General features: G+C 42.4%; 3 protein-coding genes across 4 annotated transcripts in view; all 3 read left to right on the top strand.

Annotated features, from left to right (window-relative positions):
* The first annotated feature begins 12,968 nt into the window (after positions 1-12,968).
* LOC124037203 (visual system homeobox 1-like) lies at positions 12,969-15,311 on the top strand. Of its 2 annotated transcripts, none has more exons than XM_046351873.1 (5): positions 12,969-13,405; positions 13,905-13,983; positions 14,128-14,251; positions 14,380-14,560; positions 14,844-15,311. In XM_046351873.1, exons 1-5 carry the CDS (start codon positions 13,009-13,011, stop codon positions 15,104-15,106), a joined length of 1,044 nt encoding a protein of 347 aa, XP_046207829.1. In that variant the 5' UTR covers positions 12,969-13,008; the 3' UTR covers positions 15,107-15,311. The 2 variants fall into 2 exon arrangements, with proteins under 2 accessions (XP_046207829.1, XP_046207828.1); XM_046351872.1 differs by having other exon boundaries at positions 14,380-14,572.
* Positions 15,312-45,115: 29,804 nt separating this feature from the next.
* On the top strand, positions 45,116-48,575 carry LOC124037202 (oocyte zinc finger protein XlCOF6-like). Its single transcript, XM_046351871.1, has 4 exons — positions 45,116-45,396; positions 45,621-45,878; positions 46,048-46,144; positions 46,304-48,575. Exons 1-4 carry the CDS (start codon positions 45,250-45,252, stop codon positions 48,094-48,096), a joined length of 2,295 nt encoding a protein of 764 aa, XP_046207827.1. The 5' UTR covers positions 45,116-45,249; the 3' UTR covers positions 48,097-48,575.
* Positions 48,576-54,602: 6,027 nt separating this feature from the next.
* Positions 54,603-60,948, top strand: part of LOC124037201 (adipocyte plasma membrane-associated protein) — an 8,422-nt gene continuing 2,076 nt past the window's right edge. Inside the window, exons 1-7 of the mRNA XM_046351870.1 lie at positions 54,603-54,890; positions 55,659-55,775; positions 57,305-57,420; positions 57,827-57,919; positions 58,371-58,490; positions 58,728-58,902; positions 60,132-60,266. Of these exons, the coding sequence (XP_046207826.1) occupies positions 54,799-54,890; positions 55,659-55,775; positions 57,305-57,420; positions 57,827-57,919; positions 58,371-58,490; positions 58,728-58,902; positions 60,132-60,266 (848 nt within the window). The 5' untranslated portion in view covers positions 54,603-54,798. The remainder of the gene's footprint in view (positions 54,891-55,658; positions 55,776-57,304; positions 57,421-57,826; positions 57,920-58,370; positions 58,491-58,727; positions 58,903-60,131; positions 60,267-60,948) is intronic.

Here is a 60,948-nt window from a genome sequence, read left to right as displayed (position 1 = left end):
CGACTACGGATTCTTGTAACACTGCCGTCGAGATCCAGGGAGCTATGCTCGGCAGACACGAGCAGGAATTGTCTGCTGCTCGTCATGCCGTTGAGACCCTGGCCGCTCAGGTTTCCGACCTCTCAGGACAGTTTCAGAGTCTTCGTCTCGTGCCACCAGCTACTTCCTGGTCTTCCGAGTCTCCGGAACCTAGGGTTAATAACCCACCATGTTACTCTGGGCAGCCCACTGAGTGCCGCTCCTTTCTCACCCAGTGTGATATTGTGTTCTCTCTCCAACCCAACACATACTCAGAGAGAGAGCTCGGATTGCTTACGTCATTTCACTCCTTACTGGTCGGGCTCGAGAGTGGGGCACAGCTATCTGGGAGGCAAGGGCTGAGTGTTCTAACAATTACCTGAACTTTAAAGAGGAGATGATACGGGTTTTTGATCATTCCGTTTTTGGTAGGGAGGCTTCTAGGGCCCTGGCTTCCCTATGTCAAGGTGATCGATCCATAACGGATTACTCTATAGAGTTTCGCACTCTTGCTGCCTCTAGTGACTGGAACGAGCCGGCGCTGCTCGCTCGTTTTCTGGAGGGACTCCACGCTGAGGTTAAGGATGAGATTCTCTCCCGGGAGGTTCCTTCCAGTGTGGACTCTTTGATTGCACTCGCCATCCGCATAGAACGACGGGTAGATCTTCGTCACCGAGCTCGTGGAAGAGAGCTCGCGTTAACGGTGTTCCCCCTCTCCTCATCGCAACCATCTCCTCCCTCCGGCTCAGAGACTGAGCCCATGCAGCTGGGAGGTATTCGCATCTCGACTAAGGAGAGGGAACGGAGGATCACCAACCGCCTTTGCCTCTAATGCGGTTCTGCTGGACATTTTGTCAATTCATGTCCAGTAAAAGCCAGAGCTCATCAGTAAGCGGAGGGCTACTGGTGAGCGCTACTACTCAGGTCTCTCCATCAAGATCCTGTACTACCATGTCGGTCCATCTACGCTGGACCGGTTCGGCTGCTTCATGCAGTGCCTTGATAGACTCTGGGGCTGAGGGTTGTTTTATGGACGAAGCATGGGCTCGGAAACATGACATTCCTCTCAGACAGTTAGGGAAGCCCACGCCCATGTTCGCCTTAGATGGTAGTCTTCTCCCCAGTATCAGATATGAGACACTACCTTTAACCCTCACAGTATCTGGTAACCACAGTGAGACCATTTCCTTTTTGATTTTTCGTTCACCTTTTACACCTGTTGTTTTGGGTCATCCCTGGCTAGTATGTCATAATCCTTCTATTAATTGGTCTAGTAATTCTATCCTATCCTGGAACGTTTCTTGTCATGTGAAGTGTTTAATGTCTGCTATCCCTCCTGTTTCTTCTGTCCCCTCTTCTCAGGAGGAACCTGGTGATTTGACAGGAGTGCCGGAGGAATATCATGATCTGCGCACGGTCTTCAGTCGGTCCAGAGCCAACTCCCTTCCTCCTCACCGGTCGTATGATTGTAGTATTGATCTCCTTCCGGGGACCACTCCCCCTCGGGGTAGACTATACTCTCTGTCGGCTCCCGAACGTAAGGCTCTCGAGGATTATTTGTCTGTTTCTCTCGACGCCGGCACCGTAGTGCCTTATTCCTCTCCCGCCGGAGCGGGTTTTTTTTTGTTAAGAAGAAGGACAGTACTCTGCGCCCCTGCGTGGATTATCGAGGGCTGAATGACATAACGGTTAAGAATCGTTATCCGCTTCCCCTTATGTCGTCAGCCTTCGAGATTCTGCAGGGAGCCAGGTTCTTTACTAAGTTGGACCTTCGTAACGCTTACCATCTCGTGCGCATCAGAGAGGGGGACGAGTGGAAAACGGCGTTTAATACTCCGTTAGGGCATTTTGAGTACCGGGTTCTGCCGTTCGGTCTCGCTAATGCTCCAGCTGTTTTTCAGGCATTAGTTAATGATGTACTGAGAGACATGCTGAACATCTTTGTTTTTGTCTACCTTGACGATATCCTGATTTTTTCACCGTCACTCGAGATTCATGTTCAGCACGTTCGACGTGTACTCCAACGCCTTTTAGAGAATTGTCTCTACGTGAAGGCTGAGAAGTGCGCCTTTCATGTCTCCTCTGTCACATTTCTCGGTTCTGTTATTTCCGCTGAAGGCATTCAGATGGATCCCGCTAAAGTCCAGGCTGTCAGTGATTGGCCCGTTCCAAGGTCACGTGTCGAGTTGCAGCGCTTTCTAGGTTTCGCTAATTTCTATCGGCGTTTCATTCGTAATTTCGGTCAAGTTGCTGCCCCTCTCACAGCTCTTACTTCTGTCAAGACGTGCTTTAAGTGGTCCGGTTCCGCCCAGGGAGCTTTTGATCTCCTCAAGAAGCGTTTTACGTCCGCTCCTATCCTTGTTACTCCTGACGTCACTAAACAATTCATTGTCGAGGTTGACGCTTCAGAGGTGGGCGTGGGAGCCATTCTATCCCAGCGCTTCCAGTCTGACGATAAGGTCCATCCTTGCGCTTATTTTTCTCATCGCCTGTCGCCATCGGAACGCAACTATGATGTGGGTAACCGCGAACTGCTCGCCATCCGCTTAGCCCTAGGCGAATGGCGACAGTGGTTGGAGGGGGCGATCGTTCCTTTTGTCGTTTGGACTGACCATAAGAACCTTGAGTACATCCGTTCTGCCAAACGACTTAATGCACGTCAAGCTCGTTGGGCGTTGTTTTTCGCTCGTTTCGAGTTCGTGATTTCTTATCGCCCGGGTAATAAGAACACCAAGCCTGATGCCTTATCTCGTCTCTTTAGTTCTTCTGTGGCTTCTACCGATCCCGAGGGGATTCTTCCTGGTGGGCGTGTTGTCGGGTTGACTGTCTGGGGAATTGAGAGACAGGTTAAGCAAGCACTCACTCACACTGCGTCGCCGCGCGCTTGTCCTAGTAACCTTCTTTTCGTTCCTGTTTCTACTCGTCTGGCTGTTCTTCAGTGGGCTCACTCTGCCAAGTTAGCTGGCCACCCCGGCGTTCGGGGTACACTTGCTTCTATTCGCCAGCGGTTTTGGTGGCCTACTCAGGAGCGTGACACGCGCCGTTTCGTGGCTGCTTGTTCGGACTGCGCGCAGACTAAGTCAGGTAACTCTCCTCCTGCCGGTCGTCTCAGACCGCTTCCCATTCCTTCTCGACCATGGTCTCACATCGCCTTAGACTTCATTACCGGTCTGCCTTCGTCTGCGGGGAAGACTGTGATTCTTACGGTTGTCGATAGGTTCTCTAAGGCGGCACATTTCATTCCCCTCGCTAAGCTTCCTTCCGCTAAGGAGACGGCACAAATCATCATTGAGAATGTGTTCAGAATTCATGGCCTCCCGTTAGACGCCGTTTCAGACAGAGGTCCGCAATTCACGTCACAGTTTTGGAGGGAATTCTGTCGTTTGATTGGTGCTTCCGTCAGTCTCTCTTCCGGTTTTCATCCCCAGTCTAACGGTCAAGCAGAAAGGGCCAATCAGACGATTGGTCGTATATTACGCAGCCTTTCTTTTAGAAACCCTGCATCTTGGGCAGAACAGCTCCCCTGGGCAGAATACGCTCACAACTCGCTTCCTTCATCTGCTACCGGGCTATCTCCGTTTCAGAGTAGTCTGGGGTACCAGCCTCCTCTGTTCTCGTCCCAGCTCGCCGAGTCCAGCGTTCCCTCCGCTCAGGCGTTTGTCCAACGTTGTGAGCGCACCTGGAGGAGGGTGAGGTCTGCACTTTGCCGTTACAGGGCGCAGACTGTGAGAGCCGCCAATAAACGTAGGATTAAGAGTCCTAGGTATTGTCGCGGCCAGAGAGTGTGGCTTTCCACTCGTAACCTTCCCCTTACGACAGCTTCTCGCAAGTTGACTCCGCGGTTCATTGGTCCGTTCCGTGTCTCCCAGGTCGTCAATCCTGTCGCTGTGCGACTGCTTCTTCCGCGACATCTTCATCGCGTCCACCCTGTCTTCCATGTCTCCTGTGTCAAGCCCTTTCTTCGCGCCCCCGTTCGTCTCCCCCCCCCCCCCCGTCCTTGTCGAGGGCGCACCTATTTACAAAGTACGAAAGATCATGGACATGCGTTCTCGGGGACGTGGTCACCAGTACTTAGTGGATTGGGAGGGTTACGGTCCTGAGGAGAGGAGTTGGGTTCCATCTCGGGACGTGCTGGACCGTTCGCTGATTGATGATTTCCTCCGTTGCCGCCAGGGTTCCTCCTCGAGTGCGCCAGGAGGCGCTCGGTGAGTGGGGGGGTACTGTCATGTTTTGTCATATATTGTCTTGTCCTTGTGCTTTCCCTTCTGTTCGTTTCCCCCCTGCTGGTCTTATTAGGTTCGTTCCCTCTTTCTATCCCTCTCTCTCCCCCTTCCTCTATCTCTTCTCTCTATCGTTCCGTTCCTGCTCCCAGCTGTTCCTCATTTCGCTCGTTTCGAGTTCGTGATTTCTTATCGCCCGGGTAATAAGAACACCAAGCCTGATGCCTTATCTGATGCCTTACCCGCTTTTTATTTTTTTGAAATGTACTCATCGACCCATAGGTGCCATTCTTTGTGAGGCATTGTAAAAACTTCCCTAGTCATTGGGGTTGAATCTGTGCTTGAAATTCACTACTCGATTGAGGGACCTTACAGATAATTGTATGTGTGGGGTAAAGACGAGCTAGTCATAAAAAAAGAATGTTAAACACAATTATTGAACACAGAAGGAGATCATGCAACTTATTATGTGATTTGTTAAGCACAGTTTTACTTCTGAACTTATTCAGGCTTGCCATAAGAAAGAGGTTGAATACTTATCGACTCAAAACATTTCAGATTTGAAATTTTTATTAATTTCGGAAATTTTCTACAAACATAATTCCACTTTGACATTATAGGGTATTGTGTGTAGATCAAGTACACAAAATCCTAATTTAGTCTGGAACACAACAAAATGTGGAAAAAATAAAAGGGTGTGAATACATTCTGAAGGCACTTTATATGCTTTTATTGTACTGTTGTTGTTGTCGTCATCATTGTTTTCTTCTTTCTCAGAATCAATAAGTAGATATAGCGTTTATTGTAGATCAGATTTTGTTATTCAGAGATGGGAAGGAAAAACTGTTGCTACAATTAACCTTCAATATATATATTTTGTAAATTAACTATAGAGCCGAAATATTATCTGATTCTGTAATAAAGTGATTGACAGGATATCTGTTATGTATATATTTTTTAACGAAACAATGGAGAATAAAAAGCAACCATTGAAGTTTGTATAAAATATTTTCTACAATAGAGAAAAATACATAAATGTATATGTTAACGTGAGAGCAAGAAGACAAGATAAATAATGAAATGTGGCCTAGTGCGTCCATCATACATGCTGTGACCTTTTGAGTATGGACTCCCCTTATTGGTGATGATTACGGACAGGGGCTGATTTTAACAGATGCAACCACGGGCCCCTTTTCAATCTATCATCAAGTCATCCAATGGAATTAAATGTTGCTGTACTTACAGAACACAAGCAATTAATTACAAAACCAAAAGCCGAGAAAACTGTAAAAATGTTAAGATATGAAAGAAAGATAAAGTACTAAACCGACAGAAATCTGGATCAGGATAAAAGCTCTGAGAGCAAAGAATCTAAAAACCTTAATCTGAACATTATTCATCCCCCAAAATCAATGAATCCTCTTCTTGATATAATTATAATCCATGTTGAAAATTAAATATGACATAGGTTTCTGAAGTGAGCAGCGGTTTATGCGCCCTTACCCCATGCCATGCACCCACGCATGTACGCACGCACGCACGCACACACACACACACACTTTAGTAGATTTTGGATGAGCACTAAACCTTAACACTGTAAGTACATTTTTAAATCATACAATCAAAATTGAGGTGGACACATTGTATACCCTTTGTAAATCTGCACATGTTTAGCAATCATTGTAGTTGCGTAATGTTTTCATTATACAGAAGATTATACTGTACTAAATAATATATATATGAAAATGATGTCAAAACTGATTCTACACTCCATTAATGTGCAGTTTTCCGCTGGCAGCAGGGTGGTGTCTTGTGTGTATGTGTGCACATGCACGTGCACTTGCATGCATGCATACTGTATGTGTGTTATGTGCAACAGAGCATGCTTTAAGTGAGGTTGACAAAACTACGAGATCTGCTTCGCCTTAACCCCTAGAGTCTATTGATGCACCCGTGCATCAATCTAAGTAACATCAAATTCCGTCAGTTTAAACTAGAGATATCTGCATGGGCGGCGTCTCAATCCGCCTGTCGCCCTTCCGCATCTGCAGTGGAAAGTGGCAGAGCCCAGGAGACATCCCGAAAATCGGTCTTCTCACGAAACCGTCTGTAGCATTTTTAAAAATATATATCTAAAGGAGTCCTAAAATTCTAAATCCAATAGCTAAGTGATCCATGGCATGACCTTCTTAAAACAACTACATATGTCAGCTTAGAACCCCCCCCCCCCCCCCCCAATGGCTTAGACCCTTCATGGCAGGTTCATGAGATAAAGATTGCTGGAAGGGGAGTCTTAGCCAAGTAATTGTGGAGGGTGCGGTGTTCAAAGAGATGACTCACAGTGCGACGCCACATGTCTTTGAGCGCTAAATAAGCAGTGGCATAAGAGACTGTCCTGATGCAGAGACAACAAGATCAGGAAGAGAACAGCAGGGGGTCCTTAACATTGGCTGATGAGGAAGTAAGGAGCTCTCTCCATTGCTATGTTACGACAGCAGTGTCTCATGTTCTTGGTGATTTCAAATCCTGATGAATCTTAATAGAAAGGCTCAAACATCTGGACTCAGCCCCGTCGGTCTGCTTACACCACACGTTTGTCAAGTGTGCATCATGAGGTCACACCCATCGGTCCATGCCCCCACCCCAGAGAGGATTTGTCCATCTGCCAGATTTGTCTTGTGTATAGTACCAACGGTCCGTGAGGAAGAAGACTGTCCATGGTCAAGAGATCTGAAATACAGTGAGGTCCAGAAGTACAGTGACACATGTTTTGTTGCTTTGACTATGAGGTTAAAGTGCAAACTGTCAGCTTTAATTTGAGGGTATTGTCATCTATATCGGGTGAACCGACTCAAAATAGTCAAAAATGTAGTATTTGGTCCCATATTCCTAGCATACAATGATTACATCAAGCGTGTGACTCTACAAACTTGTTGGATGCATTTGCAGTTTGTTTTAGGTCTGTTTCAGATTATTTTGTGTCCAATAAAAATTAACTGTAAATAAGGTATTGTGTCATTTTGCAGTCACTTGTATTGTAAATAAGAATAGAATATGTTTCTAAACACTTCTACATTAATGTGAATGCTACTATGATTATGGATAATCATGAATGAATCATGAATAATGATGAGTGAAAAAGTTACAGAGGCAGAAATATCATACCCCCCCAAAAAAAGCTATCCTCCCCTATTATTGGAAATGGTTCAAGGTTAGCATGTCAAGTCAACGGGTATGAATACTTTCTGAAGGCTCTGTATATGTCAGGAACGTGGTCCATCTATAAATCAAACGACCTCCATGTGCCAGGGAAAGCCGGAGAAAATTAGAGCAAAATGCATTTTTTGATGTTATGTTCATTAAGAGTTTATGAATCTTGGCTGTGGAGAATCACTTAGAAATATTATCTGGAAAATAATGAGCAGATAACTTTTACTGATTAGCTTAATCCCATGTAATCCCATTTGATGACACTATGAAACCCAGTCTGGCCTTTAAAATAATGTTTTTTCCCCCCTCCGCTTAATTCACCCCAAGCGTCCTTTTAAGGGAAATGGGATGTTTTATTCGGAGTATTTTAAGGGTGTTATTTCCATCAAATTAAAGAGGGTGTTGTGTTTATTTAATTTTAATAAATTGACCCCGTGTTAATTTTAAGATTCTGCTATATGGGTTTAGAAACTGCTGAAACAAATTGAATACCAATCCTGGTAGCCTACTAATGATGGTGCTGGTGTACATTATGGGTCTGGGTTTACAGGCCTGCATAGATTCTTATTGGCCTTATTGTCGTTATTTTCGATGCAGTAAACCTGATAATTGTTACTGCATGCCCACAAGTCTAATGCATACTGATTCGTTGAGGACATTGATTTAATCTTATGGGATGAGAATAAATCATTTTATGTTACTTACCTCTTAATTGACATTGAAAAAGCTTATCTGATGTTAACTGTGGATTATCCTAAATCATCTATTTTACATCATTTGAAATTCGGATAATTCGATGTTAGGATGGCCCACTTCTTATCTCCAATAACTGAATTCGCAGCCTATCATGTTCAAATCCCACGATTTTCCTAGTATAAACGAACTATTAGCTATTTACAACCATTTCGATCTAAGGCTGCGTGAAAAACACATCACGTGCTCTTTGGTGGATACGTGCCCTAAAAGCAGATTTCACACAGCTCCATTCAAATGATAGTTTAAACAAATGTAATGCATTTGGTGTAATTATCTTAGTTAAGACGATTTCTCTAATTGCTTTTTAAATCAGAGACCGACTCGATACACTTTCACCTCCTTAAATGAAAAGTCATTGGGCAGACAAGGAAGTTTTTTTTATACCTGGAGCAACACACCCCCTCCACTCAATCCGATGGGATTAGCATAATTTGGTCATACTTTCCCGAATTACTTGTCCACATAAGGAGTTTCGTTTTCTGCCCAGACCTCAGAATTAACTTTAACTGCAGAAATAAAGATAATACATGTCCATGTCATAACAATCTTATCCTAATATGTATTCAGACAGGAAATTTGGCGAAGGGTCAGATTACAAACTTTATTTAGAACATGGCTGGTTCTTGAATTGCGGTGGCATTTGACATCCCTTTCCATTGCAAAACCATGAAAAAACACTTTCAAATTACAAACAGTTGCACATCATACAGATGTAGGATCTTAATTTGAGCCAGTTTGATACAGCAGGAAAATAATCCTGCAGCAACAGCAAATATGAATTATTACGTGGATTATAATTCAGTCTAACATTCTTAAATGGAAATGTCAAGCTTCAGAAGACTTTTTAATACACTACAAGTTTACATTTCCTGCGTTCTTAGGGTAATCAAATTGGCTCAACCCAGTCATGTATAAAGTTGTAGTGACATGTTTTTGGATAATATAGATGTCTATCTATTATTTTTAATGCTATAAAATTGTTTTAAAAAAACGTAGCAAATATTGTACAGATCAATAAAAGCAAGGAACACTATTAATATATATATTTTTTTACTAGTATAATTTCTGTCCCTCAGTTTAATGTCATTGGTGTTACCGCCTTGAAAATCACCCATTACAAAGATATACAAGGACCTTGAGCATTCCCTTCAGTGGCAAACTGTTATCGTGGGGAGGGGTCTATATTAAATACAATTATTAGCTAATCACACCCTCAATTTTAAGATTCCATTGATCATTTGGTGTGTCTTAATTCAAAGTGTCACTTGGTGTCACTCACTTTATAAGGAGGCAAATAACATTGTGAGCAAAATTATTAATCATATAACTTTAGTAAATTATTTTTAAAAGGTTGGGTGTGCTTGATTCTAAGGTTAATAACCTTAGAAAATCCTCAATAACTAAAATGTCTCATCGGTGTTACTACTCCTTCACTACTGGTGGCTCAATGTTATCATAATAGTACAAATTATTTAAAGGAAGGCACCACACCCTAAAAGAGTATATATTTCCCTTATTTATATCACAGTTGAATATAGACACCAATATAATACTTTTTTTGTATTACAACTTTTCTGAAATATTGTATTATATGCAAATGAGGCGATTTCTCATGAACAATTTGCATATTTGAATCTAATGCAAATGTATTTTTCTGGACACTGGATGAAGTCAGCCTAAATATTTTGGTTTCATCATTTTGTTATGGAACTTACATAAAGCAGCTTGTGGATCTATACTTTGTCATATTTATATCTGTAAATTATTAAACCATGTACATAAACAGCATTTTTGGCACATATTTCCAACATATTTTTGGCACATTTGACAACATATAAACAATTCCCTCCACACAAGTTTTGGCGACTATATCGAATGATAACCTAACAGAATGTGAACACAGATACTTCTGAAGCTGACTTTGTATTGCTGGGTTGTGGGAAAAATCTGACTTTCAGGAAATGGCAGTAAAATATAAAAACAATTAATTTAGACTACCAAACGCCAAAAACCTATTTAGACCCAGTCACAATCTCTTCAAAGTAAGTTACTACATATAGTCCACTTTGCAACATTCTCTATGTAATGGGATTTTACATTATGTTAAAAGGCATGACGTTTTGACAATGTTATGGAGTACCAAACCTGCCATAATTATACACAAATTAATAAATAAATGTACACATACAGTAAATAGATAAATACATTAATAAATACATGAATTCACATATAAATACATAAATACACACATAAATAGATAAAGGAATAAATGGATGAATAAATGCACACATAAATAGATAAAAACTGTAATTATTGAAATAATGAATCACACTTTAATTGTATTAATTTATATTATTTCTTCATTTATTTATTACTGTATTTTTTCCTCCAATATGATAAGGAGGGGGTGTCAAGTAAACATACAGTATGTGGGTGGTATCTAACATCATTCGTGGATCAATGTCATGGTGCACTGCTCAATTGGATATGCCTGGTGTGCGTTCAATATGACAGAACAGTGTTTAGGTTAGTATGTTATGTTATATTTATGTGTTCATATTTTTATTTATTTTTTAATTATGGCAGGTTTGGTCCTCCATAGAGGGTACTATAATAAACAAAATAAAACTTACATTTACATCAAGTTTTTGACATTTTTAAGTTTACGTTTTGCAAGTGCTAATATTAAATTACTAAAGTATATGGAAAAATGTCATTTCAGCCTTCAAGTCATTAAGCTGTCATATTAGTTGATTTAGAATGGGAGATGTATCCAAATACAATTAAATAAATAAAAACGCAGAACATTTTGGTTTTATAAATGACCTGCCCAAATATCACCTCAATTTAAGAATGACCCATATGCAATGCAAAAGTACACTGATAAACTTTCTACAAAGGGTAGCCTGTTGAAGGTCAATTTTGTGAGTGAAATGCTGTTAAGGCTCCATTTGTTATCACCTTGATTTTACATCTTCAGTTTGTCACATCTGCTCCTGCAACGCCCTATACTGTTCATCCTGTGTCTCCTTGACCTGCCGCCACTCCCCCAGTACTCTCTCCCTCTCTCTCTCTATGTGTGTGTGATTGTGTGGGCGGAGACAGGTGTGCTGGAGTCAGAGCAGATCCCCACCAGCTGCAACCTGTTCCACAATCAAGACCTCTACAAATACTCAGCCCTGCCACTTCCACCCTGCCAGATCATTATCTCTGCTCAGTCAGTCTACGTTTCTAGCCGTTTGTTACTATTCAGATCCTGTTATCCTGTTGTGCCTGTTTTCCTTGCCTGACACTGTTTTCCTCTCCGCTACAGTTCTGCCCGCTCTGACTCTGGTCCCTGTCTCTAGTCCCACGTATCTTCATCCTGCTTTCTGTCCTGGATTCCCCACTCTACTACTTCCTTGGATTCCCCCTCGGGACATGCTTATGCTGTCCCAACCCCTCTCGCTCCAGCCTCAGCCTCTGCAACCCGACCAAGCTTCCCCTGACCTGCACTCCATCTCCCCCCTGTGTTTCAATAAATACCTTGGTTACTTCATCCCAGTCTCCTCATCTGAGTCTGCTCTTGGGTTCCCCTGTTCCACTTCGCATAACACAGTTAGGCCAGTTAGGCCTAATTGGTGATATTTTTTATTGCACAAACTTTGTTGGTTATTTAAAGCTAAGTAAATGAAAACAGAAACAAATGACCCTCTAATTCAAAAACCAATTACCCAAATGGAAGTTTGCCTATAGTTTGTTAATCCAGATTTGGATCTTTCTTTAATATTACATGAATGCATACTTTCCTTATTATTTTTCAGGAGTGTCTATTGGCATTTTGCATCACCATGATGATGTGGTCGGTGACACTTTGCTTCTTGAAAGTCCAATATCTTTCAAACTTGACTGCTGACATGCAAAACACTTTGGGACCGTATCAACAGTGCACTAATGAAATAAATACAAAAATATAGTTTTTTTTAGTGGAGTTTCCATTTAACTCTATGAAGGTTCTGGGAAACAAGGCCCAGAGTTGTAAAGATTGAATGAAATGTTGCAAACTATCATTTGTAAAAGTCCTTTGAATGCAAAATGTGATGTGCATGGAAATGATGGATTAGCTTGCTGTAGTTTAGTATACAATTCTTCACCTAAATTAATTTAACATTCAATTAATTCAATCCCAGAGAGTGATTAGAATAAACCTATGACTTGAACTTATTCTCAAATGGTCATATTTTTTGTCTTTTAAAACCTATTCCCAGTTTGGCTATATATTACGCTAAACTAGTCCTACTCAAGAGGCTATTCTCACATTTTCACTGCACGGACAAACAGCGATTTTCGTTAGGATAGTATGTTTCCTCATTTACACATTTAGAAAACAAATCAAATAAATAAGCGTCACTGAGCAATGACCATAGCACAGCAACAGCAGATTGAGATAAAATGAAGGTTGATCATTGAAAAATGTTTATAAACATTTAAAATAAAGTGTATTTTTTAAGATGTAAAACATATACTATTGTTTAGCTGGAGACCTACATAAATGCCATTTGACATCAGAGAAAAACACTTAGGACCAGTTCAGATAGAGGGGACAGAGGATAAAATCCTTAGCGGATTTGAGTCAAAATTGGTGGCAATTAATCCTTTAGGATTGAAAAAGGGAAACGCCTCCTTTCGGTTTGACGGGTCAGGTTCGCTCTGATTGGTCACTGGAGGTTATCCCCAGGACACAACACAGGGATAAATTGTCCTCCCATATGCCTGCCACCTCATCACCCAAGCTGCAGGGAAAAGATAAGTATAGCGCTTTACAATGACAACCATGATAGGAAGAGAGGATGGCGCGGATGAAAAGCCCAAAGTCAAGATGCTGGCGCCTGCATTTGGGATCGATAAATCACGACTTCATGGATCTGGGTTTAGGTCTAAAGGCTTTGCCATCACGGACCTACTGGGTCTTGAAACGGATCTCCAGCCTCGCCCATCCGGACCTTATGGAGTAAGAGGACACGGGGATGTTCAGAGCGCTGGGATGGGATTCCCTTTCGCTGGAGGATCCTTGCCTCTTGGTCTGGGGTTCCTGTGCAGTTTGGCGGCTCAGCAACCTCCGGGGGGGCCCTGCTTCCTACCGAGTCACATACCCCTCCTTCAGTCCAGGACGGAGAGCCATTTCATGCAGAATATGGAGCAACAAAGAGACGTCTACTCTGGTACAGCTCATTTCAAATGGTTGACTTTATAATATAATATATGCCATTTAGCAGACGCTTTTATCCAAAGCGACTTACAGTCATGTGTGCATACATTCTATGTATGGGTGGTCCCGGGGATCGAACCCACTACCCTGGCATTACAAGCGCCATGCTCTACCAACTGAGCTACACAGGACCAGTTACAGTTAGCTGTCCACTTAGCATGTATTCTCAGGGGGTGCTGAAACCTCATGTAGCTGAATTGATTTAAAATATTCAATGCGTTCAAGATTGACGTAGCGTCATTTTATCTCTCAAAATTAACATGTTGATTGAATGTTAAACCTATCCAAAATAACAGTTTTCGACTCGCGCTAAATTTGATGACTCTATATTCCATTTACAAGTACTCGATTTATTGAACTTTTCTGTACAATTATAAATGAACATTTATATGTTGTATTTGGGTTTGATTGTTATTCTTTAATAGCCTATATGTTTCCCTTTTATTTTTTAGATGACGAATGTCTCTCTGGTGAACGAAACGATTCGAAAAACTCAGGGAACTCACAGAAGAGAAAGAAAAGGAGGCACAGGTTGGTACATATGACGCAGTTTTATTGCGCCAGAGCAAAAAAGAGAAATTGAGTAGGCTATTACATTAAATAAGTACAATGAATGCCGTTAGGACGCCGGTGTTTATCAATGCTTTCAATAAAAATAAAATACATTCATTACAGAACTGTGTTCACTTCTCATCAACTGGAGGAGCTGGAAAAGGCATTCCACGAGGCACATTACCCAGATGTGTATGCCAGGGAAATGTTAGCAATGAAGACAGAATTGCCTGAGGACAGAATACAGGTATGCTATTTATAACAACATGTAGGCTACTACAAGGTTGAACGAGCGTGCAAACTTACAACTGCCTTATTGAAATAGTTTAATCTGCAAAATTGTCCAAATATCTAACATTGGTGCCTATTTTTCAGGTTTGGTTTCAGAATCGTCGGGCCAAGTGGAGGAAACGTGAGAAGTGCTGGGGACGCAGCAGTGTGATGGCAGAGTATGGGCTCTACGGTGCCATGGTCCGCCACTCCATCCCTCTGCCAGAATCAATCATCAACTCCGCCAAAAGCGGGATGATGGGCTCCTGTGCTCCCTGGCTTCTAGGTGAGCCAGCAGGTTGTTTGCTTTATTCATAATATAAGACTCAAATATGTATTTAATCACTTGAATACATAGCTGAGATGTGTTTTGTATCCGAACAATGTTTGATGGACATTCAGCTAACACATTTCATAACGTATACATTATAACGATAAAGGTCTAAATGTTAGGCCAACATTTTAGTTTACAAATAGACCTATAGGCCTAATGTCTATTTATTTTTTGCTTTATTTTGCTTTAGGCTGCGCTGACACTAATTGCTTTTCATTTGGATCACTTTACGCAGGAATGCACAAGAAGTCCATGGATATAGTAAAGAAGTCCCCGGGAATGCCAGAGTTTACCCACTCGGATACTAACTCCGAGGAAACTAAAGGGAAAGACAACGACGTGTCCTGGCCAAATCGCTCTCGTGGTATAGACGACAGCGAGGACATGGCAATAGACCTATCCAGCACCTCTAAGCAGGACAGCAGCAAGAGCACTTTGAAGTCATCGTCACCCCAAAGGGATCCCATTCGCAACAGTGATTCAGACGATGAAAGCTAAATGAATCCCGGTTGCAGACAGTGAGCTTGGACATTTGCGTGGAAATTATGCTCACCTGGAAGACAATTATTTTCCAAAGATGCGCAACATTCCCATCACATAAGGGGTGTACAGTGTACTTGTCTTATTTCTTAATTACTTGTATTTGGACATATGTTTTATAAAGTTGTTTGGTTTTAAATATAAGAAAATATTTCATGTTTTATTCGACTTTTTGTTTGATTTGTGTGTTGTTGAAATAATGTTTCAAAAAAAGAAGAGAGAGGACCAAGGAGGTGACATATCACCTCTTCTCCTGCAGAAACGTGTTACACGATAAATCCAAATGCAATTTCTCTAAAAACAATTAGTGAAAATGTACAAACCTCATGCCTACATGTCATTTCATATTTTTGAAAGGTGATGGTTAGGGTGTAAACCCCACCACCTGCATTTGATATAAAACATAAACTAAAATACACAGATTATCAAATGGCACAATAATGAAGCACTTTAGTTGTGTTGATACTGAATATCATTCAGAGGTCAATTTCACCGCAATCACAGCAATAATAACAACACTGTAATAACAGCAATATCAGGAAAACAGTACCTGGATAAATAAATAAAAGTATTTTTTTGAAATTGTGTATTTTTATTGATTTGTATAGGCCTACCTTCATATAGGCCTACCTTCATTCACGTGATGTAGCCTAGATAACGTTATTGGTTCCACAAATCTGTTTTAATTGTAATATTTACATGGGTTAATAAAAAGACAGAAGTTGATGCAGTAAGTAACCCAGTTGCGATGTACATTAAGCTTTACGACAATCTTACCAAATGCATCGCCTTTCTAAATTTTTACCAAATAAGCACGTAGAGAGAACGTTCCCTATAAGTGCCTCAGACCATGCGTCGATACAGGATCGAAAAAAAGCAACGCTGCCTTCGGATCAGCTTTCTCCATTCAAATTGTACCTTAACATTAGAAGTAGTCAAAACTAATGACCACGTATCAGCTCCTAGAGCGATATTACCACCTATGGTTCCAAATAGGCTATTGAGGCAGTTTATTCCTACCCAATAATAATGCACTAAATCCCAGATTGGGCACATTTTTGCGCTCGTTGTCACCCATTATTAAACACATTGAGGCACAAATAACAGACAGTAGCCTAGTGGCAAATTAGAACTCAATTGATTGAACATGAAATGTATTTAAATGTGATTGAAATAGCCTATATAGGCCCATGTAGCCTATGTAGGCCATATTTTAACGCAGTCATCTCGGTTTTTATTTGAAGCATCATCTCATCCTTCACTTGTTTATAACAATTGCAAATAAGCTACTTTGGCAACTTTGTATTTAGTGAACTTCTGCTCTGAAGTTAACAGCAGTCACAGTCAGACAGATAGCCTAAACATATTGATTCTACACTATATTGATCCTTTAATATCCAAAGTACCAAAAGGTTATACATAGGACCCCAAATATCATTTCTCTTCTAAGAGTGGATCCATTACACTCACCGCTAACAGCACACAGTTTCACATTTGATTTGATTTAGTGACAAAACAGGTATAATCAAATACAATGTTTTGCTAATGTTGAAAATCCAATGGACAACAGTATACATGAACACTTATACCTGTAGTAAGATAGGCCATCTTTCACCAGCTATTACATTCTCAGATTAGTGTGTCAACCTTCAAACTGATTTCTCAGTGGGTGCTGCAGCAACCTCAGCCCCCCTACATCCTGTGGCTATGCCTGCTCCCATCCATTCCCACCCCATCCTTCTGTGGTTGTCCTCTCTCTCCCAGGGGCATCACATCAAGCTCTCGCTCTCCGAGTCTTGGAAGCCCCCTTCAACTCTTGCTTAAGATTCATAGAAACAATTGGATTGATGAACGGTGGCACAATGGGCAGCACCATCATTGTAACATGCTGGATACTTCATTGCTGAGAGAAGCGATAGGACATAGTTTGCTCTTGTAGTATACAGGTTGCAGAGTTCTAGATTATTGGCACCAGTTGAAGTAAAAACATGCAGAGATAGAAGGCTCCAGTTCTACAAGCATGGCGGTTGTTCAGTTTAAGGGCCATAACAGCCCTGCGTGCCTCGTTGAATACTGTATACGCCCATAACAGCCCTGCGTGCCTCGTTGAATACAGTATATGCCCATAACAGGAGCAGAAGATGATGATTGAACGAGTCATGATGTTAATGGGAGGGGTCATGGAGCTGTAACTTTTGCACAGGATTAAAGCTCATAGATGCTCTCACGATTCCAGGCTCACAGAGCAGCCCTGCAGTGGCTCTGTTAAATGCACCCTGTCCCAGGTTGAGAAGGACAAGGTCATTACTGCCAAGTGCCAATGGTGACACTCAGCACCCAGATTAGCCCCAAGGCAAGCCGCACACGCCAGGGAGTCATTATGCCCAGGTAGTGGATGCTGTGGCAAATAAACACATATCTTTCTAATGCCATAATGTTCAGAGTCATTTGAGAGTTTAAAATCACACTTACAAGAATACCAAAAATGCCATATATTTAATGTACCGAATGAAGCCCAATGGTGGGAGATAAATAGTCGATGATTGATGAACTAAAACACAATAAACCACACCAAAGCTCATCGGCTCAGAGGCAATGTAGGCATAGGTCTATCCTTACATGCGTCAGTGCGCACATGTTGATTTTGTCCACCCACACAAGATGCGATCAGGACTCTGAACCAACTATATTCATTTGGGGACAGGTCAAAAAGCATTAAACATTTATTGCAATTTAGCTAGCTAGCTTGCTAATTTGTCCTGGGATATAAACATTGTATTGTTATTTTACCTGAAATGCACAAGGTCCTCTACTCTGACAATTAATCCTCAGATAAAAGGGTAAACTGAGTTTGTTTCTAGTCATCTCTCCTCCTTCAGGCTTCTTATTTTTGTTTGGACTGTATATGACGGTTGGCAACCAATTTTAAGGTGCATTACCACCACCAACTGGACTGGAGTGTGGACCTCAGTTTCAATCATCTTTCAATCACTCACGTGGGTATATGCTCCTAGAAATCAATGACAAGATGGGAGAGGCAGGATTTGCAGCACTTCAAGCGTCACAAATAGAGCAAGTTCTATTTTAGCGCCTGGCTACGCAGATGCTTGATTACGCGCGCGAGCAGTGTGGGTCTAATGATTCAATTACATCGCTAACGCACGCAAAGCTAGCGGTGTGGTCAGCATGTTAGACTCCAGTGGTGAATCCAAAACAAAATATAAGAGGCTGCACTCTCACATTAACTTATTCTTTTGGTTAAGATGTGAATCCAACATATAAATTATACATTTGTAGACAAACTGGAATTACAGCCAGAAGACTAAGTCAGTGACCCAGATGGAACTATCCAATATAAAGATACATTTTTATATGCGTTGACTACCAAACCCAATTCAACATCACTTTTAAAGTACAATAAATAGCCTATTGACTTGTCGACAAGTAAAGAAATGTCACGTTGGATTCACATCTTAGAAGGAACTATCCAAGCAGTAGATACATCTTCTTTAAATGCCGATGTTTGGTTATGTTGTCAACCAAACATAATTCAATATTACTTTTGTAATAAGGTACATAAATAGACTAAAGTTAAGGCTATTAATACAAACTTATGTAACATTCAAGATTCAAATGAGTAACACATGCATGGCCACATTTTGAGGTTACTGTTACTATAGATTTCGTCTTATGTAATCATATAAAGCCTGCATGTTCAAGATAGTATGCATACATCGTTGCATGTCTGTGGAGATCTTTACAATTCCTCTAATAATCTGTACATGATCTAGAACGACATTGGTCACTTTCACCACTTTTCATGTAATCTGACATTGTGTTCCCCTATGGACTTTGCTTTGCTTTTAAATGGTTGAAAGCGCAGTGACAGACATTTGGGTGACAACTAAACCAAACATCAGACATTGTTTTTCCATTGGAATTTGGTTGTATTTTAAGATGATTCAAGGCATAGCAATAACACATGGGGAAATGAAACTACATTTTGGCTGTCTTTTTGAGTGGTTAAATATAGGTTGTAATCTCATTGATCAACATCTCAACCAAATATAACCAAATGATCTAGGTTGAGATTATGTGGAGTGCCCCGTGGATATTTGGGGTTATTGTCCTGCTAAAAGATGACAATTCTATCCCAGCAATAGGATTTAAAGGGTTACTTTCTGATTTTGGCAATGAACACCCTTTATCTAGGCTACTTCCCCAGAGTCAGATGAACTCTTGGATACCGTCTTTATGTCTCTGCGTGCAGTTTGACGGAAGTTGCTAATAGAGATCAACAGATTATGATTTTTTAAAAGCCAATACCAATACCGATTATTGGAGGACCAAAAAAAGCCGATACCGATTGATCAGCCTTTTATTTTAATTTATTTGTAATAATGACAATGACAACAATACTGAATGAACACTTATTTTAACTTAATATAATACATCAATAAAAATCAATTTAGTCTCAAATAAATAATGAAACATGTTCAATTTGGTTTAAATAATTCAAAAACAAAGTGTTGGAGAAGAAAGTAAAAGTGCAATATGTGCCATGTAAAAAAGCTAACATTTAAGTTCCTTGCTCAGAACATGAGAACATATGAAAGCTGGTGGTTCCTTTTAACGTGAGTCTTCAATATTCCCAGGTAAGAGGTTTTAGGTTGTAGTTAATATAGTATTTATAAGACTATTTCTCTCTATACCATTTGTATTTCATATACCTTTGACTATTGGATGTTCTTAAAGGCACTTTAGTATTGCCAGTGTAACAGTATAGCTTCTATCCCTCTCCTCGCCGCTACCTGGGCTCGAACCAGGAACACATCGACAACAGCCACCCCCAAAGCAGCATTACCCATGCAGAGCAAGGGGAACAACTACTCCAAGTCTCAGAGCGAGCTAACTAGCTATCCATTTCATATCGGTTACACGAGCCTAATCTCGGGAGTTGATTGGCTTGAAGTCAAAAGCAACGCAATGCTTGAAGCAGCGCAATGCTTAAAGCATTGTGAAGATCTGCTGGCAAAACGCACGAAAGTGCTGTTTGAATGAATGCTTACGAGCCTGCTGCTGCCTACCATCGCTCAGTAAGACTGCTCTATCAAATATCAAATCATCGACTTAATTATAACATAAAAACACACAGAAATACGAGCCTTTGGTCATTAATATGGTCAAATCCGGAAACTATCATTCCGAAAACAAAACGTTTATTATTTCAGTGAAATACGGAACTGTTCGGTATTTTATCTAACGGGTGGCATCCATAAGTCTATTCCTGTTACATTGTACAACCTTCAATGTTATGTCATGATTACGTAAGATTTGGAAAATTAGTTCGCAATGAGCCAGGCTGCCCAAACTGTTGCATATACCCTGACTCTGCGTGCAATGAACGCAAGAGAAGTGACACAATTTCACCTGGTTAATATTGCCTGCTAACCTGGATTTCTTTTAGCTAAATATGCAAGTTTAAAAATATATACTTCTGTGTATTGATTTTAAGAAAGGCATTGGTGTTTATGGTTAGGTACAGTCGTTCCTAACCCTAATAACCCTAACCTTAATCACTGAAACTATACCTAACCTTAACTTTACCCTCAGTCTTAAACCTAACCTAAAGTAATTTCGACCCCTGTGCCTAAGCACAATTCTCATTGAATATACACTTTTGAATATACACTTCAGTACCATTTACAATAATTCCATCTCTCCCTCTGTCTCAGGAAAGGAACACAATCTGTGGATCAGTGGAGAGGAACTGTAGCCTTTCATTCTGATTAATGGGGTCAGTTCATGCACTAGCGACTCATTAGAATAAGTTATTTGCAATTCAGAAAGTGTTGAAGTGAAGTGTTTCTGTTTGACTGAAATTATCATAAGATATTTTTTCAGAATGGTGTCATAAATGCGGATTGGTGTGGATCTCTGGTCAATGTGGAGAATCGTGATGGTGAGCACATCATGGTGAAGAACTTATACATACAGATGAATTAGAAATATTGCCTTTCATACCAAGGAAGCAGTGAAAAACCTTACATCTGCAGAATATGTGGGAGAGGTTTTGGTCATGCTGCCCATGTGAACCAAGATGTACACCACGAGGAGTTAAGCATTCGGCGGTGGGACTTGTGGGAAGAGATTCTGGGGGAACCCAGTTCTGATCTTTTTCCACTAAATGTTTTTTTGACCAATCACATTTCTATTGACATATCCTCTATTGTCGGTGTTGCTTTATCTGATCACCACAATGTATTTTGTACTACCTTGATGTCCATAGCGCAGGGTAAAACTGAAAGCATTATTAAGAAACACTATCTTAGCTCTGAAGTTGCTACAGATTGTATTGAGTGTATGAACAATACTCCACCAGCTATTCTGGCGTCCTCTTGTGATGATCTAGTTGATGACTTTAATAGCAAATTAAGGGCAACATTGATGCCATAGCTCCAGTAAAGTTGAAAAGGGCCACATCCAAACGGAATTAAATTAAAGAGAAACTTGAGAAAGTCCGAGCGGAAGTGGAGAATGTCAAAGTTGCAGGTCCATTATGATATTCTGAGAGAGGAACTTGTCATATATAACAAGTTTTATAAGTTGATCATTATAAATCAGAATCATTTTAGAGTGCTCTTCTCAACCATTGATTGCCTGATAAATCCTTCCCCCTCAAACCTATGTGAACTTTCCTCCACATCTAAATGTGATGAGTTTGCAACATATTTCAGAGATAAGATAACCAACATTAGGCTGGGTATCAGTCAAGCAAGACCTGATGAGAAGTTTGATGATATGTGCCACAGCCCAGGGGTTCATAAACCTGATTCTTCTAATGGTTTTTAAATCAATCCACGATTGTGCACCCCTATACATATCAGATATGCTTTTAAGTTATGTACCCAGTAGGTACCTCAGGTTCTCTGGCACTGGCTTTTTAACAATCCAAAAGCCTAGGACCAAGAGGCATGGAGAGGCAGCCTTTAGTTATTACGCCCCCAGCCTCTGGAATAGCCTGCCAGAGAACCTGAGGGTGGGCTGAAACTGTGGATATATTTAAAAGAGATCTTAAAACACAACTTTTTAGCTTTGCTTTTCCTTAGGGTGGTTTTTAGTTGTTCCGTTCTTTAGTTTTTTATCTTATGTTTGTTGTGTTTGAAATATTTCAGCTTTTATTTTCATTGTTTTTCAATATTTTTTTCCTGTGAAGTACATTCTGTTGCATTCCATGTCTGAAATGTTCTTTATAAATACTGTAATGCTTGATTTAATCAGATTTTGTATTTCTTTTGTCTAAACGCAGCCAAGGAGCACCAGAATATCCACACTTATTTTCCACCATAATTTGCAAATAAATTCATTAAAAATCCTACAATGTGATTTTCTGGATATATTTTTTTCTCATTGTGTCTGACATAGTTGAAGTGTACCTATGATGAAAATTACAGGCCTCTCTCATCTTTTTAAGTAGGAGAACTTGCACAATTGGTGGCTGACTAAATACTTGTTTGCCCCACTGTATGTATCACATGTGGAAAGAGATTCTGTCTCATTTCTTGAAGACTCATCAGGAGACACTTAAAACAGAAGATGAGGAAGCTTGAAGTGAACTCACGGGCAGGTCCACAGTTTCAGTAGAATTGATGTTGCTTTTCAGGTGAATATATGTAGGCCTACATTGTAATAGATGGGTTCTGAATATGAATATTGATATTTATATAATCAATACAATACATTAACGAAAGTAAATGTTTTTTAAATTTAATGCAGCCTCTGTATATTAACTTGGGTATAAGTGCATGTCAATAAACATTTTAATGAATTATTATTACACATACTTAAATTGAGTTTATGTATTTTCAAACAGAATATTTTATTTCAATATCCTACTTTTAGATATCTCTTATTTGACTTATTTTATTGCTCTTTTCTCACAGAAAAAAGTATCTTGTTGACATTGCTTTGCTTAGCCTATAAGCGTGATGTGATGGCTTGAGTGGGTATTGAAAACCCCAAATACTATCACCGTTGCCCTATTTGGTTTATGGTTCTTAAGATTTCTAATATCTAGTTGTTTTTCATGTCTAGATTCAGCTTTAAAACCCTGCTTCATCACATATAATTCCCACTTAATGGTTCACAAATCATATAATTGCTCTCCTGCCTTTCCTTCGTTTTCCACATCATAGTCTAATGGCCTTTAATCTGAAATTGTTTTGAGATTACAATGTTTTGAATAGCCAATAGGCCAGTAGATTTCCAAATGAAATAGTATTTTGATTTGGGTTCCCTAATAGTTCATTTATCCTGTAACATCAACAACATCTTTAATATGATACATAAACACACATTTCCAAACAATAGTTAAAGCTGCAAGCAGTGTGGCCGGGGTTCGGCTGTGCCAACACTGTGCCACCATCTGTAACGGCTTTCTTCCTGGTAAGGAGAGGACCAAAGTGCAGCGTGGTAAGTGTCCATGGTTTTTTAATAACAGAAACTCAACATGAACACACTACAAAACAATAAACGTGGCAAAACCCCAAAACATTCCTATCTGGTGCAGAGAACTCAAAGACAGGAAACAATCACCAACAATCCCAACACAAAAGAGGCTACCCAAATATGGTTCCAAATCAGAGACAATGACTAACACCTGCCTCTGATTGAGAACCATATCAGGCCAAATATAGAAATAGACAAACTAGACTGTCACGCCTTGGTCATTGTATTTTGTGTTTTTGTTATATGTTTGGGTAGGCCAGGGTGTGACATGGGTTTATATGTTGTGTTTCGTATTGGGGTTTGTATTATTTGGGATCGCGGCTGATTAGGGGTGTTGTTAGGCTTGGCTGCCTGAGGCGATTCTCAATTAGAGTCAGGTGCTTATCGTTGTCTCTGATTGGGAACCGTATTTAGGCAGCCTGAGTTTCGCTTTGTATTTCGTGGGTGATTGTACCTGTCTCTGTGTTGTAGTCACCAGATAGGCTGTAATTAGTTTCACGTTCCGTTCTGTTGTTTTTGTATTTAGTTTCAGTTATTTCATGTACCGCGTTTTTCATTCATTAAAGTCATGAGTAACCAACACGCTGAATTCCGGTCCGACTCTCTTCTTTCAACAGACGAACGCCGTTACAGAATCACCCACCACTCACGGACCGAGCGGTGTGTAAACTGGCTACGACAGCGACAGTTTCAGGAGCGAAAGGAGGATGTTATGGACAGCAGAGGCATGGAGTATACGACGTGGGAAGAAATCGACAGGTGGGCGGCCGACCCAGAGAGAGTGCAGGAGCCCGCCTGGGATTCGCTTCAGCAGTGCGAAGAGGGCTACAGGCGAATGGAGTCAAAAAGGAAAACACGGCGACGCAGAGCGAAAACCGAAAGTAACCCCCAAATATTTATTGGGGGAGAGCGCAGAGAGAGAGTGGCTGAGTCAGGAGTCAGACCTGAGCCTACTCTCCCTGTTAATTGTGAGGAGCAGCAATATAAGGACTTCTGGTCTTGGGAGATTATATTAGACGGAAAAGGACCCTGGGCTCAGCCTGGAGAATATCGCCGTCCCAAGGAAGAAATAGATGTGGCTAAAGCGGAGAGGCGCTGGTATGAGGAGGCAGCACGGCGACGCTTTTGGAAGCCTGAAAAGCAGCCCCAAAAAATTATTGGGGGGGGGCTAGAAGGGAGTATGGTTATGCCAGGTGGGAGAGCTGCGCAAACTCCCTGTGCTCACTGTTGGGCTAGAGAGACCGGGCAGGCACCGTGTTATGCTATGGAGCACACGGTGTTTCCAGTGCGGGTGCAGAGCCAGGTGCGGCACATACCAGCCCTTCCTATTGGCCAGGCTAGAGTGGGCATCGAGCCAGGTAAGCTTGGGCAGGCTCGGTGCTCAAGAGCTCCAGTGTGCCTGCACGGTCCGGTCTATCCAGAGCCACCTCCACACACCAGTCCTCCGGTAGCAGCTCCCCGCACCAGGCTTCCTGTGCGTGTCCTCGATCCAGTACCACCAGTTCCAGCACCACGCACCAGGCCTCCAGTACGCCTTGCCTGTTCAGCGCAGCCAGCGCTTTTCTCCTCTCCTGCGCTGTCGGAGTCTCCCGCCTGTTTAGCGCAGCCAGAGCTTTCCTCCTCTCCTGCGCTGCCGGAGTCTCCCGTCTGCCCAGCGCCGCCAGTGCTCCCAGTCTGCCCAGCGCCGCCAGTGCTCCCAGTCTGCCCAGCGCCGCCAGTGCTCCCAGTCTGCCCAGCGCCGCCAGTGCTCCCAGTCTGCCCAGCGCCGCTAGTCTGCCCAGCGTCGCCAGTGCTCCCAGTCTGCCCAGCGCCGCCAGTGCTCCCAGTCTGCCCAGCGCCGCCAGTGCTCCCAATCTGCCCAGCGCCGCCAGTCAGCCCAGCGCCGCCAGACAACCAGTCTCTTCCAGATCTGCCAGACAACCAGTCTCTTCCAGATCTGCCAGACAACCAGGCTCTTCCAGATATGCCAGACAACCAGTCTCTTCCAGATCTGCCAGACAACCAGTCTCTTCCAGATCTGCTTGTCAACCTGAATCTTCCAGTTCCGCCAGCCCGCCAGGATTTACCGGAGCCTACTACCTGCCTGAGCTTCATCTCAGTACTGGGATTCCTCTCAGTACTGGGCTTCCTCTCAGTACTGGGCTTCCTCTCAGTACTGGGCTTCCTCTCAGTACTGGGCTTCCTCTCAGTCCCGGGCTACCCCTCAGTCCCGGGCTGCTTCTGTCCCGGGCTGCTTCTGTCCCGGGCTGCCCCTCTGTCCCGAGCTGCCCCTCTGTCCCGAGCTGCCCCTCTGTCCCGAGCTGCCCCTCAGTCACGAGCTGCTCCTCAGTTATGTGGGGATCTGGGTGAGGACTATTAGGCCATGGTCGGCGGAGAGGGTGGATTATCCCAGGACGCGAAGGGGAGGAACAAGGACATTAATGGAGTGGGGTCCACGTCCCGAGCCGGAACCGCCACCATGGACAGACGCCCACCCGGACCCTCCCTATGCTTTTGAGGTGCGTCCGGGAGTCCACACCTTACCGTGGGGGGGTTCTGTCACGCCTTGGTCATTGTATTTTGTGTTTTTGTTATATGTTTGGGTAGGCCAGGGTGTGATTGTTTGCTGTTTTTTTAGGCTGGGTTTCTGTACAGCACATCAGCTGATGTGACATGGGTTTATATGTTGTGTTTCGTTTTAGGCTGGGTTTCTGTACAGCACTTTGAGATTTGGGGTTTGTATTATTTGGGATCGCGGCTGATTAGGGGTGTTGTTAGGCTTGGCTGCCTGAGGCGATTCTCAATTAGAGTCAGGTGCTTATCGTTGTCTCTGATTGGGAACCGTATTTAGGCAGCCTGAGTTTCGCTTTGTATTTCGTGGGTGATTGTACCTGTCTCTGTGTTGTAGTCACCAGATAGGCTGTAATTAGTTTCACGTTCCGTTCTGTTGTTTTTGTATTTAGTTTCAGTTATTTCATGTACCGCGTTTTTCATTCATTAAAGTCATGAGTAACCAACACGCTGCATTTCGGTCCGACTCTCTTCTTTCAACAGACGAACGCCGTTACATAGACACACAAGATAGAACGCCCACCCAGCTCATGTCCTGACCAAAGGATGGCATACGCTCCAAAGTGAAGTCATGTTGGTCACATTACACCTAATCTCATTCACAGACACTTCCGCCTAAATGTGTGGAAGTTTTGATGGAACTCATCAAACTTGGCCTTCATTAATTAAAGTCCAGCAATGCAATTGCATTGAACATTACACAAAGCTGTGAACAGTGTAGCTTGTTCCTGAGCTCGAGGACAAATGGTTCTTGCCTCTCTGCCTGCTGGAGGTACTGCATGTTGTTTCCAACCTTAAAAGTAACAACAAAGAAAGTTACCAGGTCTGTTAGAAAATGCCTTTGTCTCACAATCTGGATAAGTGCATTTCTGTGCTGCCCCAGAAATATTCTAAATGGGAGATGGTAAACTCCATTCAATTCGTATTATTATATTCCTCTTTTATTTACAAATCTCATGACATAACTAAAGAGATGTGACTGTATCTAGACTGATTTTTATTTTCCCTGCTAGTAGCTGGCTAAATTCAAAAGTCATCCCCTGATGTGGCTAAAGCATCGTTGTGAACACAGAAAATCCAATGTTGTTGTTTTCTATTAAAAAAGTGAGAAAAAATGGGGGGAAACAGTAAAAAAACCTGGAAAAACAGAAATGGGGAGAAATTTGGCACAAAAAATTCAGACAGATTTTTAAAGGCCCTAACAACATTTTTTTTGTTGCTGTTCATGACTGCACTTTAGTGTGTGTGTCATCCTGCAGCACAGAACTTTGAGGAAAGTTGAATTCACATCCAATATTGGCTATGCTCCCAAGAGGGAAAGAGGTTGGGCCATTCTGGAAATGTTTGAGAGTAATATAATATATACAATTCAGCAGACGCTTTTATCCGAAGTCACTTAAAGTAATGACTGAATGCATTTTTATGTTTGGGTGGTCCCAGGAATCGAACCCACTATGACAGGGTTATAAATGCTTTGTAAAGCCTCAATTTATTAAGCGGTGCTTATGCCTCCCTTTATAAACCACAGGTTTAGGTCATATTAGACATAGTGGGTTATTGCACATTGGTGGTTATGTCACACAGTTATGCCACATTTATGAACCCTTTATAACTCATGCATACGGTTATAGATGATTTGCAACACATGTATGTAGTGTTTATGAAGCCTTTATAAGCTCCACGTCCTTTAAAGCTGCTGAACCCCTAACAATACCAGAGATTGATCATAGCATGATAATGTGCTTGTCAACACATGCTGCTTGTAAGTTAATGGTGCGAATGAATCATTTCACATGCAAATATTTTACAACAATTATATGATGGTACTACTTTAGAGCATTATAGATTAACAGAGCAAATAATCTGGCCGTTTGTTGGAATTGTCTCTTAATGGAAAATAGTGTTCGTTTAAAGAACGTAATAATATCTGTTGTTGTTTTGTCAAGCAGGAACTGCCTACCAAATGTTTGTTTGACTCAGTTCATGAACATTAATATTTTATGGTGCATAATTCACTAGCATATATATATATAATTTTAATTTTATTTATTTATTTATTATTATTTTTTTTCAAATGTTTTTTTATATATACATAATTTATTAGGAGGTTATGGGCCTAAAGCTTTTTCAGTAAAGCTTGTAAACAAGGTTCTCTTGGAATTAGTGTTGTAGATATGCATAACCAGACTGTGTATCTGTTTCTGTGTACAATCCAACAAGCAGAATAAAATGTTTAATTCAACATCATTTACATTTACATATTAGTAATTCATCCAGAGCGTTCATTTTAGCTAGTTGTGTCATGTTTGTCATTTATTATCATGTCTTGTCCCTGTGCTCCCCATTCTATTCGTTTCCCTCTGCTGGTCTTATTTGGTTCTTTCCCTCCTTCTATCCCTCTCTCTCCCCCTCCCTCTCTCACTCTCTCGCTCTCTCTTCTCTCTATCGTTCCGTTCCTGCTCCCAGCTGTTCCTATTCCCCTAATCATCATTTAGTCTTCCCACACCTGTTCCCGATCCTTTCCCCTGATTAGAGTCCCTATTTATTCCTTTGTGTTCCGTTCCTGTCCCGTCGGTTCCTTGTTTAGTATTCACCATGCTGTGATTGCGTTTCGCCCTGTCCTGTCGTGTTTTTGCTGTGATTGTGTATCGCCCTGTCCTGTCGTGTTTTTGCCTTCATCAGATGCTGCGTGTGAGCAGGTGTCTCTGTCAACTACGGCCTGCGCCTACCCGAAGCGACCTGCAGTCTGTGGCCGCTTCTCCAGTTATTTCCCTCTACAGACTAGAGGATTTCTGTTATTCCCTGTTTGGACTTAAATAAACTCTGTTTCTGTTAAGTCGCTTTTGGGTCCTCTTTCACCTGCATGACAGAAGGAACCGACCAAGGAATGGACCCAGCGACTTCAGACGCTCGTTACACTGCCGTCGAGATCCAAGGAGCCATGCTCGGCAGACACGAGCAGGAATTGTCTGCTGCTCGCCATGCCGTGGAGAACCTGGCCGCTCAGGTTTCCGACCTCTCTGGACAGTTCCAGAGTCTACGTCTCGTGCCACCTGTTACTTCCTGGCCTGCCGAGCCTCCAGAACCTAGGGTTAATAACCCACCTTGCTACTCCGGGCAGCCCACTGAGTGCCGCTCCTTTCTCACGCAGTGTGAGATTGTGTTCTCTCTCCAACCCAACACATACTCTAGAGAGAGAGCTCGGGTTGCTTACGTCATTTCACTCCTTACTGGCCGGGCTCGAGAATGGGGCACAGCTATCTGGGAGGCAAGGGCTGATTGCTCTAACAAGTTCCAGAACTTTAAAGAGGAGATGATTCGGGTTTTTGACCGTTCAGTTTTTGGTAGGGAGGCTTCTAGGGCCCTGGCTTCCTTATGCCAAGGTGAACGGTCCATAACGGATTATTCTATTGAGTTTCGCACTCTTGCTGCCTCTAGTGAGTGGAACGAGCCGGCGCTGCTCGCTCGTTTTCTGGAGGGACTCCACGCAGTGGTTAAGGATGAGATTCTCTCCCGGGAGGTTCCTTCAGATGTGGACTCTTTGATTGCTCTCGCCATCCGCATAGAACGACGGGTAGATCTTCGTCACCGGGCTCGTGGAAGAGAGCTCGCATCAACGGTGTTTCCCTGCTCCGCATCGCAACCATCTCCCTCCTCTGGCTCAGAGTCTGAGCCCATGCAGCTGGGAGGGATTCGCATCTCGACTAAGGAGAGGGAACGGAGGATCACCAACCGCCTGTGCCTCTATTGCGGAGTTGCTGGACATTTTGTTAATTCATGTCCAGTAAAAGCCAGAGCTCATCTGTAAGCGGAGGGCTACAGGTGAGCGCAACTACTCAAGTCTCTCCATCAAAATCCTGTACTACTTTGTCGGTCCATCTACGCTGGACCGGTTCGGGTGCTACATGTAGTGCCTTGATAGACTCTGGGGCTGAGGGTTGTTTCATGGACGAAGCATGGGTTCGGAAACATGACATTCCTTTCAGAGAGTTAGATAAGCCTACGCCCATGTTCGCCTTAGATGGTAGTCATCTTCCCAGTATCAGATTTGAGACACTACCTTTAACCCTCACAGTATCTGGTAACCACAGTGAGACTATTTCTTTTTTGATTTTTCGTTCACCGTTTACACCTGTTGTTTTGGGTCATCCCTGGCTAGTATGTCATAATCCTTCTATTAATTGGTCTAGTAATTCTATCCTATCCTGGAACGTTTCTTGTCATGTGAAGTGTTTAATGTCTGCCATCCCTCCCGTTTCTTCTGTCCCTACTTCTCAGGAGGAACCTGGCGATTTGACAGGAGTGCCGGAGGAATATCATGATCTGCGCACGGTCTTCAGTCGGTCCCGAGCCAACTCCCTTCCTCCTCACCGGTCGTATGATTGTAGTATTGATCTCCTTCCGGGGACCACTCCTCCTCGAGGTAGACTATACTCTCTGTCGGCTCCCGAACGTAAGGCTCTCGAGGATTATTTGTCTGTGTCTCTTGACGCCGGTACCATAGTGCCTTCTTCTTCTCCGGCCGGGGCGGGGTTCTTTTTGTTAAGAAGAAGGACGGTACTCTGCGCCCCTGCGTGGATTATCGAGGGCTGAATGACATAACGGTTAAGAATCGTTATCCGCTTCCCCTTATGTCATCAGCCTTCGAGATTCTGCAGGGAGCCAGGTGCTTTACTAAGTTGGACCTTCGTAACGCTTACCATCTCGTGCGCATCAGAGAGGGGGACGAGTGGAAAACGGCGTTTAACACTCCGTTAGGGCATTTTGAGTACCGGGTTCTGCCGTTCGGTCTCGCCAATGCGCCAGCTGTTTTTCAGGCATTAGTTAATGATGTTCTGAGAGACATGCTGAACATTTTTGTTTTTGTCTATCTTGACGATATCCTGATTTTTTCTCCGTCACTCGAGATTCATGTTCAGCACGTTCGACGTGTTCTACAGCGCCTTTTAGAGAATTGTCTCTACGTAAAGGCTGAGAAGTGCTCTTTTCATGTCTCCTCCGTTACTTTTCTCGGTTCCGTTATTTCCGCTGAAGGCATTCAGATGGATTCCGCTAAGGTCCAAGCTGTCAGTGATTGGCCCGTTCCAAGGTCACGTGTCGAGTTGCAGCGCTTTTTAGGTTTCGCTAATTTCTATCGGCGTTTCATTCGTAATTTCGGTCAAGTTGCTGCCCCTCTCACAGCTCTTACTTCTGTCAAGACGTGTTTTAAGTGGTCCGGTTCCGCCCAGGGAGCTTTTGATCTTCTAAAAGAACGTTTTACGTCCGCTCCTATCCTCGTTACTCCTGACGTCACTAGACAATTCATTGTCGAGGTTGACGCTTCAGAGGTAGGCGTGGGAGCCATTCTATCCCAGCGCTTCCAGTCTGACGATAAGGTTCATCCTTGCGCTTATTTTTCTCATCGCCTGTCGCCATCTGAGCGCAACTATGATGTGGGTAACCGTGAACTGCTCGCCATCCGCTTAGCCCTAGGCGAATGGCGACAGTGGTTGGAGGGGGCGACCGTTCCTTTTGTCGTTTGGACAGACCATAAGAACCTTGAGTACATCCGTTCTGCCAAACGACTTAATGCCCGTCAAGCTCGTTGGGCGTTGTTTTTCGCTCGTTTCGAGTTTGTGATTTCTTACCGTCCGGGTAGCAAGAACACCAAGCCTGATGCCTTATCCCGTCTGTTTAGTTCTTCTGTGGCTTCTACTGATCCCGAGGGGATTCTTCCTTATGGGCGTGTTGTCGGGTTAACAGTCTGGGGAATTGAAAGACAGGTTAAGCAAGCACTCACGCACACTGCGTCGCCGCGCGCTTGTCCTAGTAACCTCCTTTTCGTTCCTGTTTCCACTCGTCTGGCTGTTCTTCAGTGGGCTCACTCTGCCAAGTTAGCTGGTCATCCCGGTGTTCGAGGCACTCTTGCGTCTATTCGCCAGCGCTTTTGGTGGCCGACTCAGGAGCGTGACACGCGCCGTTTCGTAGCTGCTTGTTCGGACTGCGCGCAGACTAAGTCGGGTAACTCTCCTCCTGCCGGTCGTCTCAGACCGCTCCCCATTCCTTCTCGACCATGGTCTCACATTGCCTTAGACTTCATTACCGGTCTGCCTTTGTCTGCGGGGAAGACTGTGATTCTGACGGTTGTCGATAGGTTCTCTAAGGCGGCACATTTCATTCCCCTCGCTAAACTTCCTTCCGCTAAGGAGACGGCACAAATCATTATTGAGAATGTATTCAGAATTCATGGCCTCCCGTTAGACGCCGTTTCAGACAGAGGCCCGCAATTCACGTCACAGTTTTGGAGGGAGTTCTGTCGTTTGATTGGTGCGTCCGTCAGTCTCTCTTCCGGGTTTCATCCCCAGTCTAACGGTCAAGCAGAGAGGGCCAATCAGACGATTGGTCGCATACTACGCAGCCTTTCTTTCAGAAACCCTGCGTCTTGGGCAGAACAGCTCCCCTGGGCAGAATACGCTCACAATTCGCTTCCTTCGTCTGCTACCGGGTTATCTCCGTTTCAGAGTAGTCTGGGTTACCAGCCTCCTCTGTTCTCATCCCAGCTTGCCGAGTCCAGCGTTCCCTCAGCTCAAGCGTTTGTCCAACGTTGTGAGCGCACCTGGAGGAGGGTGAGGTCTGCACTTTGCCGTTACAGGGCACAGACGGTGAGAGCCGCCAATAAACGCAGGATTAAGAGTCCAAGGTATTGTTGCGGCCAGAGAGTGTGGCTTTCCACTCGCAACCTTCCTCTTACGACAGCTTCTCGTAAGTTGACTCCGCGGTTCATTGGTCCGTTCCGTGTCTCCCAGGTCGTCAATCCTGTCGCTGTGCGACTGCTTCTTCCGCGACATCTTCGTCGCGTCCATCCTGTCTTCCATGTCTCCTGTGTTAAGCCCTTTCTTCGCACCCCGTTCGTCTTCCCTCCCCCCTCCCGTCCTTGTCGAGAGCGCACCTATTTACAAGGTACATAAGATCATGGACATGCGTTCTCGGGACGGGGTCACCAATACTTAGTGGATTGGGAGGGTTACGGTCCTGAGGAGAGGAGTTGGGTTCCGTCTCGGGACGTGCTGGACCGTTCACTCATCGATGATTTCCTCCGTTGCCGCCAGGATTCCTCCTCGAGTGCGCCAGGAGGCGCTCGGTGAGTGGGGGTACTGTCATGTTTGTCATTTATTATCATGTCTTGTCCCTGTGCTCCCCATTCTATTCGTTTCCCTCTGCTGGTCTTATTTGGTTCTTTCCCTCCTTCTATCCCTCTCTCTCCCCCTCCCTCTCTCACTCTCTCGCTCTCTCTTCTCTCTATCGTTCCGTTCCTGCTCCCAGCTGTTCCTATTCCCCTAATCATCATTTAGTCTTCCCACACCTGTTCCCGATCCTTTCCCTGATTAGAGTCCCTATTTATTCCTTTGTGTTCCGTTCCTGTCCCGTCGGTTCCTTGTTTAGTATTCACCATGCTGTGATTGCGTTTCGCCCTGTCCTGTCGTGTTTTTGCTGTGATTGTGTATCGCCCTGTCCTGTCGTGTTTTTTGCCTTCATCAGATGCTGCGTGTGAGCAGGTGTCTCTGTCAACTACGGCCTGCGCCTACCCGAAGCGACCTGCAGTCTGTGGCCGCTTCTCCAGTTATTTCCCCTCTACAGACTAGAGGATTTCTGTTATTCCCTGTTTGGACTTAAATAAACTCTGTTTCTGTTAAGTCGCTTTTGGGTCCTCTTTCACCTGCATGACAAGTTGAGACAACCCCGTATCTCAGTCATAGTAATAACATTTTTTCCTCAATAAAATATACCAGCAAAGTCAGTGATCGTACGAAAAAGTCAAGTGTTAGTTCACAAAAGGCAAGGGTGTTACTATAAAAAACACATTATTATTTTGTATCGTTATGTTTATCTCCACAGCCTCATCAATCTAGAATACCTCCCAATCTTAGCTAACATACAAAAACAATACTTATAATAAACTGCACAGGCTGAATACAATTGCCATCATTGCGTTAGTATTAAACTATTGATAATGCTCAGTGAACCAACCGTAGGTCACATTATGTGAGTGATTGCTTTTCTCATGTATTGAACAAACAGATTAGAAGCAGGGGGAAAAAAACACAAAGAGATTATCCAGGGTTCTCCAACCCTGTTCCTGGAGAGCCTGTAGGTTTCCGCTCCAACCCTGTTCCTGGAGAGCCTGTAGGTTTCCACTCCAACCCTGTTCCTGGAGAGCCTGTAGGTTTCCACTCCAACCCTGTTCCTGGAGAGCCTGTAGGTTTCCACTCCAACCCTGTTCCTGGAGAGCCTGTAATTTTCCACTCCAACCCTGTTCCCGGAGAGCCTGTAGGTTTCCACTCCAACCCTGTTCCTGGAGAGCCTGTAGGTTTCCACTCCAACCCTGTTCCCGGAGAGCCTGTAAGTTTCCACTCCAACCCTGTTCCCGGAGAGCCTGTAGGTTTCCACTCCAACCCTGTTCCTGGAGAGTCTGTAGGTTTCCACTCCAACCCTGTTCCCGGAGAGCCTGTAAGTTTCCACTCCAACCCTGTTCCCGGAGAGCCTGTAGGTTTCCACTCCAACCCTGTTCCTGGAGAGCCTGTAGGTTTCCACTCCAACCCTGTTCCCAGAGAGCCTGTAAGTTTCCACTCCAACCCAAGTTGTAACGAAGCTGATAAATTTTTATCAACCAGCTAATCATTCGAATCAGGTGTGTTAGATTAGGGTTGGAGGGAAGACCTAGAGACACTTCAGACAGAGGCCGTTTTAAGAAGGAGGGTTGTAAAAATGTCACCAATCAGAATTTATCCCACAAATCTATGAGACACTTTCATACCTTTCCATCCCCTCCCCCAAACTACACAACAATTATATGATGGTACTACTTTAGAGCATTATAGATTAACAGAGCAAATAATCTGGCCGTTTGTTGGAATTGTCTCTTAATGGAAAATAGTGTTCGTTTAAAGAACGTAATAATATCTGTTGTTGTTTTGTCAAGCAGGAACTGCCTACCAAATGTTTGTTTGACTCAGTTCATGAACATTAATATTTTATGGTGCATAATTCACTAGCATATATATATATATATATATAATTTTTTTTTTATTTTTATTTTTTATTATTATTATTTTTTCAAATGTTTTTTTTTATATATACATAATTTATTAGGAGGTTATGGGCCTAAAGCTTTTTCAGTGGATATTCAGTGTGTTGATTAAGAATTGATTTATGTTAAAATTACCAATTTATACTGTTCAAGCAAGGGTTGGAAATTACTGTCCTCGGCATAATAGGCCTCTATTAGGCTATTTTAGACATTATGCCCATTGACAAACCCAATATAATGTAAAGTTTCAACTCGGGATTTGAGGGGGGAAAAAAGGTCTAATTGTATCACACAGTGAAGGGTTAATTGTTGTTGAACAAAGTGTTGGAATGTGTTTGCAGGTTATATTGAAACGATTGCATTTTGTTTTCCACTAATCCAGATGATGGGATTGAGATGTCATTAAATGAGAATATAATTTCACCCTTCTTTATGGTCCTCTAGGAGGCAGCACTTTTCCTGAATATGAGAATACATGTAATAACAGAGTAGCAGCCCATTTAGAGTTTTAATTGAAGTGTTTAACTTATTTAATTAAGGGCCTACACGAGATGACGCTGATGAACAATTCAAATTAAAATGTATTACCACACATTAGGCTATAGAAAAGGAAATCAATAGGTTAATCATTAAATATTTAACACAAACATCGTTTTATTAATCTAAGTTTTGATATGTCTTCTAAATATCACAATCTACTTTATAGGACATGTAAATTATTAAAAGTGAAATGGAATGTTGCCCCAGCTGAGTCAGAAATTGCACCCCAAAACTTATTTGCAGAATTTCACTGTTGCAGCAAAAATATAAAAATGAAAATAATGTAAAATACAGTTGGCTGCTTGTCATAGGCTAAGATACCTGTAACTAACTTTCCTCTGTACGTTACATCGTAGGATATTTTTGTTCAGTATATACAGTGCATTCGGAAAATATTCAGACTTCCTGACTTTTTCCACATTTTGTTACGTTACAGCCTTATTCTAAAATGCATTAAATAAATAAATAAATCTCATCAAGCTACCACCAATACCCCATAATGACAAAACAAAAACAAAATGTATTCAAAATAAAAAACAGAAATACCTTATTTACATAATTATTCAGATCCTTTGCTATGAGACTTGAAATTGAGCTCAGGTGCATCCTGTTTCCAATGATCACCCTTGAGATGTTTCTACAACTTGTAGTAGCAAAGCAAAAGCAAAAACAAGTTTTTAGAAATGTTTGCACATATATATAAAAACAACTGAAATATCACATTTACATAAGTATTCAGACCCTTTACTTAGTACTTTGTTGAAGCACCTTTGGCAGCAATTACAGCCGCAAGTCTTCTTGGGAATGATGCTACAAGCTTGACACACATGTATTTGTGGAGTGTCTCTCATTCCTCTCTGCAGATCCTCTCAAACTCTGTCAGGTTGGATGGGGAGTGTCGCTGCACAGCTATTTTCAGGTCTCTCCAGAGATGTTTGATTGTGTTCAAGTCCGGGCTCTGGCTGGGCCACTCAAGAAACATTGAGAATTGTACCGAAGCCACTTCTGCCTTGTCTTGGCTGTGTGCTTAGGGTTGTTATCCTGTTGGAAGGGGAACCCTCACACCAGTCTGAGGCCCTGAGCACTCTGGAGCAGGTTTTCATCAATGATCTCTTAGTACTTTACTCCATTCGTCTTTCCCTCGATCCTGACTAGTCTCCCAGTCCCTGCAGCAGAAAAACATCCCCACAGCATGATGCTACCACCACCATGCTTCACCCTAGGCATGGTGCCTGGTTTCCTCCAGACCTGACGCTTGGCATTCAGGCCACTGTATTCTTGGGGACCTTTAATGCTGCAGAAATGTTTTGGTACCCTTCCCCAGATCTGTGCCTCGACACAATCCTGTCTTGGAGCTCTACAGACAATCCCTTCAATCTCATGGCTTAGTTTTTGCACTGACATGCACTGTCAACTGGGGGACCTCATATAGAAAGGTGTGTGCCTTTCCAAATCATGTCCAATCAACAGGTGGACTCCAATTTGTAGAAACATCTCAAGTATGATCAATGGAAACAGGATACACCTGAGCTCTATTTCAAGTATTTTTATTTCATTTTCTATAAATTTGCAAACATTTCTAAAAACCTGTTTTCACTTTGTCATTATGAGGTACTGTATGTAGATTGATGAGGGGGAAAAATAATTATTATTCAATTTTAGAATAAGTCTGTAATGTAACAAAATGTGGAACATTTCAGTGCACCTGAAGATGATTAATTGAGAATCTCCAATGTTCATTTGTAAATATCTCACACATGCCAGTGAATGGCAGTGCCTCAAAGAAGCCACAAAGTCACTAATATAAATCTTCCTATATGGCTTGCAAGGAGTGGGGATTCAAAGTAGTACTCAAAGACCTTATAACAAAACACTTTCATACTGTGTTGTACCCCAAAATCCACCCATTCGTTTTCGACACGTCAGATAGTGTTTGACGGAATCAATACAGTACTCATGCTTTTAATAACGTACACATGCAACAACAGTTGAGGTAACTGCTGCTCCAAGTAATAACTTTAGTCTGACCTTGATACGATTGTTCTAAAAGGAGCTACTTGAGACTACCTGCCGCTTAGCCAACACCCTGAAGAGGCATGTGGTCAACAAGGGTGACCGGTTGGCCATCTATATGCCAGTGTAGCCCATCGCCGTGGCTGCCATGCTTACGTGTGCTCGTATTGGTGCTGTAGACGCGGTAGTGTTAGCTATGTTCAGCTCAGAGGCCCTGGCTGGGAGGATTCAAGATGGTGAGTGATACTGGGCCTGGACTCATGTTTGACGGAGATGAACTCTTAATTTAGGCTTTTACAAATGTTAGGGGTCAAGTCACACTAGCCAAGGTTGCCAACACTGTTCAACCATAATGGTTGGGGCAGGCTGTCATTCTAGCTAGAAACCTTGGGCATGTCACGAGATCTCATGGTCCAGTTGGTAACCCGAGAATGCATTTCAAGGACGTTTGTGTTTTGTATACAGTTGCTGCCTCCATAAGCCCAAACATAACATTTGAATGGTTGACTGAGCACAAGGGCAATAAAGGGCATTTCAATTGTGCATGCCTGCAGCTATTCAACATTTTGAGATTTTAGAGACTGTAATCATAGAAATCGGGATCCAATATATAAGCTTTGTGCCTTTAAATAAAGCTTCATCATGTTGAGAGTTTACAGTCATTTCAGATGTTCTGTTCAAAGGCACAGGATAAATGACTGATGTTTAAACAGTCTTCGAGGTTCTCAGCACTTCCAGGTGAGTCATTGTGCATAGAACATGTTCATTGGCCGTTGTAGCTGGGATACGCCAGTCATTGTGAGTCTCTTCCCCTTTTTTTCCAAAATTAACTCCAGTGGGAAACGGTCCTGTTGAACTCAAATGCTTCAAACAAGGGTTTGTTCAATTTCAAGCTGAATTTTGCGGTCAGACAGAAACCAGGCCAATTACGAAGGCCTGCAGATTAGGAAACGGACTGAAGGATTGGACAGACACCTAGGAGCAACATGTCACGTCAAACATTTATAACATGTACAGTATATACCTCAAACAGAACCAATAGATAACAGCAATTCGGCCAATTGTTATCAGCTTCTTGCATTTTCTCAAAGTGCTTCATATTCTCAATTGGACTGTATAGGGATGTCAGCACGGTCTCAGATCTCTGACCGTGTCCCCCATCTGCAGCCCAGTGTAAAGCTGTGATCATGTGCAACCGAGGTGTGAGGGGAGATGCAGCAGTGAAGAACTGCCCCTCTGTCCAACATATGTTTGTGGCCCAGAGGACCACTAACCCAACTTCCATGGGCAAATTAGACATCCCATTGGAGGAGGTAATACTTGTTTCTCACACTTTTTCTTGTGCCAGGTGGAGGTAATGCTGAGTCTCAGTAGGACAAGCCAGTAGCAGTCCTGTAAAGGGATCCGTTTGCATTGTAGTTTAACTCCACTCACAGACGTAATTAGCTAGGTTATTTTGATCGAATGGCTATCGAAATTGTGTTTTACTGGAATGAAGAAGCCCAACGGTAAGCTGCCGCCAGAGACTCTCATCATATAGGTAGGCTACATGCTGATCGGGGCTTACATTTGATTTGATTTTGATTGTTCAGGTTCACCATTCGCAATAGTGTTGGTAGTTATGCTTGAAATAATCCGTGTATATGGTAATTTTTACATATACAGGGTAAAGTACATCATTTCATAACGAGGACAGCAATCACTTTTGCTACCGTCACTGCATGGTCAATGTGGGAGAAGAAGAGAAGCTCAGGCCGAGCAGTCAAAACCTCCACACGGTCTAAACCAGGGGTGTCAAACTCATTCCATGGAGGGCCTAATGTCTGCTGGTTTTTTGGGTTTGGGGGTTTTCCTTTCAATTAAGCCCTAGACAACCAGGTGTGGGGAGTTCCTTACTAATTAGTGACCTTCATTAATCAATCAAGTACAAGGGAGGAGCGAAAACCTGCAGACCCTCGGCCCTCCGTGGAATGAGTTTGACACCTGTGGACTAAACCATTTGATCATGAGATGGGGGTGAAATACAAAGTTGTGCTACAGTACATATTCCTTGGCTATGAAAGCAAACATTGTCATATAGTATGCAGTACAGGCATTTCTCCAGTGTTGAGTGACTCATTCACTGAGTTGACGACAAGTTCAGTCTTGGTTTACTACCTTGGGTTGTCAACTGAAGAGGTACTTCAGAGTTATCAGTTGATTGTTAAGGTTTGTTGTAACTATGTAGTGGTGGGACATCGGCCATTGAGCTCTGTAGCTTTGGCATAATTGGAAATGTCCTGTTCTTCTCTCTGTGCCCGTATTAAGTGGGTTATAGAGACAGGAAGGATATACTTTATTTCTGATGAGTAATAACTATGTGTATGCATGTAGTGGATGGCTTTGCCACGATGACGATCTGTCTCTGTCCCCTCAGGGCGATACTGGGAGACAGTGGAGTAACTTGGAATTAACCGGCTCTACGGTGCTGCCACTGCCATCAGGCTGCTGCTGAAGTACGGTATTAGGAGCGCTGGGTGAAAAAGTATGACAGGTTCTCCCTCAAGACCCTCGGCTCTGGTGGGCGGACCAATGTTGTCAAACCATCCAGCACAACTTATTATACTATCAACCAGGTGATTCTACCAGATAGATTAAATGACTGATGAACTGTTCTGTATGTAATTCAGTCGCATAGATGCCAATCCAAATTCAAAGTTAACGGCTTTGCGTATTATGGAAACTTGACTTGATTACAGTGATTCCTGTCAGTGTTACAATGACATTAACAAAAGATGTGTCTCTCAGTTCTTGGCTATAGCTATCAGCATCACATTTACAGACCAAAATGAGAATGAATCAAAACAGTTTAAAAAAAAATCATATCTTTATTATTAGTATCTTATAGCTGAAAAGCCCACCAGTAAAAAGACAGCCAGGATAATACAGCATTTATATGCCTAGAGTACATTTCACAATTTCTTGAACTATCACAGAGTGTAACTGCTCTGAACAGATCTTTCTTCATGCAGTGGGGGAGCCTATCAATCACGAGGCATGGCAATGATTCTACAACGTGGGGTCAAATGGAAGATGCCCTTTAGTGGATACATGGTGACAGGCAGGTAACCTCAGGGCTGCTGACTGTCTCGGCCCAGGTTGCCTGGTGTGGTAAAGGCTTCAGCTTTGATGGTCTTAGCTGAATGGCCGAATGATCAGTCTTTTTAAAGAGGCGTCGTAATTTGTAAAGTCTCTAAAGATTTTTATTGCACCACCATGATGGAACAAGCATCATAATACAGTACATAACATGGCGCCAGGGGCTTATCAAATGCTTCTAAAAAATCAGGTCAAGTTAGGTTTGTAAGAAGGAGGAGACAATCATACTATAAGCAAGCTTATTTTCTGAATCAAATAAATGCTAACGTAAGTGCCGTTGTGTTGCATGCTGCTGGAGGAGAAAGCTCTGCGTCTAAGGCACATCTTGATTTGCTCTGGTAGTTTCTGTGCTGATCTAGCCAGTAAGTCTGTCTGATACTGTTTATCAGTGGTTTAACACTAATTTCCGATTAGCACAAGGAACATCTGCATGCTCCACTGAAAATGAATTAAAATAACCCCCCCCCATCACCCACAACAGACTTACCCCCTTCTCCCTGACTCCCCACACCCCCCAGCGGGTGAGTGGGGAGGGCCATGACCTAATTCCTCGAAAATCACTTTCTGGGGTTTTCTCCATGAGCATATGTGCGAAGTCTTTCGAGGGGGACTGGAGAGTAGGGTTCTTCCAAAGGCTTAATAAGAAGATGAAGTGCAATTTTCTTGTCCAGTACTACAATTCCTTTTTTTATTAATGTGATTATCACATATTACTAATTTGCCATAGCCACAAGGGTTCCTTTCAATACACCCCACACCACTCTTCCCCGTCAGGAAAACATAGACAATCTGTAGTGCAGCCAGACTTTGATCAAATACAGTACATGTCAACTACTCTCCAATAAGTCAGCATCACATCCCTTTAACCCTGCTTATTGCACTTTTCCAAGCATCTCCTGTCTTTCTCCCTGTCCCCACAGACGGTATGTGTGTGTATTGCCCCTCGGCCAGCTGAGGGGCCATAGCCATGAGGCCCTTCTTCGGCATTCGGCCTTCAGCCTGTTTTCATGGAGGAGAAGGTGATCTGTTCCTTGCTTCTTTTTTAAACATTAATTGTGGAGTCTCTAGTTAGTCCCAGTCTTTTCATCTTCAGAACAGAGACTTTAGAACGGAGATAGATGGCTTTATGTCCACCAATCCCTCAGGCTTGACCCGATGTGACCCTGTGGTAGATGGGTCACACCCGCCTTACTTCCTTTCGCAATTAAAACTAGACAGCATATGCTTCCTTTACTTATTTAACATATCTACAGGGCTTTGTTGGAGTGGAAATGTGACCTCCCCACTATACATCTCCTCCACTTATTTTACTAGTCATTTCAGTAAATAGTACATCTACATGGAAGTTTCTGTATAATCACCATGCACTGAATTTGTCTTAAAATCACATTTTATTGGTCACATACACATGGTTAGCAGATGTTATTGCTAGTGTAGCAAAATGCTTATGCTTCTATATCCGACAGTGCAACAGTATCTAACAGGTAATATCTATCAATTCCACAACAAAACCTAATACATACAATCTAGTAAAGGAGTGGGATAAGAATATATAAATATAAAATAAATGGATTATCAGTGACAGGCGGCTAAGATGCAATAGATAGTATAGAATAGATAGTGAAGGACACAGTATACAGTATATACATATGAGATAAGTAATGCAACATAAAGTGGCATTATTAAAGTGACTAGTGTTCCATTTATTAAAGTGGCCAATGATATAAAGTCTGTAGGTAGGCAGCTGCCTCTCTGTGCTAGTGATGGCTGTTTAACAATCTGATGGCCTTGAGATAGAAGCTGTTTTTCAATCCCTCTGTCCCAGCTTTGATGCACCTGTACTGACCTCGCCTTATGGATGGAAGAGGGGTGAACAGGCAAGTGGGAGGTTATTGTCCTTGATTATCTTTTTTGCCTTCCTGTGACATCGGGTGTTGTAGGTGTCCTGGAGGGCAGGTAGTTAGCCCCCGGTGATGCATTGTGCAGACCGCACCACACTATGGAGAGCCCTGCGGTTGTGGGCGGTACAGTTGCCGTACCAGGCGGTGATACAGCCCGACAGGATGCTCTCGATTGTGCACCTGTAAAAGTTAGTGATGTCTGATTTGCTTATTAGAAAGAATGACATGATTTACAGCATTTACTTTTACCTTTCATACTTAAGTATATTTAAAACCAAATACTTTTAGACTTGTACTTAAGTAGTATTTTACCGGGTGACTCACTTTTACTTGAGTCATTTTATAATAAGGTATCTTTACTTTTACTCAAGTATGACAATTGGGTACTTTTTCCATCACTAATAAAATCCATTTCATAATTATGTTAAAGAGTCACTGTAATGTTGTTTCCTGCATGATTGTCTTCTGTCTTTTAGGATTAACACCCAGCAGTTCCAGGGGCAATTCCCATGATATCAAAGGAGAGGGTAAGAATACAAATACACACATACAAATGCAAAACCTCTCTATCATCCCACATTAACACACACAAAATATATTTTTTACATTATATAATGCTAATCAGGTATTTCTGAAGCTTTGAAATGGCTTCTAAACCGTTGAATCACGGTACAATGCAACCATGAAATGGAGAGCTTCTTAGCTTTGAGTCAACTGACCAGGATGCATCACTCCTTGGCCATGATAGAGATTCTTAGACTCTAGAGACTCCCCCTGGTTTATCTTTCTCTTCCAGTCCTGTTTGCTATCATGAACGTTACAGACTGTTCACCGTGTCCTTATAGTCACTGTTTTCCTTCAGTGGTACAATAGGCACTATTTCTCAGCTGTGTCAATACTGGTGTAATCTACTCTAAACTATAGGGGCAAAACCAACAATATCTTAGTATGGTGTGTCACTGAGGTTAATGATCAACCCTGAGAAAGCCCATAGCAGTTTCCTCTTGGTAAACTCTTGACACTCAGCACCACTGTGTGGCTATAAAGGGGAATAACAAGGAATATCTGGCAGACTGAACATGAATTTAAAGGGCAATTCCACCACTTTTCATTATATTCATATTCATTATCTTTAGCACCAAACCAGTGTCTACATGTGTGGTTAAATAGATAATAAGGTCCTAAAAAATTATTCTCTGTGACATCACAGGGTATGATTAAAAGTTGTTTTTTTACAGTGATTTTCAAAACCTGCAACAAGTTTCTAGTCAGAGGGAAGGCATGTGCTTTGCTTCCCACGTCACTGAATCTTGTGTTTGAAAATCACGTTTTTTGATGATGTCATCAGCTAGAACTTTTTAGTTTCATATTTCTTTCTACAAAATATAGAAATGCACAATTTTCATATATGTACACTACATGACCAAAAGAATGTGGACACCGGCTCCTCGAACATCTCCTTCCAAAATCATGGAGTTCGTACCCCTTTGATGCTATAACAGCCTCCACTCTTGTTGGAAGGCTTTCCACTAGATGTTGGAACATCGCTGTGGGGACTTCCATTCAGCAACAAGAGCGTTAGTGAGGTCGGGCACTGATGTTGGGCAATTAGGCCTGGTTAGCATTCGGCGTTCCAATTCCTTCTATACCTTTCGATTTTTGTATCAAATCAAATCAAATCAAATCAAATTTATTTATATAGCCCTTCGTACATCAGCTGATATCTCAAAGTGCTGTACAGAAACCCAGCCTAAAATGGACCTCGCTTTGTGCATGGTAAACTAATGTAATTTGGACATTTTGCACGGAAAATATTTATAGGACCACCATTTATAGCATTTATAGCATTTATAGCAATGGTTTTCAACTTTACTGCAGGGTTGGAATGTATTTCACAGAAAACTGAGGTTGTGGTGGCAGCTGCAGAGAAGTATTTAGGTATGCAAGACTTGACATCAGAAGAGTTACAGGGTGTGTTAAGTGGTGATGTCCCATCTATTTCAGGTTGGCATGAGGTAGGATTAAATATATTTGAATAGTGGAGTAGGATGGTGTTTTATTGATTTTAGTGTTAGATGGTAGGGTATTTTTATATATATATATATATATATAGTTTTTTTGATTTTTTGTTTTTTTTACCAAAGTATAAGGAAGTTGTACTCCAGTCTAGTAGGTGGCAGTAATGCAACACGTTGGAATTCAACTTCCGTTAACACCATCAAAGAAGAAGAAGACCCGGAAGTACTTTTCTATTGTTGTTGACGAGATGCTGGTGTCATCTTGTTGAATTAAATAGTTAGCCAGTGAACTACAATGTGACAGCATCTACTGCGTAATCATAACGTTATATTTGTCTAAATGTAGGCTTTTAAATATCAGGGAAAATGTCACGTTTAAAGGATCAACTGGCCACCGTCATGAGGCTTTTAGTAAATGCAGCCGTGGTGGAAATAAGTAAATTGTTGGACGAGTGCACGAGTCAAAACGTTTACACCGAGTCACAGAGGCAGTGCACTGGCCCTGGGACTGAGGTAAGTGGGTCACAAGCAGAGTTTACATTTGCCTAGCTAACCAGCCTGCATTGTGTTGGCACGGGTGTGTGTTACATGGGATAAATTGTATGGGTAGCTAACCTTAATTGTTTGTTTGACATTATTATGTCATGTCTTGGGTCAGAAAATTGTCATTGAGACTAGCTAGCTCAGAAGTTAAGAAAAGAGTCAGTGTCATATCTTTGTGTCTTCTCCATATACAGCTGTCTGCCACCATGAAGAGATTGTGCAAAGAGGCCATGCAAAAAATCATTAGTCTCATAGATGAGGATACAGCTTCTCTGCGTCTGCAAGTGTCTGTGTGTCAGAGAGATAATCAGGTTCTGAAGGAGAATCTCCAGGTGATGGATGGGGACCTGAGGTCGACTGGAGGGCTTGGAGAGGTGGATGCAGAGGACAGGAAGACCCAAGGAAAAGACCTGACTAAATTTGTGCGCTTGTCTGAAGTCAACAGTGGCACGGTAGGCTCCCATATATCCATATCACTGGTCACCAATATCTTGAATATGAATAGGATGCAAATGAGTTGCGTTTCAAGGAATGTAGCTAGCCTATGTTAGAGGTCAGAGGTCAGAGAGAGAGTGTGTTTGGGGAAGGATACTTTCCACTGATTTATTATTTCACGTCTAGTCTTCAGAGGCGGAGGAGGAATGTGCTGAATGGATCACGTTGAAGGAGGGTACCCTGCAACAGGACACCCAGACAGGACACACACATGAGCACACAGGTAAGCAGTTATTAAGTCACCTTTCAATACGTTCAGAATAGTCTGAATGTAGACAGCTGACTGCAATACATCTTATATTCACAACTTAGAAAGTTTAAATGAAATGCTGAAACTGCAGCACAACAGCAGTGATATTAATATGGAATGTCTACTGCCCAGATGGAGAATCCAGGACAGAGGATGGGGAGGATGCTACTATTGAACACAACTTAGGGGAGGAGATTACTACACCACTCTCACCAGCAAAGGCCCAAGATGACCAAGACTTAGAGCCTGCTGTGCCCACAGACATATCCAATGATGCTAAGATGGCGCCTCCCACAGTACGTCAAATGAGACTGCGTGCAGTGAGACAGGGCCAGAAATCTGTCAAAGGAGACAAATGTTTAAGCTGTGCACAGTGTGGGAAGGCTTTTAGTAAACTAAGTAACCTGAAAGCCCACCAGGTTGTCCACACAGGTGAGAGGCCATTTAAGTGTACGCATTGTGGGAAGGGCTTTACAGCAAAGTGCAGTCTCAAAGTACACCACGTTATAGTCCACAAAAGGGAGAAGCGATTCAAGTGCACATACTGCGGGAAGATATTTGGCACCCAGAGCCAGCTTAAAGAACACCAGGTGGTTTTCAAAGGAGAGAAAGAGAAAGTATTAAGATGTACTTTGTGTGCTAAGGCTTTCCCTGCCAAATGTAGCCTGAAAGCTCACAGAATAGCTGTACACAGAGGAGAGAAGAGATTCAAGTGCTCTCAGTGCGGGAAGGTTTTTGCCAGGCAGAGAGATATGATAGTACACCAGGGTGTACACACAGGAGAAAGACCATTTAAGTGTACAGCGTGTGGGAAGTCTTTTACAGCTAGACGAAGTTTAAATGTACACGTGCTGACTGTACACAAAGGAGAGCGACCTTTCAGCTGTGACATATGTGGCAATAGATTCAGCCAGAGAAGTGGCCTCAAGGCTCACCGAAGGACCCACACCGGAGAGAAGCCCTACATGTGTGACCAATGCGGAAAAGGCTTCAGCCTGAAAAGTGCCCTTAATACCCACCACGTAGTTCACACTGGTGAGAAAGCATTTAGCTGTGAGATCTGTGGCAAATGTTTTAGTTTAGCGCCTAACCTCCGCAGACACCAGCAGACTCACTCTGGTGTTAAAGCGTTCACCTGTGACATATGCCAGAAGAGTTTCACTCAAGCTAGTCATCTCAAAGTCCACCAGCGCATTCACACAGGTGAGAAAACGTTTGTATGTGACGTATGTGGAAAGAGCTTCAACCAAAAGAGTTCGCTGATGATCCACCAGAAGATACACAGTGGGGACAAACCCTATGACTGCTTAGAGTGTGGAAAATGCTACCGGTCTGCAAACTATCTGAAAAGGCACCAGGTGACACACACAGAGAAAAAAACTCACTCTTGTGAAGAATGCGGAAAGAATTTCCACACCGCTACCAATCTCAAAACTCATCGTCGGGTCCACACAGGCAAGAAGACGTTTACCTGTGATATATGTGAACAAGGGTACAGTTCCCTGAGTTACTATAATGCTCACCGGCTCATTCACACTGAGGGGAAACCATTCAGCTGCACCATGTGTGAGAAGCAGTTCGCCAAACAGCGTTTCCTCAATCTTCACCTACGCACTCACACTGGAGAGAGGCCACATACCTGTGACCTGTGTGGGAAGAGCTTCAGTTTTGCACAGAACCTTGTTCGCCACAAACGCGTGCACACTGGGGAGAAACCGTTTCTCTGCCTTTTGTGTGGGAAGACTTTCAGCCAAGCAAACAATCTCAAGGCTCACCGGCAAGTGCACACTGGGGAAAAACCATACAACTGCTCCAAATGCAGGAAGAGCTTCTCCTGTATGAGAAATCTGAAGGAACACAAGTGTATTGAAGTTCAAGAACAAATAGTGGAAGTGACTGTTGGGAGACTCTCACAAGTACTGTAATAATGTATGAATAATGGCACAATACCAACACACCTGACTAACTGGAGCTGCTTAGCAAAAAATGCTATGAATGTTGCAAATCTATGTAGCAATTATAATTCTAGAATATCTAGCTATTACACAAGCTGCATAAATGACAATGCAAGCCTTCTACTGTACGTCCATGGTCCTTCCATGGATTCCCCCTGATGTTATATTAGGATGGGTTGAAATTTGCATCACTGTTGCTATCATCATGTCTCTCAGGTAACCTGGGCCTAGTCTAATGATAAGTACTACTATGTTATTATATGTATGTAATATGAATTTAGCATTTCCATATTTCAACCCACATGCACCAGTAATGTTGCAGCATGAGTATTTTACAGTATGTTGCAATACATTTGCTCATTTTATACAACTCAGGTAACAAGAGGTGTTTGACTTGTGTTTTGTCCCTGTAAATCTGAATTAAATAAATCTACTTAGAATCAAATTATATATATATGTGTATGTATATATGTGTGTGTTTATTCGTTACCCATGTCGCTGTTCAGTTGAACCAAAGAAAAGGTGTCCTTTAATGTAGGCTTAACTAATGTTGTGAGTTTAAAGATTTTCAGTAAAAAATATTCAGAACGTTGAGTTTTTCAATTTAAATGATTATACAAAATTCTTGCAACCAATAGAATGTTTTTATATATATATATATATATATATATGTCAAGTGCCTTTTACTGAGCAGTGGCTTCCGTCTGGCCACTCTAGCATAAGGCCTGATTGGTGGAGTGCTGCAGAGATGGTTGTCCTTCTGGAAGGTTCTCCCATCTCCACAGAGGAAGTCCAGAGCTCTGAGTGATCATCGGGTTCTTCATCACGTCCCTAACGAAGGCCCTTCTCCCCTGATTGTTCAGTTTGGCCGGGCGGCCAGGTCTAGGAAGAGTCTTCGGTGGTTCCAAACTTCTTCCATTTCAGAATGATGGAGGCCACTGTGTTCTTAGGGACTTTCAATGCTACAGGATGCACCTGAGCTCACTTTCAAGTCTCATAGCAAAAGGTTTGAATACTTATGTAAATAAGATATTTCTAACAGCCTGTTTTTGCTTTGTCATTATGGGGTATTGTGTGTAGATTGATGATTTAAAAAAAAAATGTATTCATCCATTTTAGAATAAGGCTAACTTAAACAACATTTGGAAAAAGTCAGGGGGTCTGAATACTTTCCGAATGCACTGTATATATTTTATATATTTACAAAAAAATGTGCACTACCGTTCAAAAGTTTGGGGTCACTTAGAAATGTCCTTGTTTTTGAAAGAAAAGCACATTTTTTTGTCCATTAAATAACATCAAATTGATCAGAAATACAGTGTAGATATTGTTAATGTTGTAAATGACTATTGTAGCTGGAAATGGCAGATTTTTGAAATTGATTTTTTAATGGAATATCTACATAGGCGTACAGCGGCCCATTATCAACATCCAATGGCAAGTTTATAATTTTAAAAGGCTAATTGATCATTAGAAAACACTTTTGCAATTGTTAGCACAACTGAAAACTGTTCTGATTAAAGAAGCAATAAAACTGGCCTTCTTTAGACTAGTTGAGTATTTGGAGCATCAGCATTTGTGGGTTTGATTACAGGCTCAAAATGGCTAGAAACAAAGAACTTTCTTCTGAAACTCGTCAGTCTATTCTTGTTCTGAGACATGATGGCTATTCCATGTGAGAAATTGCCAAGAAACTGAAGATCTCGTACAACGCTGTGTACTACTCCTTTCACAGAACAGCTCAAACTGGCTCTAACCAGAATAGAAAGAGGAGTGGGAGGCCCCGGTGCACAACTGAGCAAGAGGACAAGTACATCAGAGTGTCTAGTTTGAGAAACAGACGCCTCACAAGTCCTCAACTGGCAGCTTCATTAAATAGTACCCGCAAAACACCAGTCTTAACATCAATAGTGAAGAGGCGACTCTGGGATGCTGGCCTTCTAGGCAGAGTTGCAAAGAAAAAGCCATATCTCAGACTGGCCAATAAAAATAAAAGAATAAGATGGGCAAAAGAACACAGACACTGGACAGAGGAAGATTGGAAAAAAATGTTATGGACAGACGAATCTAAGTTTGAGGTGAACGGATCAGAAAGAAGAACATTTGTGAGATGCAGAAAAAATGGAAAGATGCTGGAGGAGTGCTTGACGCCATCTGTCAAGGATGGTGATGGCAATGTAATGATCTGGGGGTGCTTTGGTGGTGGAAAAGTGGGAGATATGTACAGGGTAAAATGGATCTTGAAGAAGGAAGGCTATCACTCCATTTTGCAAAGCCATGCTATACCCTGTGGACGGTGCTTAATTGGAGCCAATTTCCTCCTACAACAGGACAATGACCCAAAGCACAGCTCCAAACTATGAAATAACTATTTAGGGAAGAAGCAGTCAGCTGGTATTCTGTCTATAACGAAATGGGCAGCACAGTCACCGGATCTCAACCCTATTGAGCTGTTGTGGGATCAACTTGACCGTATGGTACGTAAGAAGTGCCCATCAAGCCACTCCAACTTGTGGGAGGTGCTTCAGGAAGCATGGGGTGAAATCTCTTCAGATTACCTCAACAAAATGACAACTAGAATGCCAAAGGACTGCAAGGCTGGAATTGCTGCAAATGGAGGATTCTTTGACGATAGCAAAGTTCGAATCATTATTTATGACCTTGTCAACGTCTTGACTATATTTCCTATTAATTTTGACACTCATTTCATGTATGTTTTCATGGAAAACAAGAACATTTCTAAGTGACTTCAAACTTTTGAACGGTAGTGTAAATGGGGGATTGGAAATGATGCAGACAATTACATTGATGGAAGCAACAATCTATTTGCAATATTAAAGCTGATCTACACCCTAAAAAAAGGGGGAAAAGGTTATTATGTCATTATGCTATCGAGACGTCAGTTGAAACTGTATAAAAAGAGTCTGAAACAAGGTCATTTGGTCATGTAGCTTCATTTGCAACTGAACCCGGACAGATCTGTCCCAGTCACTAATTTCTGGGTGCTTTGAGCAGATTCTGCCCTGCATTTACAGGGAGCAGACAGCAACCGTGGCCTCCCCCTTGGATCAACCAGCCCATCATGGAGGAGACTCGGCTTGAGGCGGCTGAGCTCGTCATAGACGAGACTGCTTGAGGTGGCTGAGGTGGAGACCTTGGCCATGACAAAGAGACTCAATGTTCTCGCGCTGCGAGGCTATCTCAGAGTCAGAGCTGAAGGTCTCTGCCTGGAAGAGGAACTCCAGGGTGGAGGACCGGTCAAGTTGCTGCTTCCCCTACTGGCAATTTAAAATGCTCTGAGGGAACCCCTGTCAGAGTGGAGACCTCTCCTGGCCCTTTGCCCTCTTCCCTAGGTGCAAGGAGGTAGTCACCCTGCAGGAGAGAGTTACTGTAGAGCAGCCTACCTCCAGCATGACTCGTTTTAGGGTGCTCTGGGCAGACTTAATCAGTGAAGTCAAAGATCTCCACCTGCTGTTGAACTCCAGGGTGGAGAACCAGTCAGACTGCTACTTCCCCTACTGGCAGTTTGAACTGCTCTGCAACAGCAAATAATGGGCACATTCCTCTGCCCAGGTTTTGCTGACACGTGCCAGATCTTACAACACCTGGATAGATATTTTATGTGTCAGCTAATCACATCAAATGTTACAGTAACCTGTCAGTCAATGACACAGTCGATGACATGGCACGCAACCATTGGTTGACGCATGCAAAGTCTGAGGAAGAGAACGCTACCCGGAGCCACCCCAGGAGTATGTGCATTGTGACATCACCGTTTCTTAAAGGAGCAATCCGCAGTTGAAACAACAACAAAGTGTTCACAGTTTTGGCAAAAAGCTGAGGGATGGGGATGGAGAAATGTTATCACTCTTAAATTCATAGACAGAGCTATGGATGCGAGGAGTGACCATCCAGAATACCAATATGATAGTTTTAACCATGTTTTGAGGCTATACAGTGTTTGCATTTACTTTGTGTATAAACATAGGAGTAAAAAAAAAGTGTATTTTGGCTCATGAGGCATTTATAATCTATATTCTTCATGAATCAATAGGTACATATCATTAATTTATGAGTCCAAAAATGGATGAAGCAACTGCAGATTGCCCCTTTAACGTTACCATCCACAAAACCTGCGAAAATAAACAAAAATACAAAACACAATGGAATCTAAAGTAGCATACCCCATTCCCTGATGATGCACTTTTCAAAACCAAAATGTAGAAAATCTGCCCAAAATGTGGGAAGTGTGCACTCCTTCACTACTCATTAATTTCTTCCCACAAATCTAAATGCATTGGAATTGTAGAGACATGGGTTTCCCCCACATGTGTTATAACAGTCATTTCCTTTCGAATCAGTGAAGGAAAGTGAACAAGTGCCCACTTTGGGAGGGAGAGATATAATTGGGACATTGCCAGTGTCACATGTAAACATTCATGGCCATGGAGCAAGGAAGTTTGCGTCAGGTGATATCAGAGAAGAAGAGGCGAAGCGAAAGGGTTTATTTACTCTGCCCAAAACCTGTTCACGTTAAGCAGATCATTAATTATTAAGAAAGTGGTTTGTTTATGTTTCTACCATTGTGGCTAGATGGAATAGGCCAGGGGTGAAAGTAGATGTGATTTCATCCCAATATGGGACCTCATGCACCAACATTTCTTATGTACCTAATCCTAGAATTACGTATAGAATCCCTATTAATTCAATAGGATCTCTGTGGGCCTAGTCGTAAAGATGAATCATTTAACTTTTAAAATGTATTACCTTTTACTGTTGAATAAACACAACCAGTTTCCATCTGATTGTCAAACAATCACTTCAAAGGGCTCCTTTACTAGGCTACCCACTCACGTTCATCCACTCACAACATATTTACAGCCTCCAAACAGTGATGAATGGAAACAGACATCTTTTACACAAAACGCCAAAAAGTGTAGGCCTAATGACATTTGGCGATTGTCAGTTGGCCAGATTTTTTACGTTTTTATCTTTATTTTGCAGGGATGCATTACCAGAAATTCCCTCCTTTACGTTCAACCCTGGAGTAGGCCTATAGCGTCATCTAGTGGTCACGTCGGGGAACAAATCATCAGTATCACCACAGGGAATGAGCAATGAGAGAGTGCTGAATTTAGTCAAGGAAAAAATGAATTGCTATTTTGATAGGTGAGGCTCATTTGATCTTAATAGAAGTTTCGTAATGCTTAGGTTGTTACGAGTGTACTGATAAGTGTGATGCAAGTCACATCGCGGCAATTTTGAGAAAAGCATCTTATATCAGAGTTCGAAACAGTCTATGCATACCAGTGGAGGCTGCTGAGGGGTTGACGACACATAATAATGGCTGGAACGGAGCAAATGGAATGGCATCAAACCATCTGTTTGATGTATTTGATACCGTTCTGCTCGAGCCTGTCCTCCCCAATTAAGGTGCCACCAACGTCCTGTGATACATATTCATGGGAATAGCATGGCATATCACTCTCCATTGAATACAGGTGGTTGACGTCAACACCCCTCATAGTATATTCAAAAAGTATTTAAATAACGAAATGTATGCACCAATCCAAAGAGAGGAATAGGCGGGAGCTTGACAACCCGCTGTTCTGCTCTACTGTCGACGAATCCGATTGTTAGGGCCGAGACACCAGCATCTCGTAATTATATTCAGTATCTGAAAATATTTGGCATGGGTCCTCAGATCCTCAAAAGGTTTTACAGCGACACCATCGAGAGCATCCTGACGGGTTGCATCACTGCCTCGAATGGCAACTGCTCAGCCTCCGAACGCAAGGCACTACAGAGGGTAGTGAGTACAGCCCAGTACATCACCAGGGTCAAGCCTCCTGCCATCCAGGACCTCTCTACCAGGCGGTGTCATAGGAAGGCCCTAAAAATGGTCAAAGACTCCAGCCACCCTTGTCATAGACTGTTCTCTCTGCTTCCGCACGGCAAGCGGCACCGGAGCGCCAAGTCTAGGTCCAAGAGGCTCCTAAAGAGCTTCTACCCACAAGTCATAAGACTCCTGAACAGCTAATCAAATGGCTACCCAGACTATTTGAAACCCCCACGCTGCTGCTACTCTCTGTTATCATCTATGCATAGCCACTTTAATAACCCTACATACATGTACATAATTACCTCAATTACCTCAACACCAGTGCCCCCGCAGATTGACACATTGACTCTGTATGGGTACCCCTGTATATAACCCCGCTATTGATATTTACTGCTGTTCTTTAATTATTTGTTTTTCTTATCTCTTACTTTTTTGTAGGTATTTTCTTAAAACTGCATTGTTGGTTAAGGGCTTGTAAGTAAGCAATTCAAAGTAAGGTCTACACCTATTGTATTCGGCGCATGTGACAAATAACATTTTATTTGACGTTCCAAAACGGGTCTGTAATGCACACTCCACAACAGAAGGTGGCGTTGAACATCAATGATCTAGAGACAGCAGCTGTCGCTGACGTAGAAGAAGAAAATGCGTATTGCGAAAAAAGGTGTCCACTCAGAAAGCTGGTCGTATACTGTAGATATCGCTACGATATCCTGTATTTGTCTGTATTTACAACCAATCAAATGATCAACCTACTCATGTAGCGAGCTTCTTATTTTAAACATCATTCTTGGGTAATAGAGTCATAGTAGAAGAAGTCTCATTTCATAATGAATGAGCCAGAGGGACTGCGGTTCAGGAGACTGAACAGACCACAGATCATTACAGACGAATTACAGGAACCCCAATACAAGGGCACCAGGTAAGCTATCTTACTCAGTATTGATATTAACATCAGATGCTGCTTTCCTTGCTACTGTAATATTGCATTACGCAACGATGCACAATCAACCACTGTGTATCAGACTGCATGATTCTCATTTGCGCTTCCAAGCTGATGGCAGATGCAGAGGTAAACAATCCATATCTAGGTCAGTTGTACACTCACTGACTAAAGGTAAAAGTGGATGGACTGAATGTGCAATTACTTTGCATTATGCATGCATGGTATGAACCAAACAGTCAGTAATAAGTGGAGAGAGCGTTGACCAGCGTGCGTGCACTTAGTGTAGGCTACTGATAGTAAGGCCTATTCAGGTTTTTCATAGATGCTTTCCCTCTGAAAATAGATGTATGTGCATTCTGTGTGTATGTTTTGAGTACTGTATTATCCACTGTTGACCAGAGTTCACGGATCACTTCAAACACCCAATAACAAATTGATATTAAAGCTATAATCTGGGATCTGGGAATCGGTTCGATATACCCAGTGATTCTTGAAGAATGTAACTTAGTTGTGTCCTCAGGCATAGGCCTATCGCAACTTAAAACCCCAAATATAAAGGTTATAGGCCTATGCCATTGCTTAACAACAACGTAAACCGACAATGTATAAATATATATATATCATATGAATGTCATAGACTGTCAGTCGTTGCATCTAGTGCCCTGTCTATGAATTTGAGAGAAGAAACATTTCCTCAGCTGTATTTTTAAAAAGTGTTTAATTGATCTGTTTTGTTTTTCCCAGTACCTATAGTGGAAAGGTATTCCGTGTGATCCTGGTGACCCTGGGAGGATGCCTGATCCTTCCAATGCTTGTAGTCTTTTTTCTGCTTGAGTCTCCTATTCACCCTGAGCTACTTAGGTGAGCTGTCAAGAATTGAAATCCTTCTCTCTTTTTTCTCCTGTTCTTTAGAATCATGTTCACTCTAATGTCTCAGAAACATATTGACTTCAAGGAATGTTGACATTTACATTTGAGTCATTTAGCAGACGCTGTTATCCAGAGCTACTTACAGGAGCAATTAGGTGGTGTCAATGTAAATTGTCCGGTGGCGATTGTTATGAATTGTTCAGTAGTCTAATGGCTTCGGGGTAGAAGCTGTTGAGGAGCCTTTTGGTCCTAGACTTGACGCTTCGGTACCGCTTGCTGTGTGGTAGCAGAGAAAACATTCTATAACTTGGGTGACTGGAGTCTCTGACAATTTTACGGATCCAGTTGCAGAGGGAGGTGTTTAGTCCCAGAGTCCTTAGCTTAGTGATGAGCTTAATGGGCACTATGGTGTTGAACGCTGAGCTGTAGTCGATGAACAGCATTCACACATAGGTGTTCCTTTTGTCCAGGTGAGAAAGGGCGGTTTGGAGTGTGATTGAGATTGCGTCATCTGTGGATCTGTTGGGGCGGTATGAGAATTGGAGTGGGTCTAGGGTGTCCGGGAGGATGCTGTGTATGTGAGCCATGACCAGCCTTTCAAAGCATGTCATGGCTACAGACGTGAGTGCCACCTGGTGGTAATAATTTAGGCAGGTTACCTTCACTTCCTTGGGCACAGGGACTATGGTGGTCAGGGAGAGGTTGAAAATGTCAGTGAAGACACTTGACAGTTGGTCCGCGCATGCTTTTAATACACGTCCTAGTAATCCGTCTGGCCCAGCAGCTTTGAGTTTGATGGTTCGTCTGAGGGCATAGCGAGATTTCTTATAAGCGTCCAGATTAGTCTCCCACTCCTTGAAAGCGGCAGCTCCAGCCTTTAGCTCGATGCAGATGTTGCCTGTCATCCATGGCTTCTGGTTGGGATATGTACGTACTGTTACTGTGGGGACGACGTCATTGATGCAATTATTGATGAGGTCGATGACTGAGGTGGTGTATTCCTCAATGTCATTGGATGAATCTCGGAACATATTCCAGTCTGTGCTAGCAAAACAGTCCTGTAGTGTAGCGAGTCACTGGTACTTCCTGCTTAAGACTGTTTAATCAACTTTACAGCAAGATACTTTAGAATCAGTCTGCATATTCAACATTTCTGCTTACTTTTCAACTTTCTGGAAATCGGTTTTTGGAAAATATTATGTACTAGTCCTTCCCACAGATCTCACTCCACTGAATGACTAGGCCTATACTACTTGTATAGCATACATATTATGTAGTATATAGTCAGTATGTAGAATGGTTTCAGTCATCCCTTATCAATAGAATTGATCATGTAAGCCTAGATGTTCTGATGCAAAGACAAAATGCTTAGCCAAACATTACTTTTTCAGTAATTGCTTAATTATTGATTGAAGAAAGATTGATGAGGCACTCGGCTCAAAGTTTGAATGCACGGTTGCAATTTTCCCTTAGGCGCTTTTTGATTATGTTTCCTCATTTCTTTCCTCTTGTCTTTTCAGCCTCAATGAGCCGCCCCTTATGTCTGGCTGTTACGAGCCCAACTTTAAGCTGAGGGAGGCACAGCGGCTGTTTGAGGACCAGCTTGTTGGCCCAGAGTCTATCGCTAACTTTGGAGGTCAGTATGGGACTAGAGTTCTCCAGCTGGAGTCTCGCCACATGACAATGTCTTTCATATCTTTCACCCAGTTTGTTTGGGGCTTGTGTAATTTGTGGTGATTCCACAGTAACAGCAGTCTGATAGTTCAAAGTTGAGGGGGCAATGCTGGGGTAATACTGTCTGGATGGCTGTGTTGACCAATAATAGCAGATGCTTAAGTTTCCAAATCTGCACATACTCTGTGGTCTTAGTGACAGATATATATTTAGCATGACACATTGCCACCTTTGATTTGACTTGTGCATTATTAGTTTACCTCTGCAACAGTTGTTCTATGCTGATGTCCAACATATTGCCTTTGCGTTTGACCAGTTTCAACATACACATTTTGATTGTTTATCTCTCTCTCGCTCTCTCTCTATAGATTTGATTTACACTGGTACGGCTGATGGAAAGATAGTGAAGATTGAGGGCAAGAGCATCACTGTTATAGCCAGACTTGGCAAGCCACCCTGTGGTAAGTGATTGACTAACTGGTTACTCACACACTGTGTGTCCATCTGATTGTGTGTCCATCTTGTGTGTCCATCTGATTTCTTAAGCTTTCATGACACAATGTTGTCTCTTCCCTCAACATGACATGATTTAGACGAATGACCCAACAGTTCCCATTGCTCAAGACTGGAGTTTCAAATGCTCGTTCATAAGCAACTCTTAGCAGGTGCATTTCCCTCATGCCCTTTATGGATTGTTTTTATGCTTACACAACAAGGACAGCTTAATGCACAACAGGCCTAGCATGTTGGCTCAAAACTGAAAAGACCTCAAGAATAGACTCAAGCTCTAACCCAAACATTTGCTCCTATTAATCAGATTAGCCTGTTCAAAATGATTGAAATTATTGCACCCAATAAATGATCAATTACTTTACACACCACATGTCCACTGTGTTATGTGCTTTGTTGTAGATGGATCCCGTGACCAGGAGCCTAGCTGTGGACGACCCCTGGGTATCAGAGTGGGTCCTAACGGCACCCTGTTTGTAGCTGATGCCTACCTGGGGCTGTTCAAGGTCAACCCTGTCACAGGTAAGCAGCACACACAGCAATGGCATCGCAGTTCTCTATTCCTTATAGGATCGATTTTAATATCAATAATGTGACAAAGACTTGGTTGTTTTTGCAAGGTATTAAATATTTGTTTTAGATTTTCTAACAATTTCACCTTTTCTTCAGTTTTAATCAATTTTGTTCAATATACTATCCTCAAAATAAAAGTGCTGGGTTATGCAAGTCATTTTAGTGTTTCTTTGACTCATTACGAAGGTGAGGTGACCAACCTGGTGTCGGCTGGGCAGATGGTTGGGGGCCGGAGGCTCTCCTTTGTCAATGACCTGGATGTAACGCAGGATGGGAGGAAAGTGTACTTCACTGACTCTAGCAGCAGGTGGCAGCGCAGAGACTACCTTCATCTCATCATGGAGGCCACAGCAGATGGACGGTAACTGTTACCACAGAACATATGGAGATCCTTGAGCACATTCTAATAGCAAGGTCTTGTCTACTTTGTCAAGAGTTTCTATTGATATTTGATATGCATATAGGACAGGGGTCTCCAACCTTTTGTAGCATGAGAGCTACTTTAAAAAAATGAAACATGTTGTGAGCTACTCGTTTTTTTCTAGCTTTCAATAGGCACATTATTGTCTTCTCCTCTGCAACAATTCCCAGGTCCTTAGTGTACAGGAGAAAGTAGTGCACTGTTTTCTTACAATATACCTGGTACAATAATGGCTAATAAACAACTAAAAAATCCCTATAAAGCCCTATAAAATATATAATTTTTTTATCTCCCAAATTATTTACTCTCAGTTGTATTTTTTGAGTTTTAGATATTTTACTTTTTCAATCTCAAAATGATAATTTTGTAGAGAAACAATGAAATGGAATCTTCTGAGTCCATGTCAATGCTTAAATCAAATTAGGAGACAATTTATTTTATGTCTGGAAGGATTTTGGAGTGTAATTCCCCTTTAATTGCACATCTGGCCCTTTTAAATTTCTCATCTAGCGAGTGAGGAATGTGCCATCTAATGTGCCTGTCTAGCGATGGTTCTGTACTGTTGCTGCTCATTTCATGGCAAAATGGACAAATAACAGATACAAATGATATACTTACTTGTGATATACTTCTGCCAGGTAAGCTTACTTTACAGTTAACATTTAATTGAGAAGGTTTTGGGGAACGTATTTCTGTAAATTAATTGGCAGATATTGTGTTAGGTTTGGCTTTTTAAGCCAATAGTGGCTAACCAGGGGTGGGATAATGTCAGTGTTGCGTTGATTAGATAGTAGCTGGGAGCTTGCGGTGTCTGATACTTGTGATATTTGTTTATGACAGTTTGCGGTGGAACACTTGAAAATTGCATGTACTTTCAGAATTGTTTGGCGAGCTACTCATAGGTGGGCTGCGAGCTACTCATAGGTGGGCTGCGAGCTACTCATAGGTGGGCTGCGAGCTTTTGGTAGCTCGCGATCGACCTGTTGGAGACCCCTGGTATAGGGCCTTGTCATATTTGAAGATTGAATTTTCTAGAATGAAAGCATTTGTCTTGATACATAATGCGGGGTGGGGTACCTTCTATTTTTAAGAAATTGAACACTTTATTAAGACAACAAGCTCACGGCTGAGCGAAGCTGTCCGTATGTAAGCCTTTGTCTGTCTTCCAGCGTGTTGGAGTATGACACAGAGACCAAGGAGGTGACCGTGCTGATGGAGAACCTTCGTTTTGCCAACGGGATCCAGCTTTTCCCTGATGAGGAGTCTGTGCTGGTGGCTGAGACCACTATGGCTAGGATACGCAGGTACTGTAGAGTTGATCCTCCTGAGGAACACAACCAACCTTATTTAACTACTGCACCGAGTGACGAAATGCTTCCCAAAGGGGATTGAAACGTTCTTTAGTTATCTCATGTTTCATCAGATGCTAGGTTGTTGTGGTGCTGGCTTTTTGAGCGTGCTCCAAGTGCGCCAACAGGTTTTTTAAAATTCTTCTCTGGTTTTCATTATTTTCTCTCTCCCTTATCAAGATTTCATGAATATATGTTGCCTTTGTAATATCAAACTTTTTAGAAATTGCCGGGAGCAGTCCGTTCTCCCACGACTCACATGTATAAATGATGCAAGCTCACTGTTGCCTCGGTAACAGAGCCCCTTCACTGAGCTGCCTGAGCAGAAAGACATTATATTGGCTTGTCTTTACACTAATTTTGGAGGTGAGGGGGAATAAGTGGGAGGGAGGTGTTCATTGTTTGTTCATTTCAGCCCGTATGGTAATGCAGACAGTTAGGGGAAGGTTTTTTATTTGCTGACTGTGCATAATATAAATCAGTAAGTAGATTCCCTGAAAAATGGGGCAGAATTATTTTTTAGATTTTTAAAAATTGTATTTTAGGTTTCCCCAGCAAGTAGATTGTCTCCCTCCCATAACTGGTTTATAATAGTCATAAGTAATGCATTTTCTTTTGGCTTTATCAATGCAGACAG

Source organism: Oncorhynchus gorbuscha, linkage group LG06, assembly GCF_021184085.1.
Source record: "Oncorhynchus gorbuscha isolate QuinsamMale2020 ecotype Even-year linkage group LG06, OgorEven_v1.0, whole genome shotgun sequence".
Classification (NCBI taxonomy): domain Eukaryota; kingdom Metazoa; phylum Chordata; class Actinopteri; order Salmoniformes; family Salmonidae; genus Oncorhynchus; species Oncorhynchus gorbuscha.
The sequence above is the reverse complement of the archived record's forward strand: the minus strand, read 5'-3'. Positions and strand labels throughout refer to the sequence as shown.

What these genes read in the sequence shown, in the direction of transcription:
- LOC124037202 (XM_046351871.1), top strand. Translation starts at nt 45,250, where the DNA reads ATGTCACGTTTAAAGGATCAACTGGCCACCGTCATGAGGCTTTTAGTA. An exon ending in GCACTGGCCCTGGGACTGAG is followed by an intron (nt 45,397 to 45,620) that starts GTAAGTGGGTCA and finishes CTCCATATACAG; the next exon opens with CTGTCTGCCACCATGAAGAG. An exon ending in ACACACACATGAGCACACAG is followed by an intron (nt 46,145 to 46,303) that starts GTAAGCAGTTAT and finishes TCTACTGCCCAG; the next exon opens with ATGGAGAATCCAGGACAGAG.
- LOC124037203 (XM_046351872.1), top strand. Translation starts at nt 13,009, where the DNA reads ATGACAACCATGATAGGAAGAGAGGATGGCGCGGATGAAAAGCCCAAA. An exon ending in ACAAAGAGACGTCTACTCTG is followed by an intron (nt 13,406 to 13,904) that starts GTACAGCTCATT and finishes TTTATTTTTTAG; the next exon opens with ATGACGAATGTCTCTCTGGT. An exon ending in AGAAAGAAAAGGAGGCACAG is followed by an intron (nt 13,984 to 14,127) that starts GTTGGTACATAT and finishes CATTCATTACAG; the next exon opens with AACTGTGTTCACTTCTCATC.